This window comes from Manis javanica, chromosome X (assembly GCF_040802235.1).
Source record: "Manis javanica isolate MJ-LG chromosome X, MJ_LKY, whole genome shotgun sequence".
In the NCBI taxonomy this organism is placed as follows: Eukaryota; Metazoa; Chordata; class Mammalia; order Pholidota; family Manidae; genus Manis; species Manis javanica.
The window spans coordinates 41,349,156-41,415,985 of NC_133174.1; the positions used below are offsets into that span (position 1 = coordinate 41,349,156).

Consider the following 66,830-nt stretch of genomic DNA (forward strand, 5'->3'; position numbering starts at 1 on the left):
CCTAAAATGAATGAATTGCATTCTATTTTCCCCTTTAATTCCATTAGTATTTGTTTCACATATGTAGGTGATCCTGTGTTGGGTACATAGGTATTTATAATGGTTGGACTGACCCCTTTATCATTATGTAATGTCCCTCTCTGTCTCTTGTGACTTTCTTTGTTTTGAAGTCTATTTTGTCTGATACAAGTACTGCAACACCTGCTTTTTTCTCCCTATTGTTTGCAAGAAATATATTTTTCCATCCCTTCACTTTTAGTCTGTGTATGTCTTTGGGTTTGAAGTGAATCTCTTGTAGGCAGAATTTAGGTGGGTCTTGCTTTTTCATCCATTCTATAACTCTGTGTCTTTTGGTCAATACATTTAGGGTGATTATCGATAGATAAGTACTTACTGCCATTGCAGGCTTTGGATTCGTGGTTACCAAAGGTTCCAGGGCAGCTTCTTTACTATATAGCAGTCTACCTTAATTCACTTATTACACTCTTATAGCACCATCTGATGATTCTTTTTTCTCTCCATTCTTTTTCTTCCTCCTTCACTCTTTATATGTTAAGTATCATATTCACTTATTACACTATTATAGCACCGTCTGATGATTCTTTTTTCTCTCCATTCTTTTTCTTCCTCCTTCACTTTTTTTATGTTAAGTATCATATTCTGTACTCTTTGTGTATCCCTTGACTGACTTTGTGGGTAACTGATTTAATTTTGCATTTGTTTAGTATTTAATTGTTCTATCTCCTTTGCTGTGGTTTTATTTTCCCTGGCAACAGCTATTTAGTGTCTTAGGCACACTTCCATTTAGAGCAGTCCCTTTAAAATACACTGTAGAGATGGTTTGTGGGAGGTAAGTTCCCTCAGTTTTTGTTTATCTGGGAATTGTTTAATCCTTCCTTCAAATTTAAATGATAATCTTGCTAGGTAGAGTTTCTTGCTTTGAAGCCCTTCTGATCCATTGCATTGAATATATCATGCCACTCTCTTCTGGCCTGTAAGGTTTCTGCTGAGAAGTCTGATAATAGCCTCATGGATTTTCCTTTGTAGGTAATCATTTTTCTCTTTCTGTCTGCTTTTAATACTCTGTCCTTGTCCTTGATTGTTGCCATTTTAATTATTATATGGCCTCGTGCTGTCTTCTTGGGTCCCTTGTGTTGGGAGATCAGTGGACTTCCATGGCCTGAGAGACTATTTCCTTCCCCAGCTTGGGGAAGTTTTCAGTAATTAGTCCTTCAAAGACACTTTCTATCCCTTTTTCTCTCTTCTTCTTCTTCTGGTACCCCTATAATGTGAATTTTCTGTTTGGATTAGTCGCACAGTTCTCTTAATATTCTTTCATTCCTAGAGATCCTTTTTTCTCTCTCGGCCTCAGCTTCTCTGTATTCCTGTTCTCTGGTTTCTATTCCATTTACTGTCTCCTGTACCTCACCTAATCTGCTTTTAAATCCCTCCATTGTTTGTTTCATTTCTGTTCTCTCCCTCCTGAATTCATCCCTTACCTCTTGAATATTTTTCTGCAGCTCCAGTAGCATGCTTATGAGTTTTATTTTGAGTTCTCTTTCAAGGAGATTGGTGATTTCAGTCTCTCTGAGCCCTATTTCTGGTGTTTGAGGGATTTTGGATTGAACTAGGTTCTTCTGCCTTTTCCTAGTCCTGGAGCAATGGGAGTGGTCACAGGTGAGTGGCACAGGTGTCAGCTGGGAGGTCAAAGCCCCTTCCTGCTTGCCAGTCACCATGCCTGTCTCTGCTATTTGTGCCAGTGAACCACACACAGGGAGTGGCCTCTGGGTTAATCCCATAAACTGCCATGGGCAGGGTGGTCCTCGGGATGGCCTAGGATGATGGCAGTGGTTTCAGGTGAGTGGTGCAGGTTCTATCACAAGAACAAAGCCCTTTCATGTTTTCTGGACTCAGCACTCATCTCTGCTGTCTGTGCCAGTTAACTGCACACAGGGAGCAGCCTCTGGGTCTGGACCAGTTAGCCACACACTGGGAGAAGGCTCTTCATTAAGTTATGTAGTTGCTCTAGGTGGGGCTGCCCTCTGGCTGGTCTGCAGCAATGGCAGGGACAGCTGGTTTGTGCACAGGTGCCAGCAGGGAGGAAGGAGCTGCAGGCTGCTTATCATGGTGAGCGCCCTCAGGACTGCATTTCCAACCTGGGGGATAGGGCTCCTGAAGCTCCTGAAAGTTCCCAGCCTGCTGGGCTGAGTGTGCCAGGATGATTTTGTCCAACTGTTCTTTCTCCTAAACCCTTGCCCCTTTAGCAGCCTTCTGACTGTTGAGAAGTCTTTTAAAGCGCCTGCTTTTCTTGTCCCAGGGCAGCAGTTGTGGGAGCCTGTTCACAGTCTTTTTCTCAGACTTCGCTTTTCAGCCCCTCTAATCTCCAGAGCACCATGCAATGTGGGTCTGTGCTCCCAGGGTAAATTTCTAGGGCTGGGTATTTAGCAGTCCTGTGCTTCCACTCCCTCCCTGCTCTGATTCTTTTCCTCCTGCCAGTGAGCTGGGGTGAGGGGAGTGTTTGTATCCCGCTGGGTTGTGGCTTTTTACTTTACCCTTTTCCATGAGATGTTGACTTATCCCAGATGTACACTGGCTGGTGTACTCTTCCTTCTGGTCACTTTTTTAGGAATAGTTGTATTTGCTGTATTTTCAAAATATATGTGGCTTTGGGGGATTTGTGTCACACTACTCATGCCACTGTCTTTTCTCCCAAGCCCAGATTATTTTTTAACTTTACCTATATGCGGTTTTTTCCCCTTTGGCCCTAATCAAGTAATTTGCAAATGAGGCAACTAATTTATCATGTACGCCCAGCTGTGGACAACGTAGTAAAAGGCAGGAAAGATTCCATCTTAAAAATAAGATTGCATTTTAACACCCAGGAAGTTAAGAAATAAGATTCTTAACTTACTCTTTAGCAAGCAGACAATAACTTAGCCCACCTTGGGGGCTGGGCAGGTCTTGTTTGATATATTTCCAGACCAAGATGCTGGTTATCTCAGACAGAAATCAGAGTGGTAAATTTCTTGTGTTAAGTTAATTTTAAGTATTCAAAAACCACTTAACAAGTCCACACCCCCAGACCTTAGTCATATTCCTGACAAATCCTTGAAAGGGGGAACCCCCAACCTTTCAGGGTGCTCCTTTCTCTGAGGCTGTCCACACTTTCTAAGTGTGTAACTTTTGGGGGGTGAAAGTAGAGAGGAGATGCAGACTCAAAAGTCCAAGCAGGTTTATTGCTAACCTGAGAGGGATTCCTCTGTCCTGGCCAGAAGAACAAAGAAAAGAGGGTCTCTAACAGGTCAAGAAACGTTTTATGGCCTGGATTTTTGGTGGACTCTTTGAGGGGAGGGATCAGGGGAAAGGTAGGCTTGTGGCTTGCTGATGTGTCCTCTGGAGGATTCTTGTAGCCTAGGTAAGATGACATCTAGGTCTCTAGAGATAGTGGGTGGGCTTATTTGAAAGGTGGTACTCAGGTCCAGATTCTATCAGGGGGAGCATTGTATACTTTCCTTGGTCCTTGTCCCTGCTGCAACAAAGGATTGAAGGGCAGAGACACAGTAGTGCAGCAGAGTGAAAGTTTTTATTTAAGGTTACTTAGAGAGAAAGTGCAGGCAACCTCAGAGAAAGAGGACTGCCCTGAAAGATTGGGAAAAGTTAAAGTTTCATACTCAGAAAGTGTGGGAGACCTCAGAGAGAGGAGTGTGCTGAAAGGTTGGGGGTTCCCCCTTTAAGAATTTTTCAGGAATGTGACAAAGGGCTAGGGCGAGGGATGTGGACTTGTTAGGTGGTCTCAAGTATCTTTGATGAGACATTTAAATTTCTTATCAGTCCTCTAGGTAATTCTGCAAAATTAGCTTAACCAAGAAATTTACTGCTCTGGTCCCCTCCCAGAATAGCAGCTTCCTAGTTTGGGAGCATATCCATCAAGACCGTCTGCCCTTCTTCAAAGGTGGGCAGAGTTATTTATTTGCTAAAAAGTATATTAAGAATTTTACTTCTTAACTTCCTGGGTGTTTTTCAAAATGCCATTTTGGCTTTAAGGTGGGATCTCCCTGTCTTTGTTATGCTGTTTATAGCTGGGCCTTTTAGCAGGCTAAAGTAAAGCTTACAATGGCATAATGAAGACATGGGCTGTGCTCAGATACTTCTCTTTATATGGGGAATATTCAAACATTCAAGGCCAAGCTGCTCCTGACCTTTTGAGCTTTAACTGATTAACTCTAACTTTGAGTCTTTTCTGGCTTTCTAGTTTTAACTGGTTAACTGAGTCCTTTCCAGGGGTCTTTACTGACCTTATTCTCTGTCCACCCCAGTCATATCTATTTTCCTGTCTAACATAACCTTTTAACTTTAAACTCTCTCATTTCAACCTTTCAGGGGCCGCTCCTCTCTCTGAGGTTGCCCACACTTTCTAAGTGCATAACCTTTTAATCTTAAACTTTTCCCAACATTTCAAGGTGCCTATCCTTGCTTAGGTTGCCTGCTGCACTTTTTCTCTCTTTAAGTAACTTTAAATAAAACTTTTACTCTACTTCACTACTGAGTCTCTGCCCTTCAATTCTTTGTCGCAGTCGTGACAAGAACCAAAGAAAATACACAACACTCCCCCAACAATTTTAATTATTCTTCCTTTATAAGTGAACTGCTATTTTTCTCTGGATGTTTTACAAATAATTTTTCCTTATATTTCATAATCTTACATTTCATTATGTCTAAGATGCATTTATGTTTGTGTATATCTCTTATCCATTCCGTTCAATGCACTATGATCCCTTTAAACCTAAAGTCGTGCATCTAAATCTGAGAAATTCTCACTTAGTACTTATTCAAGCATTCTCTCCTTATGAGGCTTTTATTAGATGGGTTTTGACATTTATACCTCTATCCTCCCTAATAATTGATTTTTTCTTTCATTTACTCCATCTCTGTCCATTCCTGGTCATTTTATTGCTTTTTCAAATTAATCCACTTAAATATACAACCTATTACACTGAATTATTTCTTTGAGCAATTAATATTCAGTATTTCCAACAGCTCTTCTATGTAACTGTTCCTGAGAAATTATTAGCCTGGACACTCCATGTGAGTTTGAGCATGTGGTAGTTGGTATGTCTTAGGATAGAGAACTTCTAGAGCTTTCCTCTGAGCTCAGCCAATCCTTCTTTCCCCTCTTCAACCTATGACTCCCCAAAGAAGCTTCCAGGACTTCTACCATAGTCACCCAGCGAAGTTGTGGAGGGCCTACAGAGGTGGGGCTTTATTCATTGTAACTGCCTAGCCCAGAGGGTGAAGGGAGGGCTAGGAAAAGAATAACTAATTAGGGAAGCACTGCCTAATTGCTAGCCAGCCTGACTGCACTTTTTCTATGAACTCTGCCTTGATGTGACCATGTCACCTCAGAATGGCACTGGGTCAGCCCTGCCGATTTTTCTGTTCTGTGGTGTTTACACAATATGTAAGGAGCCTTCCAGAAAATATGAGGAAAGAAAAGGACGCAGTTAAAGAGCTCCACCTCAGTTTATCTTCCATGTGTGACCTCTGACCTTTCCCCACTCATCCCCCACTGGGGACAGAAACCATCAAGAATTTTGTTTCTGGGAAGTGTTCTGAAATCCAACCACCTCTTCATGTCTTCCATGGCATCTAGAGGGTTGAGTTAAGAGACGGAAGCCAACAGCTATTTCTAGTGCACCATCTTCATCTAGAACCAGATATGTCATTACATTTTAATAGACATTTTTAGCCATTACTAACCACAGTAATAACTAAAATACATATAGCATTTACAACATGACAGGTGCTATTCTAAGTGCATCATGTATATGAACTCAATTAATCATCATAACAACCCAATGAGTTAGATATCCTAGCTACACCAGTTGCTTGAATAGACTGAGGTAAAGGAAGGTTATGTGTCTTCACAACGTCACATAGCGAGAAAGTTGAGAAGCCAGAACTTGAACCCATGCAGTCTGGCTCCAGAGTTTGCACTCTAAAAGGCTAGTGCTCTTAACTATTCTATAATCCTACTGATGCTGGGGTTCTTGTTTGTGGAGTCGAAGAATGAACTTCACAAACACTCCAGGTAGGAGAGCAAGGCAGAGGCTTTTATTTAGAGATAAAGTGAGAGGACAGAGCTCCTGGCTCAGGCCAGGAGAGGACAAGAGAGTCTTTAGTTGTGCATTGACTAGGGGATTTATAGGTGGTTGAGGATTTTTAGGAATGTGATAAAGGGCTAGGGGTGTGAACTAGTTAAGTGGTCCTAGAATGTTCATCCTTGATGAGACATTAAAGTCTCTTTTATCATCAGTTCTCCAGGTAATTCTGCAAAATTAACATAAGAAATTTACTGCAGATTCCTTCCCAGAATAGCAGCTTCTTGGTCTGGGAGCATGTCAGTCAAGACCGCCTGCCTTGCCCTCAAGGTGGGCTGAATTATTGTCTATTTGCTAAAGAATTTGTTAAGAACTGTACTTCTTAACTTCTTGGGTTTTAAAAGGTAATCTTATCTTTAAGATGGAATCCTTCTTGCTTTTACTAGGTTGTTTATAGCTGGGCTTTCTTGCCATATTAATTGCCCAGGTTGCAAATTACTTCCTTAGGATTGAAGGAGGGGGAAAAAACAGCATATAGGTCTTCAGCATGTTAAAGTGAATTTTACACATGATTATAAATGATTAACACAATAAAAACATGGGCTATGCTGAGATACTTTCCTTTATCTGGGGAATATTCAAACATTCTAGCCTAAGTTACTCCTGACTTTTTGAGCTTTAATGGATCTCACTGAAGAATGACTCTAGAAAATTAATGTGACTTGAACTTTTCTTAATGTTTAACACAGAGTTTTGGCAGGGGGTTTCCTTGCATATTGCTACATTGATCTGACTGTAATTACCTTCTCTTCCTTTTTCCGGAGGCCCTCACCCTACTCTGTCTAAGCCCATGGTCCCTGTCTCACTACCATTAATTAGCACCTATATCCATCCCTTAAACTGAAGCAGGAAGCCAAGCCAAGAAAACAAACATTGTTTCTTTAAGGCTTTAAGAACACAGAGGAATATCAAGTTGCTTGAGTTTAAAGCAATGTAACAATGAAACCCACCACTGGGACCCAGTGATATGGGACCACTTCTTGATCATAGTCATGTAGGCCCATTAGTTTACAATAGAGTATCCAGGTACCCTTTATTGAGATAGGTTAAAACATAACCAGCATTCTGGCTGAACCTATAGTACAATAACAGCTTCTACTGCAACATTTCTGGAGGCTGACTCTCCTTTACCCTTCTGGTGAATGAATAAAAGGCATGGCCCTGCTGCACTTGGGGCTCACCCTTTGGATATGAATCCGCTGAGCCACTGCCTGCACTAATAAACTGTTTCTTGCCAAATATCTCGGTGTATGACTCCTTGTTCATAGTTCCCACAGTTCCTGCAACACTACAATATGCAAAAAATTAAAAGTAACTATGTTGGGGTTAGACAGGGTTGAAGGTGGCAGTGTGAGAGGTGAGACAGAGGCTTCTTCCTAAAACCATATATAATATGAAAATATAATACAACTAATCCTGAAAGAGCAAAGAAAAGAGGGCTGCCCCAGACTGCATACACCTGGAGAAAAGAATAGGCCTCACGGAACAGGGTAATGTACCAAAGCCATGGCCCAGCGGGACCCAAGCCCTTCCCACACCCCAGCTCACCAGCGGGAGGAAGAGAAATGGAGCTGAGAGGGAGTGGAAGCCTGGGACTGCTGAACACCTAGCTCTGGAGATCTGCTCTGGGAGCATAAACCTACACTGCATGGTGCTCTGGTGATTAGGGGGGTTGGAAAGCTAAGACAGGCAGAATACCTGGAGAGACTGAGATTCCAGCCACTTGTGGAAAACAGGGATCAATATCCAGCTGCTTTGGGACAAAAGAAAGGTGGGAAGTCTGAGAGACTTCCTAACAGCGAGAGAGCTGCTGAAGGGCTAAACATTGCACAGAGTTTACTGCTCAGGAGAAAGGACAGGTAGACAAAATTGTCCAGGTGCAGTCTGCCCAGCAGGTTGGGAGCTTTCACGATCTTCAGGCACTCCAGCCCACTGGCTGGCTACGCAGCTCCAAGGGCCCCCACCATGATAGGGAGCCAGCTGCACCTTCCTCCCGGCCAGCTCACACCTGACTCACAAACTGGCAAACCCTGTCCTGGCATCAGGCCAGCCAGAGGGAAGCCCCACCTATTGCAGCTAAAAATGCAAAGCATAGAGGCTAATACCTGTGTGCTCCACCCACTGATTCTGGCAGTGGAGACAGACAAGCAGCTGGGAAACAGGAAACAGTTTTTTCCTCCCCCCAGGCACCAACACCACTCCCCTGTGACCCCCCAACATCACTCCAGGGGCTGAGCAGCTCCAGAGAGTAGAGCTTCTGGGCACTAGAGGGTGCCATGTACAAATATGAAACGTCAAATGAACCTGGTTCAGAGCAAAATCATACATACACCGGAAAAAGAGTCAAATGAAACTGACATCATTAATCTTCCTGAAAGAGATTTCAAAATAAAAATCATGAACATGTGGAGGCAGGGCTCACAATGGTGGCATGAGTAGGCTGGCAGAAATCTCCTCCTAAAACCATATGTATATTTTTATATACAACTATATTCTTAAAAGAGAGACCAGAAGATACAGTTCAACAGCCAGGCTACATCTACATCTGTGAGAACTCAGCATCCCATGAAAAGGGTAAGATACAAAGACACGACCTGGCAGGACCCAAGCACACCCGCTACCTGAGCTCACCAGTGAGGGGAAAAGAATCAGAGTGGAGAGGGAGTGGAAGCACAGGACTGCTAAATAACCAGCCCTAGTAATCTTCACTGGGAGCACAGACACACATTGCATGGTGTACTGGATATTAGAGAAACAGAAAAGTAAAATCTGAGACAGGAACTGCAAGTGTGTCCCCACAGCCAGTTCCCCCAGAACAAAGGAAAAGTGGGCACTTTTTAAAAGTCTTAACAGGGCAAGGGCTCAACAGCTAGACAAAATAGTTCCAGCACACTCAGCCCAGCAGGCTGGGAATCTTGAGGAACTTCATGCACCCTGACCCCCTGGGGGGTAACACAGCACCAAAGCCCCTCATGGTGATAAGCAGACTGCCATTCATACACCCCAGCCAGCACTGCAAGCAAACCAGCTGACCAGCCACAGCTGCATAGCAGCCAGAGAATAGCCCCTTCCACAGCAACCACAGAGAGTCTCCTCCCAGCACGCAGCTAACTGGGACAGACAGAGGAAGCCAGGACAAGGTCCAGAAAGCAAAAACGGGTGCCATTCTCACAAGAGAACACACCCGGTGCCTCTGCCATGCCCCACAGTGCTCTAGGCAAGCCTAAGGGCTGCTCCACCCATGGCAGCTCAGGAGATTACCCCAAAGACTGTTCCCGGTGTGCCGGTAGATGGCACAGGCAGCAGAAGCCGGAGCAAGGTCCAAAAGGCATGAAGGAGTGCCATTCTGGCAGCTGCAAAGCCCTACAGTGCACTAGCCTATCCCAAGGGCTGCCTGGCCCATGGCAGCTCAGAAGATTATCCCAGCGACTGCTCCAAGTGTGAGGGTAGATGGCACAGGCAGCAGAGAAGGGCAAGGAGACCAAAAAGCAGGAAGGGACTTTGTTCTTCCAGCTGACACATGGGCTACCTGCCTGCGACTACTTCTATCACCATGAAAAGGCAGAAGAATCTGGGCCAGTCAAAAATCCCTCAGACAAGCCCAGAGAGAGGGCCTGGTGAGATAGATATAACCAATCTTGCTGAAAAATAATTCAGAATAAAATTCATAATCATACTGATGGACCTGCATGGAAATATGCAAGAGCTAATGGATGAAGTCCGGAGTGAGAAAACAGAAATGAAGCTATCAATAGAAGGTCTAAAGAGCACACTGGACAAGGGGCAAAAGATTGTTAATGGAATAGAAATCAGAGAAGAGGAATATAAGGAAGCTGAGGCAGAGAGAGATATAAGAATCTCTAGAAAACAAAGAATATTAAGACAACTGTGTGACTAATCCAAAAGGAACAATATTCGCATTATAGGGGTACCAGAAGAAGAAGAGAGAGAAGAAAGGATAGAAAGTGTATTTGAAGAAATAATTGATGAAAACTTCCACAAGCTTGGAAAGGAAATACTCTCTCAGACTATGGAAACCCACAGATCTCCCAAAACAAGGGACTCAAGGAGGACAACACAAAGACATATAATAATTAAAATGGCAAAGATCAAAGACAAGGACAGAGTTTTAAATGCAGCCAGAGAGAGAAAAAAGATCACCTACAAAGGAAAACTGATCAGGTTATCATCAGACTTCTCAACAGAAACCTTACAGGCCAGAAGAGAAAGGCATGATATATTTAATGCAATGAAACAGAAGGGCCTTGAACCAAGAATACCGTATCCAGTACAATTATAATTTAAATTTGAAGGAGGGATAAAACAATTTCCACACAAGCAAATGTTGAGGGAATTTGCCTCCCACAAACCACCTCTACAGGACATTTTAAAGGGACTGCTCAAGATGAAAGCATTCCTAAGGCTAAATAGATGTCACCAGAGAAAATGAGATCACAACAAGGAAAGCAGACCAAACAAATACTAACTAAAGGCAAAAAATAAAATCAACTATTCACAAAAGCAGTCAAAGGAAACACAAAAGAGTACAGAATAAAACACCAAACATATAAAGAATGGAGGAGGAAGAATTAGGAAGGAGAAAACTAAAGAATCATCAGACTGTGTTTATAATAGCTTAATAAAAGAGTTAAGTTAGATGGTGAGATAGTAAAGAAGCTACCTTTGACCCTTTCATAACCACGAATCCAAAGCCTGCAATGATAATAAGTACATATCTTTCAATAATCACCGTAAATGTAAATGAACTGAATGCACCAATGAAAAGACACAGAATAATAGAAAGGATAAAAAAGCAAGACCCATCTGTATGCTGCTTACAAGAGACTGACCTCAAACCCGAAGGCATACACAGATGAAAAGTCAAGGGATGGAAAAAGATATTTCATGCAAACGGTAGGGAGGAAAAAGCAGGTGTCACAGTACTTGTATCAGACAAAATAGACTTCAAAACAAAGAAAGTAACAAGACATGAAGAAGGACATTACATAATGATAAAGGGCTCAGTCCAACAAGAGGATATAACCACCATAAATATATATGCACCCAATACAGGAGCACCAACATATGTGAAACAAATACTAACAGAATTAAAGGAGGAAATAGAATGCAATGCATTCATTTTAGGAGACTTCAACACACCACTCACTCCAAAGGATAAATCAACCAGACAGAAAATAAGTAAGGACACAGAGGCATTGAACAACATAATAGAACAGATAGTCCTAACAGATGTCTACAGAACTCTACACCCAAAAGCAGCAGAATACACATTCTTCTCAAGTGCACGTGGAACATTTTCCAGAATAGACCACACATATACTAGGCCACAAAAAGAGCCTCAGTAAATTCAAAAAGATTGAAATACTACCAACTAACTTCTCAGATCACAAAGGTATAAAACTAGAAAGAAATTATACAAACAAAGCAAAAAGGCTCACAAACACCTGGAGGCTTAACAACATGCTCCTAATCAATGGATCAATGACAAAATTATTTTTTTTGGTATCATTAATTTACAACTACATGAAGGACATTATGTTTACTAGTCTCCCCCCTTCATCAAGTCCCCCCCCCCACATAACCCTTCACAGTCACTGTCCATCAGCATAATAAGATACTGTAAAATCACGACTTGTCTTCTCTGTGTTACACAGCCCTCCCCTTTCCCCCACCCCCCACACTACACATGCTAATTGCAATGCCCCCTTTCTTTTTCCCTACCCTTGTCTGATAAAATTCCAAGGTAAATCCATCTGGCCCAGGGATTTTGTTCTTGGGTAGTTTTTTGGTTACCGCTTCAATTTAGTTGCTGGTAATTGGTCAGTTTAGATTTTCTGTTTCTTTCTGGGTCAGTCTTGGAAGGCTGTATTTTTCTAGGAAGTTGTCCATTTCTCCTAGGTTTTCCAGTTGTTAGCATATAGGTTTCATTGTATTTCTGTGGGGTCGTGATTTTTCCTTTCTCATTTCTGATTCTCTTTTTCTCTTAATAAGTCTGGCTAGAGGCTTATCTATTTTGTTTATTCTCTCAAAGAACCAGTTCTTGGTTTCATTGACTTTTTTCTATTGTTTTATTTTCCTCAATTTTATTTATTTCTTCTCTGATCTTTATTATGTCCCTCCGTCTGCTGACCTTAGGCCTCATTTGTTCTTCTTTAACCAATTCGATAATTGTGACATTATACTATTCATTTTGGATTGTTCTTCCTTCTTTAAATGTGCCTGGATTGCTATATTCTTTCCTCTTAACACTGCTTTCACTGCATCCCACAGAAGTTGGGGCTTTGTGTTGTTGTCATTTGTTTCCATATAATACTGGATCTCCATTTTAATTTAGTCGTTGATCCATTGATTATTTAGGAGTATGTTGTTAAGCCTCCATGTGTTTGTGAGCCTTTGGCTTTCCTTGTACAATTTATTTCTGGTTTTATACCTTTGTGGTCTGAAAAGTTGGCTGGTAGGATTTCAATCTTTTGGAATTTACTGAGGTTCTTTTTGTGGCCTAGTATGTGGTCTATTCTGGAGAATGTTCCATGTGCACTTGAGAAGAATGTGTATCCTGTTGCTTTTGGATGTAGAGTTCTATAGATGTCTATTAGGTCCATCTGTTCTAGCATGTTGTTCAGTGCCTCTGTGTCCTTACTTATTTTCTGTCTGGTGAATATGTCCTTAGGAGTGAGTGGTGTGTTAAAGTCTCCCAAAATGTATGTGTTGCATTTGATTTCCTCCTTTAATTCTGTTAGTATTTGTTTCACATATATTGGTGCTCCTGTATTGGGTGCATAAATGTTTATAATGGTTATATCCTCTTGTTGGACTGAGCCCTTTATCATTATGTAATGTCCTTCTTTATCTCTTGTTACTTTCTTTATCTTGAAGTCTATTTTGTCTGATACTAGCAACACCTGCTTTATTCCCCTTGTTGTTTGCATGAAATATCTTTTTCCACCCCTTGACTTTTAGTCTGTGCGTGTCTTTGGGTTTGAGGTGAGTCTCTTGTAAGCAGCATATAGATTAGACTTGCTTTTTTATCCATTCTATTACTCTGTGTCTTTTGATTGGTGCATTCAGTCCATTTACATTTAGAGTGATTATTGTAAGATTTGTACTAACTGCCATTGCAGGCTTTAGATTTTTGGTTACCAAAGGTTCAAGGTTAGCTTGTTTACAACTTTACTGTCTGACCTCACTCACTTATTGAGCTGTTACAAACACAGTCTGATGATTATTTCTTTCCCTTCTTTTCCCTCCCCCTGCATTCTTCGTATGTTGAGTGTTTTGTTCTGTGATCTTTTTAGGAGTGCTCCCATCTAGAGCAGTCCCTGTAAGAATACCCTGTAGACGTGGTTTGTGGGAGGCAAATTCCCTCAACTTTTGCTTGTCTGGGAATTGTTTAGTCCCTCCTTCACATTTAAATGATAGTTCTGGATACAGTATCCTTGGTTCAAGGCCCTTCTGTTTCATTGCATTAAATATATCATGCCATTCTCTTCTGGCCTGTAAAGTTTCTGTTGAGAAGTCTGATGATAGCCTGATGGGTTTTCCTTTATTGGTTTCCTTTTTACTCTCTCTGGCTGCCTTTAATACTCTGTCCCTGTCCTTGATCTTTGCCATTTTAATTATTATGTGTCTTGGTGTTGTCCTCTTTGGGTCCCGTCTCTCGGGAGTTCTGTGTGCCTCCATAGTCTGTGCAACTATTTCCTCCCCCAGTTTGGGGAAGTTCTCACCAATTATTTCTTCAAGGACACTTTCTATCCCTTTTTCTCTCTCTTCTTCCTCTGGTACCCCTATAATGCAGATATTGTTCCTTTTGGATTGGTCACACAGTTCTCTTAATTATGTTTCATTCCTGGAGATCCTTTTATCTCTCTGCATCAGCTTCTATGCGTTCCTGTTCTCTGGGTTCTATTCCATCAATGTCCTCTTGCATCTTATCCAATCTGCTTATAAATCCCTCCAGAGTTTGTTTCACTTCTGTAATCTCCCTCTGGACATCTGTAATCTCCCTCCAGACTTCATCCCTTAGCTCTTGCATATTTATCTGCAGCTCTGTCAGCATGTTTATGATTTTTATTTTGAATTCTTTTTCAGGGAGACTGGTTAGGTCTGCCTCTGCAGATCCTTTCTCAGGTGTAACTGTCTTGGACTGGACCAGATTTTTTGCCTTTTCATGGTGATAGCAGTGGCTGCAGGCAGGTTGTGGGTGTGTCAGCTGGGAGAAGAAAGTCCTTTCCTGCTTTCTGGATGCCTTTCCCTTCTCCGCTGCCTGTGATGGCTACCTGTACTCCTGGAGCAGCCACCGGGTTAGTCTCCTAAGCTGCTGTTGACAGGGTGTCTGTCAGAGCAGTGTGGAGCCCTGCGGGGAGTGGCAGGCATGCCAGGTGCGCTCCTCCATGCTAGCGAAGACCCTGCCAAGAAGCTGTGTGACAGCAGTGGCCTTTGGGTCTGGCCCGGGCAGCTGTGCATTGGGCTGGGATTCCAGTCGGCTCCTGGGAGCATGCCTGCTCCCTCTGGCTCCGCTGCAGGTGCGCACAGGGCTCTTCTACGCAGGCTTCTACCGGGCTCTGGCTTCACTGCCGCCGGTGTGTGCAAACCACTCCCGGGCTGTTCAGGCATGCTGCTGTGGGCTAGCACAAGCCTCTCCTTTGGCACATGGATCTGCTCTCAGTTCCTTCCGGTGCTGCTGTCCCTGGCATGTGCTGCCACTCTCATACTACTGGGCCCATGTGTCGGGGTCCGTGCCAGTTGGAGGAACAACTGGAAGGCTACCTAGTGCTGTGAGGGGCTTCAGAGCTGCACTGCCTCTGTTTAGGGTGCCTAAGTTTCCCCATATTCCCAGCTGCTGGGACAACTTCGTCCAGCTAGGGTCCCTGTCTCTTTAAGACTTGCAGAAAGCACTCGCTTTTCTTTTATCTCAGGGGTGCCAGTTGCGGGGACCTGCCCACGGGTTTTGCTTTTCCATTTCTCTAATATCCAGCACCCCATGCACCTTGTGTCTGCGTTCCAGGTGCGGATTTCTAGAGTTGGTTGTTTAGCAGTCCTGGGCTTTCACTCCCTCCCTGTTCTGACTCCTTCCTTCCCGCCAGGTTTTGGGGTGGGATCCCACCTGGCAACGGCTTGTATCTTACCCCCTTCATGTGATGCTGAGTTCTTGCAGATGTAGATGTATCCTGGCTGTTGTACTGCATCCACTGGTGTCTCTTTTAGGAATAGTTGTATTTATTGTATTTTCATAAATATATATGTTTTGGGGAGGAGATTTCCTCTGAACTACTCACGCCGCCATCTTCCCGTGATCCCCCCAGATATTGTTTTATTTCTGTATTCTCCCTCCTTAGTTCTTACATATTTCTCTGCAAGTCTATCAGCACGGTTATGACTTCTGTTTTGAATTCTTTTTCAGGAATATTGGTTAAATCTATCTCCCCAGATTCCTTCTCAGTGGAGGATGTAGAAGATGTCTGGGTTAGTCTGGTCTGGATCAAATTTTTTTCCTTTTCATGTTGATAGATGCAGTGGTATGCTATTGACTCGTCTGTCATCTGGAAGAGCCAAGACCCTTTCCACTTGCTCCTGGCCCTTCTTTACTGGGACAACGGTGACCCCTGGTGGCTTCTGTTGGGAAGTTGCACATAATCTGGGTCTTGTTTCTTGCCCGGCCACTATGGAGGAAGCTCCCTTGCTGTGGGTATGGCCAGTCTCAGGCTGCTGCTCTGCTCTGGCAGGGTGCTGGATGCAGAATGGATAGGGGGCTTTTTATCACCATGAGAGTTCTCAGAGCTGCTGCTCAGGGGGTTAGGGCAACTGGAGTTCCCCGGGATTCCCAACTGCTGGGCTAAGTGTCCCAGGACGCTTCCATCCAGCTGTGGTGTCCCTGTCCCTTTAAGACTTTCAAAAAGCACTCACTTTTCTTTGTCCCAGGGGTGCCGGCTGCAGGGACCTGCTCACAGCTCTTATTGTCCTGTTTCCCTAGTATCCAGCACCCCATGCACTTTGTGTCTGCACTGTGGGTACGGATGGCTAGGGCTGGCTATTTAGCAGTCCTGGGCTCCCTCTCCCTCCCCGGTCCAACTCCTCTCCTCCCGTGGGGAGCTGCAGTGAGGGGCACTCAGGTCCCGCCTGGCTGGGGCTTGTATCTTAGCCCCTTTGCCAGGCACTGGGTTCTCACAGGTGTGGATATAGTCTGACTGTTATCCTGTATCTTCTGGTCTCTCTTTTAGGGATAGTTGTATTTGTTGTATTTTCAAAAATACATACATTTTTGGGAGGAGATTCCCACTGTCCTACTCATGCTGCCATCTTGGCTCTGCCCTCTCAATGACCAAATTAAAACAGAGATCAAGCAATATATGGAGACAAATGACAACAACAGCATAAAGCCCCAATTACTGTGGGACGCAGCAAAGGCAGTTGTAAGAGGAAAGTATATAACAATCCAGGCCTATTTAAAGAAGGAAGAACAATCGCAAATGAATAGTCTAAAGTCACAATTATTGAAACTGGAAAAGAACAAATGAGGCCCAAAGTCAGCAGAAGGAGGGACATAATAAAGATCAGAGAAGAAATAAATAAAATTGAGAAGAATAAAACAATACAAAAATTCAATGAATTGAACAGCCAGTTGTTTGAGAAAATAAACAAAATAGATAAATCCATAGCCAGACCTATTAAGACAAAAAGAGAATCTACACACATACACATAATCAGAAATGAGAAAGGAAAAATCATGATGGACTGCAAAGACTTATTAGAGAATACCAAGAAAATCTATATGCTAACAAGCTGGAAAACCTAGAAGAAATGGACAACTTCCTAGAAAAATACAAACTTCAAAGACTGACCCAGGAAGAAACAGAAAATCTAAACAGACCAATTACCAGCAACGAAATTGAATCGGTAATCAAAAAACTACACGACAACAAAACTCCTGGGCCAGAATTCACCACTGAATTTTATCAGACATATAGAGAAGACATAACACACATTCTCCTTAAAATTTTCCAAAAAACAGAAGAGGAGGGAATACTTCCAAACTCGTTCTATCAAGCCACCATCACTCTAATAACAAAACCAGGCAAAGATCCCACCAAAAAAGAAAATTACAGACCAATATCCCTGATGAACACAGATGCAAAAATACTCAACAAAATACTAGCAAACCAAATTCAAAAATACATCAAGAGGATCATACACCATGATCAAGTGAGATTCATCTCAGGGATGCAAGTATGGTACAACATTTGAACATCCATCAACATCATCCACCACATAAACAAAAAGGACAAAAACCACATGACCTCCATAGATGCTAAAAAAGCATTCGACAAATTCAACATCGATTCATGATAAAAACTCTCAACAAAATGGGTATACAGGGCAAGTACCTCAACATAATAAAGGCCATATATGACAAACCCACAGACAACATCATACTTAACAGTGAGAAGCTGAAAACTTTTCTCCTAAGATCAGGAACAAGACAGGGATACCCACTCTCCCCACTGTTATTCAACATAGTACTGGAGGTCCTAGACATGGCAATCAGACAAAACAAAGAGATACAAGGCATCCAGTTTGGTAAAGAAGAAGTCAAACTGTCACTATTTGCAGATGACATGATATTGTACATAAGAAACCCTAAAGAATCCACCCCAAAACTACTAGAACTAATATCAGAATTCAGCAAAGTTGCAGGATACAAAATCAATACACAGAGACCTGTTGCATTCCTGTACACTAATGATGAACCAGCAGAAAGAGAAATCAGGAAAACAATTCCATTCACAATTGCATCAGAAAGAATAAAATACCTAGGAATAAACCTAACCAAGGAAGTGAAAGACCTATGTCCTGAAAACTACAAGACACTCTTAAGAGAAACTAAAGAGGACACTAACAAATGGAAACTCATCCCATGCTCTTGGCTAGGAAGAATTAATATTGTCAAAATGGCCGTCCTGCCTAAAGCAATCTACAGATTCAACGCAATCCCTATCAAAATACCAATAGCATCCTTCAATTAACTGAAAAAAATAGTTCTAAAATTCATATGGAATCACAAAAGACCCCAAATAGCCAAAGCAGTCCTGAGAAGGAAAAATAAAGTAGAGAGGATCTCACTTCCCAACTTCAAGCTCTACTACAAAGCCACAGTAATCAAGACAATTTGGTACTGGCAAAAGAACAGACCCATAGACCAGAGGAACAGAATAGAGTCCAGATATTAACCCAAACATATATAGTCAATTAATATATGATAAAGGAGTCATGGATATACAATGGGGAAATCACAGCCTCTTCAACAGCTGGTGTTGGCAAAACTGGACAGCTACATGTAAGAGAAGGAAACTGGATCATTGCTAACCCCATACACAAAAGTAAATTTGAAATGGATCAAAGACCTAAATGTAAGTCATGAAACCATAAAACTCTTAGAGAAAAACATAGGCAAAAATCTCTTAGACATAAACATGAGCAACTTCTTCATGAACATATCTCCTCGGGAAAGGGAAACAAAAGCAAAAATTAACAAGTGGGACTATATCAAGCTGAAAAGCTTCTGTACAGCAAAGGACACCATCAACAGAACAAAAAGGCATCCTACAGTATGGGAGAATATATTTGTAAATGACATATCTGACAAGGGGTTAACATCCAAAATATATAAAGAACTCACACACCTCAACACCCAAAAAGCAAATAACCTGATTCAAAAATGGACAGAGGATATGAAGAGACAATTCACCAAAGAAGAAATTCAGATCGCCAACAGGCACATGAAAAGATGCTCCACATCACTAATCATCAGGGAAATGCAAATTAAAACCACAATGAGATATCACCTCACACCAGCAAGGATGGCCAGCATTGAAAAAACTACAAACAACAAATGTTCATGAGGATGTGGAGAAAGGAGAACCCTCTTACACTGCTGGTGAGAATGTAAGCTAGTTCAACCATTGTGGAAAGCAATACGGTGGTTCCTCAAAAAACTAAAAACAGAAATATCATTTGACCCAGGAAACTCCTTGGAATTTACCCAAAGAATACAACTTCTCAGATTCAAAAAGGCATATGCACCCCTATGTTTATCACAGCACCATTTACAATAGCCAATATATGGAAGCAACCTAAGTGTCCATCAGTAGATGAATGGATAAAGAAGGTATGGCATATATACACAATGTAATACAATTTAGCCATAAGAAAAAAACAAATCCTACCATTTGCTACAACATGGATGGAGCTGGAGGATATTATGCTCAGTGAAATAAGCCAGTTGGAGAAAGACAAGTGTCAAATGACTTCCCTCATTTCTGGAGTATAACAACAAAGCAAAACTGAAGCAACAAAACAGCAGCAGACTCACAGACTCCAAGAAGGGACTAGCAGTTACCATAGGGGAAGGCTGTGGGAGGGCAGGTGGGGAGGGAGGGAGAAGGGGATTGAGGGGTATTATGTCTAGTACTCATAGTGTTAAGGGTCACAGGGAAGACAGTGTAGCACAGAGAAGGCAAATAGTGAATCTGTGGCATCTTACTACACTGATGGATAGTGACTGCAATGGGGACTTGATAATATGGGTAAATGTAGTTACCACATTGTTTTTTCATGTGAAGCCTTCATAAGAGTGTACATCAATAATACCTGAATAAAAAAAGATAAGAAAATAAAAATAAAAGTAACTATCTCTAATATATAACAAAGCTTTTGCAAATCAAGAAAAACTGGAGCAACCCAAGGCGGAAAAAACACATTTAAGCAATGACATTACTTCACATAATAGCACAAAGGGATTAAGAAATAGAAAGTATGAAAGGAAAAAAGGCAATGGAGAATACATCCCAGAAGTTTCAACATTCATGTAATAGGAGTTCAAGACATACAAAATACAAACACTGGAGAGAAGGCCATACTTGAATAAATGATGTTCTGAGATTTTCTAAGCTGAAGACTCTAATCTTCAAACTGAAAAGAGCCACTAAATTTTGAACCCAATTAACTCCTCTCCTCTCCCCCCCCAAAAAACCCTAGAAGTTAAATTTTGAGGTTAAAGAAAAAAATTCCAAAGGACAAAGAGAAAATCCTGAAAGGTCCCAGAGAGAATACAGTGAAGAAGTTCTTCAAAGAGCTGATGCGAAATTTCTGTATCTAGCCAAGATAATCCAGATGAGAGCAAAAATATTTCAGAAACTTCATCATACACATACCCTTTCTGAAAGGATTATTAGGGTATGTGATCCAGCATGAAGAAAAAAACGGATTTAGGAGGAAGAAGGGGGTTCCAATTGAGTCAGGGACCATGGGTTTAGACAGAGTAGGCTAAGGGCCTCCGGAAAAAATTAAGTAACATAATACATTGTGAGATTTGCTTTGGCTTGCTGGGGGGCCCAACTCATTTTTCTGACTTTATCCAGATGCTGCTTTTCTTCCTCCAGCCCTAATCAAGTTATTTGCAACCTGGACAATTTAAAAAGCAAGCCCAAAACAACAAGCCCAATTCAAAAAATGAAGATAAGATTGCATTTTAAAACCCAATTAGTTAAAAAGTAAGTTTCTTAATATACTCTGTAACAAACAGACAATAACTCAGCCCACCTTGGGAGCAAAGCAGACAAGTCTTCATTGATATGCTCCCAGACCAGGAAGCTGCTATCCTGGGAGGAAATCAGAGCAGCAAATTTCTTGTAAATAACCTGGAAGACTAATAAGAAACTTAATGCCTCTTCAAAGATCAACATTTTGGGACCACTTAGCAATGTACATCCCTAGCCCTTTGTCTCTCAACTGCTTATAAAAACCCTAGACAATGCACCACCCCAGGGCTCTCTTGTCCCCTCCTGGCATGAGCTGGGAGCTCTGCCCTCTTGCTTTATCTCTAAATAAGAGCCTCTGCCTTGCTCTCCTATCTGGAATGTTTGGGAAGTTCATTCTTCGACTCCACAAACAAGAACCCCGGCATCACAATAAGCAAGGATGAGCTGAAAAATAGTGAAATTTATTGAAACGTCTGAACAAGTTTTTATTGTAAATTTCAAAAATTACAATCTTGAGCTAAAATTCTAGGTGCTATGAACATGGGAAATGAAAGGAGGGATAGGAAGGAAAAGAGACATTCTCATATAGTGTTGCAGGAACTATGAACAAGAAGTCGGTACACAGAAACGTTTGGCGAGAAGCAGGCACTGGCTCAGCAGATTCATACATTCACTGCAAGGGTAAAGGAGAGTCAGCCCCCAGGAACGTTGCAGTGGGAGTTGTTACTGTACTATAGGTTCAGCCAGAATGCTGGTTATGTTTTAACCTATCTTAATAAAGGGTACCTGGATACTGTATTGTAAACTAATGGGCCTACATGACTATGATCAACAAGCTGTTCCATATCACTGGGTCCCAGTGGCAGGTACATTGTTACATTGCTTCAAACTCTGGCGCCCTGGTATTTGTCTGCGTTCTTAAAGCCTTAAAGAAACATTCTCCCTTTTCTTGACTTGGCTTCCTACCACAGTAGGACACTAGAATATGCTTCCCCAAAATATGCCTCTTTGGCATAAAGATTACTTTGAGCTGATTATTTTGAGAAACAGCAGACACAGGAGAGGCTCTGGAAAAAGAGTGGAAGTTACCCTTTTGTAAGGGGCATTTACATTTATACAGGAAATATTTATTTGTAAGGGTGGCTCCCTCTCAGTAGCAAGGTGAGTAGGATGTCTAAATCACTTGGAGAAGGTGCTGACTTAAATCTGCATAACAAACTTTATCCCTGTTTATCAGACTTTTCCTGGTCACCTTCCTATAACTGGCCCCTCCCACCCAGAAGCCCAAAACCTCTTTTTCCTTTGTTTTAGCCCAAATTGCTATATAAACTCAAGCTCTAGTCACCCCTTTCAGTTACTCATCCCTGAGTCTTTTCCAGCTATATTTACGGCACACATTAATAAATTCCTATTTATTTTCCACTTATCAATCTGTATATTGTTACAGAGCCCCAGCCAAGAACCTAGAAGGTAGAAGGAAATTATTTTTCCTCCTCTACAGTATGTTTCAACATTTTCCCCAAAATTGCCTTTTCAAATGGTTGTTTATGGTGACTTTTGACTTGATAGTTTGTCTTTAAATATATCAGATGTATTGCTCATAGTGGTTCTTGTTTGCAGAGTCGAAGAATGAACTTAGCAAACACTCAAGGTAGGAAAGCCAGGGAGAGGCTTTTATTTAGAGATACGGTGAAAGGGCAGAACTCCTGGCTCATGCCAGGAGGGGACAAGAGAGCCCGTGATAGTGTGTTGTCTAGGGGATTTATAGTCGGTTAAGAACTTTCAGGAATGTGGCTAAGGGCTAGGGGTGCAGAATTGTACCACCTGCCCCGCCCCCAAGGTGGGCTGGGTTGTTGTCTGTTTGCTAGGGCTGTTTATAGTTGAGATACAGTGAAGTCACGGATTATGTGGAGATACCTTTCTTTATTTATGGAACACTCAAACATTCCAGACCAAGTTGCTCCTGTCCTTTTGAGCTTTAACTGATCTCACTGAAGACGTCTATATTCCTATTCTGGTATCTTTACCCTAGAGAATTAGAGTGACCTTGACTTTGCATAATGCTTAACACACAGTTTTGATAGGGACTTCTTTTCACATTGTTACATTGTTCTGTCTGTAATTATCTTGCTTTGCTTTTTCCAGAGGCTCTCACCTTACTCGGACTACACCCATGGTCCCTGTCTCAATAGCCTTGGTGCAATGCCAAGAAATGCCTATGCCACCTCAATATTTATTATATTTTCCTGAATTTTCTTCTAGTTCTTCATGACTTTACATTTTCACACTTAAACCTCTAATTTTTCTTGAATTTATTATTTTATGTAGTCTAAGGTAAGAATTTAATCTTCATTTTTTCCAAATGGATAAGACACTTGTCAAACTATTTATCAGACAATCCTCTGTCCACTGCTTGGAAAGGCATGCTAAAGATTTGTACACAGTTCAGTCTGTTTCTCATCTATTTTGTTACACTAACATATTTCTCTCTGCATTCATTTTCTATTGCTGTTACAACAAATTATCACATACCTAGTGGCTTAAAACAATATATATTTATGATCTTACTGTTCTGTAGGTCAGAAATCCAAAAACAAGTCTTGCTGGACTAAAATTAAGGTGTTCACAGACCTATGTTCCTTCCTGATGATGCAGAGGAGAATCCATTTCCTTGCCCTTTTTCCAGCTTCCAGAGGCTGACCATTGTTTGGCTCACAGCTTTTCCTCAAAGCCAACACATAAGATCTCTCTGCCCCTGCTTCTGTCCTCACATCTTTCACTGACTCCTCTTCTGTTTCCCTCTTTCACTTATAAGGGTTACATTGGCCCCACCCAGATAACCCAGGATAACGTATTTTAAGGTATAACAACTTTAATTTGCCTTTAAATGTAACAACATAGTCACAGGTTCCAGGGATTAGGATGTAGACATCTTTGGAGGGGGCCTTTATTCTGCCTATCACACTATTCTAGTCCCCTTACTATGATCTTAAAGTACCCTTCAGTATTCATTAAGGCAAAAGCATCCTATTATTCTTTAGCTTTCAAAAAAGTCTTAGTTATAAAGTAAGTAAGTCCTGATGCTGTAATATACAGCATGGTGACTATAGTTAACAATACTGAATTGTATATTTAAAAGTTGCTAAGAGAGATCATAAAAGTTTTCATCACAAGAAAAAAAATTGTAACTTTGTGATGATGGACATTGTGGTGATCATTTCACAATATACACAAATATCAAATCATTATGTTACACACCCAAAACTAGTATGTTATATATCAATTATATCTCAATAAAAAAATTTCAGGCTTGTACATCTGAGTGTTTTCTCAAAGGAATAAATAAAACTATTTCATAATTGTCTAAACATCAAATAATTCATGAAACTAAGAAAAAATTACTGGCAATTCTTATATATTTATTCTGCTGTCACTTAGTTTTCCATTGGCAAACTTTGCAATCAAAGCCACTATCCAAAGAAAATCCCACCTGGATGTTATTTAGAAATCACCTCAAATAGAAAATTGAAGTAAATACATCTTATACTAAATAGACATCAGAAATTATATCTGTACAATATTGAGTCTTCTCACCCAGGAATAGTGTTTCTGCAAGTTTATTCCCATCTATTTGAATTCTTGAGCCCAGTTTTATAGTTTTGTTACTATGGTCATGCATATTTCTGATTGTTTATTCTTAGTGGGGTTTGTTTTGTTTTGTTTACCATTTTTGTTTTTGTTGTAAATGGGATAATTTCTGCCCGATTACTGCTAAGAGGTAGGAATACAAATTGATTTTTGGATATTTATTCTGTGTCCTTGACAACTTACTGAATTCTTTCTCTAATTCTAACACATTTTGTTGATTTCCTTGGACCTCCTACACAGATAATCCCATCATCTGAAAAAAGACTACATTTACCATCATTTTAAAGTATGTATACCTTATTGCATTAGACATCATGTCTAGATCAATACTGACTAATAGTGGAAATAGTGGGCAATGAACCCATGGGGAACTGAGATGAAAAACACAGTATAATTGCTGCAAAGAAAATGAACTACTACTTAGACATAAATCTCACAGAACATGTACAGAAATTATATGCTGAAAACCACAAAATACTGAAAGGAACCAGAGAAGATCTAAGTAGAAAGAAATAGTGTTTATGGATTAGAAGATTCAACATAATGAAGATGTTAGTTTCTCACACTTTGATACACAGATTTAATTCAATTCGTATCAAAATCCCAGCAATATTGTAGATTCAGACAATAGTATTCTAAAATTTATATGGAAAGGCAAAGAAACTATAAAAGCTAAAACAATTTTGAAAGAGTAAAATGGGAGGAATCACTCTACCAAATTTCAATACTTACTATATTGAAGTCAAGATTGTGATAATGGGGAAAATAGACACACAAATCAATAGAACAAAATTAAAAACCCAGAAATAGTTCCACACTGATTTTCTACAAAAATACAATAGTAATTTAGTGAAGGAAGGATTGTCTTCTTAAGAAATGGTGCTACAGCAATTAGATATCCATGGGCAAAAAAAAAAAGAATATCAACCTTAACCCCACAATTAATATAAAAATTAACATAAATGGATCATAGATTTAAGTGTAAAATGTAAAAATTACTTGGCCATGGTAAACAGTTCTTTAAATATGACCTGTTTTTAAAAAAAAGATAAATTAAGACTTCATCCAAACTGAAAAGTTTTGCTCTGCAAGAAACTCTGTTCAGTGGATGATCTCTTGTGGTGTTAAATATGAAAACTTAGATTTTTAAGGTCAGGCACTGGAATTTCAAGTTAGCATTATTACTAGAAAGCAGGCTCACTGAGCTTAAGTTTAATGACAGTAAGGAATCAAGAACAGTGATGCAAGGAGCACACAGTGTTTACTGACTAAAGTCAACTGTCCTATTTCTAAATATGGAGAGGAGAAAAAAAGATTACCTGTAGTGGCTTATATATACATAAAAATATCTAGGGAGATAAAATAAATGTCCTTTAAATATCCAAAAACTTCTTTCATAAAGAAACACAGTTGAGGGGCATGGAGCCAAGATGGTGGTGAGAGTAGGAGAGTGGGAATTTCCTCCCAAAAACATATATATTTTTGAAAATACAACAAATACAACTAATCCTAAAAGAGAGACCAGAAGACACAGGACAACAGCCAGACTACATGCACACGTGTGAGAGCCCAGTGCCTGGTGAAAGGGGTAAGTTACAAGCTGCAGCCAGGCGGGACCCAAGGCCGCTCACCCCAGCTCCTGGAGGGAGGAGAGGAGTTGGAGTGGGGAGGGAGAGGGAGCCCAGGACTGCTAAACACCCAGCCCTAGCCATCCGCACCAGAGCGCAGACACAGTGCATGCATGGGGTGCTGGATACTAGGGAAACAGGACAGTAAGACCTGTGAGCGGGTCCCGAAGCTGGCGCCCCTGTGACAAAGAAAAGTGAGTGCTTTTTGGAAGTCTTAAAGGGACAGGGACCCCACCATAGCTGGACAGAAGCATCCTGGGTCACAGTCCAGCAGCTGGAAATTCCAGGAAACTCCGGGTGCACTAACCCTCTGGGCAACAGCTCTGTGACCCCTCATGGAGGTAAACAGCCAAACAGCCCCCCGTCCATTACCCCTCCGGGGCCCCGCCATAGCAGAGCAGCAGCCTGAGGCTGGCCATGCCCACAGCAAGGGAGCTTCCTCATACCAGCTGGGCAAGATACAGAGACCCAATCTACACGCAATTGCCCAACACAAGCCACTAGGGGTCCCAGTTGTCCCAGTAAAGAAAGGTCAGGAGCCAAGTGGAAAGAGTCTTGACTCTCCCAGCTGACAGACGCGTCAATAGCACTCCACTGCACCTATCAACATGAAAAGGCAAAAAAATTTGATCCAGACAAGACTAACCCAGACAGCTTCGACATCTTCTACATCTTCCCCTGAGAAGGAACCTGGGGAGACAGATTTAACCAGTCTTCCTGAAAAAGAATTCAAAACAAAAGTCATAACCATGCTGATGGACTTGCAGAGAAATATGCAAGAACTAAGGAGGGAGAATACAGAAATAAAACAAGATCTGGAAGGACTTCAAAACAGAATGGACGAGATGCAAGAGGCCATTAATGGACTAGAAAACAGAGAACAGGAACGCAGAGAACCTGATGCAGAGAGAGATAAAAGGATCTCCAGGAATGAAAGAATTTTAAGAGAACTGTGTGACCAATCGAAACAGAACAATATTTGCATTATAGGGGTACCAGAAGAAGAAGAGAGAGAAAAAGGGATAGAAAGTGTCTTTGAAGAAATAATTGCTGAAAACTTCCCCAAACTAGGGGAGGACATGGCCTCTCAGATGACAGAGGTACACAGAACTCCTATGAAAAGGGATCCAAGGAGGGCAACACCAAGACACATAATAATTAAAATGGCAAAGATCAAAGACAAGGACAAAGTATTAAAGGCAGCCAGAGAGAAAAAAAAAAAGGTCACCTACAAAGGAAAACCCATCAGGCTATCATCAGACTTCTCAACAGAAACCCTACAGGCCAGAAGAGAATGGCATGATATACTTAATGCAATGAAATAGAAGGGCCTCGAACCAAGAATATTGTATCCAGCACGATTATCATTTAAATATGAAGGAGGGATTAAACAATTCCCAGACAAGCAAAAGTTCAGGGAATTTGCCTCCCACAAACCACTTCTACAGGGCATCTAAAAGGGACTCCTCTAGATGGGAGCACTCCTAAAAAGAGCACAGAACAAAATACCCAAAATATGAAGAATGGAGGAGAAGGAATAAGAAGGGAGAGAAATAAAGAATCATCAGAACGTGTTTATAATAGCTCAATAAGCAAGTTAAGTTAGACAGTAAGATAGTAAAGAAGCTAACCTTGAACCTTTGGTAACTACAAACTTAACGCGTGCAATGGCAATAAGTACATACCTTTCAATAATCACCCTAAATGTAAATGGACTGAATGCACCAATCAAAAGACACAGAGTAATAGAATGGATAAAAAAGCAAGACCCATCCATATGCTGCTTACAAGAGACTCACCTCAAAACCAAAGATATGCACATACTTAAAGTCAAGGGATGGAAAAAGATATTTCATGCAAACAACAGGGAGAAAAAAGTAGGTGTTGCAATACTAGTATCAGACAAAATAGACTTCAAAATAAAGAAAGTAACAAAAGATAAAGAAGGACATTAAATAACGATAAAGGGCTCAGTCCAACAAGAGAATATAACCATTATAAATATATATGCACCCAATACAGGAGCACCAACATACGTGAAACAAATACTAACAGAATTAAAGGAGGAAATAGAATGCAATGCATTCATTCTGGGAGACTTCAACACACCACTCACACCAAAGGACAGATCCACCAGACAGAAAATAAGTAAGGACACAGAGGCACTGAACAACACACTAGAACAGATGGACCTAATAGACATCTACAGAACTCTACATCCAAAAGCAACAGGATACACATTCTTCTCAAGTGCACATGGAACATTCTCCAGAATAGACCATATACTAGGCCACAAAAAGAGCCTCAGTAAATTCCAAAAGACTGAAATCCTACCAACCAATTTTTCAGACCACAAAGGTATAAAACTAGAAATAAATTGTACAAAGAAAGCAAAAAGACTCACAAACACATGGAGGCTTAACAACATGCTCCTAAATAATCAATGGATGAATGACCAAATCAAAACGGAGATCCAGCAATATATGGAAACAAATGACAACAACAACACAAAGCCCCAACTCCTGTGGGATACAGCAAAAGCAGTCTTAAAAGGAAAGTATATAGCAATCCAGGCATATTTAAAGAAGGAAGAACAATCCCAAATGAATGGTCTAATGTCATAATTATTGAAATTGGAAGAAGAAAAACAAATGAGGCCTAAGGTCAGCAGAAGGAGGGAAATAATAAAGATCAGAGAAGAAATAAATAAAATTGAGAAGAATAAAACAATAGCAAAAATCAATGAAACCAAGAGCTGGTTCTTTGAGAGAGTACACAAAATAGATAAGCCTCTAGCCAGACTTATTAAGAGGAAAAGAGAGTCAACACAAATCAACAGAATCAGAAACAAGAAAGGAAAAATCATGACGGACCCCACAGAAATACAAAGAATTATTAGATAGTACTATAAAAACCTATATGCTAACAAGCTGGGAAACCTAGGAGAAATGGACAACTTCCTAGAAAAATACAACCTTCCAAGACTGACCCAGAAAGAAACAGAAAATCTAAAGAGACCAATTACCAGCTACGAAATTGAATCGGTATTCAAAAAACTACCCAAGAACAAAACCCCTGGGCCAGATGGATTTACCTCGGAATTTTATCAGACATACAAAGAAGACATAATACCCACTCTCCTTAAAGTTTTCCAAAAAATAGAAGAGGAGGGAATACTCCCAAACTCATTCTATGAAGCCAACATCACCCTACTACTAAAACCACGCAAAGACCCCACCAAAAAAGAAAACTACAGACCAATATCCCTGATGAACGTAGATGCAAAAATACTCACCAAAATATTAGCAAACCAAATTCAAAAATACATCAAAAGGATCGTACACCAGGAAGAAGTGGGATTCATCCCAGGGACACAAGGATGGTACAACATTCGAAAATCCATCAACATCACCCACCACATCAACAAAAACAAAGACAAAAACCACATGATCATCTCCATAGATGCTGAAAAAGCATTCAATAAAATTCAACATCCATTCACGATAAAAACTCTCAACAAAATGGGTATAGAGGGCAAGTACCTCAACATAATAAAGGCCATATATGATAAACCCACAGCCAACATCATACTGAACAGTGAGATGCTGAAAGCTTTTCCTCTGTGATCAGGAACAAGACAGGGATGCCCATTCTCCCCTCTGTTATTCAACATAGTACTGGAGGTCCTAGCCACGACAATCAGAAAAAACAAAGAAATACAAGGAATCCAGATTGGTAAAGAAGAAGTTAAACTGTCACTATTTGCAGATGATATGATACTGTACATAAAAAACCCTAAAGACTCCACTCCAAAACTACTAGAACTGATATAAGAATACAGCAAAGTTGCAGGATACAAAATTAACACACAGAAATTTGTAGCTTTCCTATACACTAACAATGAATCAATAGAAAGAGAAATCAGGAAAACAATTCCATTCACCATTGCATCAAAAAGAATAAAATACCTAGTAATAAACCTAACCAAAGAAGTGAAAGACCTATACCCGGAAAACTACAAGTCACTCTTAAGAGAAATTAAAGGAGACACTAACAAATGGAAACTCATCCCATGCTCATGGCTAGGAAGAATTAATATCGTCAAAATGGCCATCCTGCCCAAAGCAATATACAGATTTGATGCAATCCCTCTCAAATTACCAGCAACATTCTTCAATGAATTGGAACAAATAATTCAAAAATTCATATGGAAACACCAAAGACCCCGAATAGCCAAAGCAATCCTGAAAAAGAAGAATAAAGTAGGGGGGATCTCACTCCCCAACTTCAAGCTCTACTACAAAGCCATAGTAATCAAGACAATTTGGTACTGGCACAAGAACAGAGCCACAGACCAGTGGAACAGATTAGAGACTCCAGAAATTAACCCAAACATATATGGTCAATTAATATTTGATAAAGGAGCCATGGACATACAATGGCAAAATGACAGTCTCTTCAACAGATGGTGCTGGCAAAACTGGACAGCTACATGTAGGAGAATGAAACTGGACCATTGTCTAACCCCATATACAAAGGTAAACGAAAATGGATCAAAGACCTGAATGTAAGTCATGAAACCATTAAACTCTTGGAAAAAAACATAGGCAAAAACCTCTTAGACATAAACATGAGGGACCTCTTCTTGAACATATCTACCCGGGCAAGGAAAACAACAGCAAAAATGAGCAAGTGGGACTACATTAAGCTGAAAAGCTTCTGTACAGCGAAAGGCACCATCAATAGAACAAAAAGGAACCCTACAGTATGGGAGAATATATTTGAAAATGACAGATCCGATAAAGGCTTGACGTCCAGAATATATAAAGAGCTCACACACCTCAACAAACAAAAAACAAATAACCCAATTAAAAAATGGGCAGAGGAACTGAACAGACATTTCTCTAAAAAAGAAATACAGATGGCCAACAGACACATGAAAAGATGCTCCACATCGCTAATTATCAGAGAAATGCAAATTAAAACTACAATGAGGTATCACCTCACACCAGTAAGGATAGTTGCCATCCAAAAGACAAACAACAACAAATGTTGGCGAGGCTGTGGAGAAAGGGGAACCCTCCTACACTGCTGGTGGGAATGTAAATTAGTTCAACCATTGTGGAAAGCAGTATGGAGGTTCATCAAAATGCTCAAAACAGACCTACCATTTGACCCAGGAATTCCACTCCTAGGAATTTACCCTAGGAACACAGCAATCAAGTATGAGAAAGACAGATGCACCCGTATGTTTACCGCAGCACTATTTACAATAGCCAAGAATTGGAAGCAACCAAAATGTCCATCGGTAGATGAATGGATAAAGAAGATGTGGTACATATACACAATGGAATACTACTCAGCCATAAGAAGTGGAAAAATCCAACCATTTGCAGCAACATGGATGGAGCTGGAGAGTATTATGCTCAGTGAAATAAGCTAAGTGGAGAAAGAGAAATACCAAATGATTTCACTCATCTGAGGAGTATAAGAACAAAGGAAAAACTGAAGGAACAAAACAGCAGCGGAATTACAGAACCCAAAAATGGACTAACAGGTACCAAAGGGAAAGGAACTGGGGAGGATGGGTGGGCAGGGAGGGAAAAGGGGGGGGGGAGAAGAAGGGGAGTATTAAGATTAGCATGCATGGGGGGAGGGAGAAAGGGGAGGGTGGGCTGCACAACACAGAGAGGACAAGTAGTGATTCTACAACATTTTGCTAAGCTGATGGACAGTAACCGTAATGTGGTTGTTAGGGGCGACCTGATATAGGGGAGAGCATAGTAAACATAGTATTCTTCATGTAAGTGTAGATTAAAGTTTAAAAAAAAAAAGAAAGAAAGAAAAAAAGAAAGAAAGAAAAGGGGGATTACTCCTTGATAGGATAAAACTATTGGTAAATCAAAGATCAACGCATGCTTTAAATATCCTTAATGTTGATCACTTAAAGAGTGTCAGATGATCAGCTATGGAGGTACTCTTTTATGATAATATTCCTTTCTCTTAATAAAAAAAAAAAAGCAGTTCCTGTGTGCTGACCTTCAATGAGTTCTGCACAGTGGTATAGAGGGCATGTCGAAGTGTGGGCAAAGGGTCTGTTTGTTTCTATGCAGAAGATCAAGGCCTAGCTCGGATACCCAGAAAATGAACTAAGATATGATATGAGGAGGAGCTTCCGGCATCAGCACTCTTTGGAGGACTTGTGCCAGGGGGATGATCATCAAAAAGCCTCCACAGGGATCTGGGCGATGCTGCGATTGTGGCTGCATCCACCCCACCCTTTCATGGACTTGCCATTGGAATGAGGAGGGAGATGTCTAGGCTGGCATGTGCATACAGTGAGACAACGAATTTGACCGGATCTGTACTGTTGGAACTCAACTAGGAGTTGGGAGGGGTGCAAGTTGTAGCACTCCAAAATCTTATGACTATAGACTATCTACGGTTAAAAGAACATATGGGATGTGAACAGATCCCAGAAATGGGCTGCTTTAATTTGTCTGATTTCTCTCAGACTGTTCAAGTACAGTTGGATAATATCCATCATATCATAGACAAATTTTCACAAATGCCTAGGGTGCCTAAATGGTTTTCTTGGCTTCACTGGAGATGGATGGTAATTATAGATTTGCTTTGTTTATGTCACCGTATTCCTATTATGTTAATATGTGAGCGCAAGTTAATTGGTAGTTAAAACCTACACATGCTTAAGGTACTCTACAAGAAGATATGTCAAAGAAATAATCAATCCTCCCATGTTTTCTTCCATATCCTACCTCTATAGCTTTTTTCTTCCTTCCTAATTACAACCCTTAAATAGAATTCGTGCCTCATATCGAATTTACTGAGTATCATAATTCCTCCAGGTGGTAAAGATACCTCGAGACAAGTGCTGGGCATAGAAGCCACAGGGCATAAATCTGCAAAGAAGTAAAAAGCTAACCTTTTCAAACAATATGGCTTCTCTCTCACTTACCAACTTTACATTTCCCTGTATGGCCCCGGAAGATGACTGGTTAGCCAGAGACGGGTAAGATTCCTCAAGGGAGGAACAACCTAAGACAGGCACAGTCGCAGGGGGGCCATCAGGTGAGAAATTGGGGATCAACAGAGGTGAGGCTCAGAACCTCACCCCCCTTGCTTTGAGAGAAATCTTCTGCATCCGTGGATGTTTTGCTGCCCTTGTCTAGCTTGGATTAATACTTAGTCCATAGGCACACACCTGATCATCTGCATTTGCCCTCTTACAGCACTAAACTATGTTTTCTACCTTTATCTTGCATCTACCTACCACTTCAACATTTTATTAAAAATAAAAATAATAATAATAATAAAGGGAGAAATGTGGGATCAACATATAAATCAAGTATAAAAATCAAACGAATATTCATATTTGACCTGATTGCTTATAGTTCATAATGCGTGATCAAAACCGAAAGTTTCTGTGATGAATGCCCTTGTACTGTTCACCATGTAAGAATTTATTCACTATGTAAGAATTCGTTCACCATGTAAGAACTTGTTCATTATGCTTCAGAAGATTGGAGACTGACGAGAATTAGGCTTGAGATGGATTAATGATTGTACATTGAGCATTGACCCCCCCTATACAGTATTTTATTGTTGTTAACAACCATTTGATCAATAAATATGAGAGATGCTCTCTCAAAAAAAAAAAAACCACATCATCATCTCCATAGATGCTGAAAAACATTCGATAAAATTCAACATCCATTCATGATAAAAACTCTCAACAAAATGGGTATAGAGGGCAAGTACCTCAACATAATAAAGGCCATATATGATAAACCCACAGCCAACATCATACTGAACAGCGAGACGCTGAAAGCTTTTCCTCTGCGATCGGGAACAAGACAGGGATGCCCACTCTCCCCTCTGTTATTCAACATAGTACTGGAGGTCCTAGCGACGGCAATTAGACAAAACAAAGAAATGCAAGGAATCCACATTGGTAAAGAAGAAGTTAAACTGTCACTATTTGCAGATGACATGATACTATACATTAAAAACCCTAAAGACTCCACTCTGAAACTACTAGAGCTAATATCAGAATTCAGCAAAGTTGCAGGATACAAAATTAACACACAGAAATCTGTGGCTTTCCTATACACTAACAATAAACTAATAGAAAGAGAAATCAGGAAGACAATTCCATTCACAATAGCATCAAAAAGAATAAAATACCTAGGAATAAACCTAACCAAGGAAGTGAAAGACCTATACCCTGAAAAGCACAAGACACTCTTAAGAGAAATTAAAGAGGTCACTAACAAATGGAAACTCATCCCATGCTCCTGGCTAGGAAGAATTAATATCGTCAAAATGGCCATCCTGCCCAAAGCAATATACAGATTCGATGCAATCCCTATCCAACTACCAACAGCATTCTTCAATGAACTGGAACAAATAGTTCAAAAATTCATATGGAAAACACAAAGCCCCCAAATAGCTAAAGCAATCCTGAGAAGGAAAAATAAAGTGCGGGGGATCTCACTCCCCAACTTCAAGCTCTACTACAAAGCCACAGTAATCAAGACAATTTGGTACTGGCACAAGAACAGAGACACAGACCAATGGAACAGAATAGAGACTCCAAACATTAACCCAAACATATATGGTCAACTAATATTCGATAAAGGGGCCATGAGCATACAATGGGGAAATAGTCTCTTCAACAGATGGTGCTGGCAAAACTGGACAGCTACATGTAAGAGAATGAAACTGGATTACTGTCTAACCCCATACACAAAAGTAAATTCGAAATGGATCAAAGACTTGAATGTAAGTCATGAAACCATAAAACTCTTAGAAAAAAACATAGGCAAAAATCTCTTAGACATAAACATGAGTGACCTCTTCTTGAACATATCTCCCTGGGCAAGGGAAACAAATGCAAAAATGAACAAATGGGACTATATCAAGCTGAAAGCTTCTGTACAGCAAAGGACACCATCAATAGAACAAAAAGGTATCCTACAGTATGAGAGAATATATTTATAAATAACAGATCCAATAAAGGGTTGACATACAAAATATATAAAGAGCTCACACACCTCAACAAACAAAAAGCAAATAATCCAATTAAAAAATGGGCAAAGGAGCTGAATAGACAGTTCTCTAAAGAAGAAATTCAGATGGCCAACAGACACAGGAAAAGATGCTCCACATCGCTTGTCATCAGAGAAATGCAAATTAAAACCACAATGAGATATCATCTCACACCAGTAAGGATGGCTACCGTCCAAAAGACAAACAACAAAAAATGTTGGCGAGGTTGTGGAGAAAGGGGAACCCTCCTACACTGCTGGTGGGAATGTAAATTAGTTCAACCATTGTGGAAAGCAGTATGGAGGTTCCTCAAAATGCTCAAACTAGAAATACCATTTGACCCAGGAATTCCACTTCTAGGAATTTACCCCAAGAATGCAGCACTCCAGTTTGAAAAAGACAGATGCACCCCTATGTTTATCACTGCACTATTTACAATAGCCAAGATATGGAAGCAACCTAAATGTCCATCAGTAGATGAATGGATAAAGAAGATATGGTACATATACACAATGGAATATTACTAAGCCATAAGAAAAAAACAGATCCTACCATTCGCAACAACATGGATGGAGCTAGAGGGTATTATGCTCAGTGAAATAAGCCAGGCGGAGAAAGACAAGTATCAAATGATTTCACTCATATGTGGTGTATAAGAACAAAAGAAAACTGAAGAAACAAAACAGCAGCAGAAGCAGAGAACCCAAGAATTGACTAATAGTTACGAAAGGGAAAGGGACTGGGGAGGACGTGTGGGAAGGGAGGGATAAGGGCGGGAAAAAAAGAAAGGGGGCATTACGATTAGCATGTATAGTGTGGGGTGGGCATGGGGAGGGCTGTGCAACACAGAGAAGACAAGTAGTAATTTTACAGCATCTTACTATGTTGATGGACAGTGACTATGAACGGGTATGTGGGGGGGACTTGGTGAAGGGGGGAGCCTAGTAAACATAATGTCCTTCATGTAATTGTAGATTAATGATACCAAAATGAAATTAAAAAAAAAAAGAAACACAGGTGAATTTTAGCAGCAATACCATTTTCGCCTGTTAGGTTGGCAAAAATCCATGTTTTGTAACTCAGGCCGTTGACAAGGCTGAGGTGAAATGGGCACTCACATGCATTCCTGATGGAAGAACAGAATGGCTCCTCCTGACTCTTCCTTGGACCTGCCATGCTTGTTCCTACCTCAGGGACTTTGCACTTGCTGCTGCCTCTGCCTAGAATACTGCCCATATAACTATGGGACTTGTTCCTTCTAGCCAATCTAGGATCCAGCTCCCTGTTTGCCTCTCAGGGACACCTCCCTAACTGCCCCCTCACCATCCTGACATCACACTCACATCACTCATTTTCCTTAAAGTGCTCACTGTTATCAGAAATGATTTCTCTATTTTTCTCTCTTCTGCTAGATCAGGGATCAACAAATGTTTTTTGAAAAGGGCCAGATAATAAACAGCTTAGGCTTTGTGGGCCATATGGCCTCTGTTACAACTTTTTAGTTCCACTGTCATAGCACTAACAAACCATAAGTGATATGTAAATGAACAAGCGTGACTGTGTTCCAATAAAATTTTATTTGAAGACACTGAATTCTGAATTTCATTCAATTTTCAAGTGTCGCAAATTATTCTTTTGATTTTTTCCATCGTTTAAAAACATGTAAACCAATCTTGGCTCTGGGCCATACAAAAATAAGCAGTGGGCTGAATTTGACCTGCAGGCCAGTTTGCCCACTCTTGTGCTAGAACATCACCTCCAGGGATTATCATCTGCTTGATTCACTGCTATATCCCCAACACCTAGAACAGCACCTGGCACCCAGTGTGCTCTCTATAGATGTTCCTTGACTGAGCAAGTAAATGAAGTAGGGAGTTGGGTAACAAGTTACTAAAGGAGTGGAAAAGGGAGTAAATATATGAGATCTGGCTTGGTCCTACTCTCAAGGCCTCAGTTTACCCCTGTCTGAACCTCTGCAGGCTTCCCCAAGAAATCTTAGAAAGAGATCAGAAGGCCAAGGCTAGAGTTGCAATTCAGCATCTTTATTCTTCCCCTTTAGCCTGAGGGTGATCCTGACAAACAGCTTTCACTAGGAGACAGAAAAGACTGGGCTGGGCAGAGACTCCCCAAGGACCCTGCCTCCTCCTGCTCTTCTTTCTCTTTCTCCTCCTCCTCCTTCTCCTCTTCTCCTCCCATGGGATTGGGGTTAGGGCCATGATCTAAGCTCAGCATCCCTAGGGAGGAGGGAAGCAGACCCTGCAGCCCCCTACCTCTGACAGCCACGTTAATGGGAACCAGCCACCTCCACACTCCAGGCAGGAGGGGCCCAGGAGAGCAGCCCCATCTTCCTCCACACACACAGGTGCATGTGCATGGGGCCCAGGTGGAGCAGTGCATGGTCAGTGTCCAGACACATGGCTTTGGCCTGTGGCCCAGTTGGCAAACATAAAGCCTAGACTGATGGCCATGAAGTGGACCCCCAGGACATCAAAACACAGAGCCTGTGGATGAAAGGGAGACATGTGGCTAGTTGAGTCTCCACACTGGAGCTCCTCTTGAAAATGTTCCTCAGGCCTTCCACCCTCTCCAGAGAGTGCCCCATTCATTCCTGACCCTCCTTTGTGCTCCCTCTTCTTCCTTAAAACCAGCCCCTTCCTGTGAATCCTCCTTTCATCTTCCTAGAACCCTTCAGGTGGTACTTCACTCTATCCTCCTTGAAAGTGTTCCCGATCCTCTAGTAACAGAGTTCCTTCCATCTTCCATAGCTCCCTGTATGCTAGCTCCTTGCGTGCTCCCTCTCCCTCTGTCTTCCCAAACCCTGCTGGTGCTCTGTCTACTCAGCCCCTTCCTAAGATAATCTCCTTCATTCTTCTAGACCATTTTTCCCCACCCTGCATGCTCTCTCTTCCCCCAGCCCCCTCCTGGAAATGTTCCTTCTATCTCCAGCCATTCTGGAATGCTCCCTTCTCAGAATACTCCCTCTTTACCCAGCCCTCCCCTGGAATGCTCACCTGGATCTTGGGCCAGGAATAGAGGGGCTCCACCCCAGGTGGTACAATGTGAAGGTAGAAGATGCTAGAAAGGATGAAGATGAGGCTGGGGGCTGAGGTGGACCCTGGAGGACAAGCAGGAGAGAGAGAGGAATCAACATAAGTTTGGGGTATAAGGCCAAAATTAGGTGGAGTCTGGACTGGGGTTGGGGGTACTGACCAATAACCCCAAAGATATCCCAAATGGTTGGCATGCACATGATGAGGACATTGACCAAGACAAGCAGGATGAGGGCAATGGCCACATGCCTAGGCCAGCTGAAGGCCTTGCTTAGGAACAGCAGCTGCTGCAGGGCCTGGTGGATCTGCGGCCAGAGTAGAGTGGGACACAGGTCAGGGTCCAAGTGCTACCTCCCCTCTCCATGTGGTCATCTATCTTTAACTCCACCCTTGGCTGAGCAGCCACCGATGCCTCCACCCTGTCTGAGATCCCTGATTTCCCCTCCATCTATCACTTCAACTTGTTTGACCATCCATCTGTGCCTCTATCTTCTGAACAAGCATCCTGCCTTCCTTCTGACAATCCATGCCTGTTCCTTCTGATCACCCACCAATCTATGCTTCCACCCACTGTCTGAAATCTTTGCCTCCTCCTCTTTCTGACTATTGCTGCCTCTCTCTGACCACCCATTTGTCCTTCCACCCTGAGATCCTTGCCTCTCTGGCCACCTCTATGCTGCTCCTGTCTAGTTATCCCACTTCCCCATCTGAGGTCCTTCCTATACCTCATTACTTTTGCCTCCACCTTTTTTTTGTCCATCCCTGTTTCTTCATTCTATCTACCTATACCTCTACCCTCTGTCTAACCAGTCCTGCTTCCCTCTTCTGTCCAGCCAGACACCCACGCCTCTTCCCTCTAACTGACTACCTCTGTCCCCCTGACTCTCTGTCCTGCCATCTATGCCTCTCTTCTATCTGACCATCTAATTTTGCCTCCTCTTTCCATCTGACAACTTCCTGCCTGTCCATCCCTGCCTCCTCCATCCATCCATCTACTCCCATCTCCACCCTCTATCCAAACATCCATGCCGATGCCCTCAACCCATCCATCCACATCCCTCTGCTCCATGGGCCCATCCTTGCCCCCACACACAGGGAATAGCACGACTGGCACAGTGAGAGTCACCACAAGCAGCATGGCCAGGTACACACAGAGGGTGAGCAGGTCCTGCTGGCTGTACATGTGCAGTATCTCCACCTCCATACTGCCTGGGCCATAGGACATGGGACATGAGATGCAGCATGTGGCAGTGTACCAGGACCAGTGCCCCAGAAACACACACACACATGGTGATGAGATCTACAGGTGTGATGCACACCTTCCCACTGAAAACTGATGGGTCTGAGAGCGAGCATAGAGGGAAAGTACTTGCCCAGTCCCCACCCCAGCTCCCACCAACCCTGGCCTCAGCCCCACTCACTGCAGAAGGTGAGGTAGCCAAAGGTCACTGTAAGCCCATACATGCAGAACATGGCCCCAATGGACACACTGGCCACAGCCTGCATTCTGCGCTTGGAGGGCCTGAGTTAGAGAAGTCATAGAACTGTCAGGCCCAGACCCTTGAGCTTGATCCAGGCTCCTAAAAACCAGTCCCCACCCTCCAGAGTCCCCTTATTCCAGAACTGACAGTTAGCTGGTACATGCTGGGATGCCCATCTCTGCCTACCCTGTGTGACCAGCTGAGCCTCCCTTCTCTGTCCATCCATATCTCACCCCATATAACAATCTTAGCCCATCTCCTGTCTAACTGTCTCTGCCTCTCCCCTCCATTTGACTCACTGCCTCTCCTTTCCATCTGACCATCAATGCTGTCTGATCATCCACACATGCCCAATGATATCATCCCTGCCTGCTTTTGTTCATCCAAGCCCCCCTCCATCCAACCATCTTTGCCTCCCCACTCTGTCTAGTCACACTTGTACTGGATGTTAAAAGAGTAAAATACTTAAGCCCCAATCAGTAAACAGTCACTTTCTTGTGTCCCAAGGCCTCCTGGCCACCTCAAACCCCTCCCTTGGCCTGGTCTAATTATAATCATGCTACAGGTTCCAGGACTGCTTTAGGGATTATTGGATAGTATAACTATGACTACCGCCCCATGTGCTGGCCCACCACACATGCCCACTTGCCTGCCCACTCACCAACAGAGCTCTGTATAGATGGGCAGTACCTCAGGGTGGTAGACAAAGGCAAAAGCCATAATGGGCACTGTGTAGAAAAACTGGAGGAATGGCCCAAATTCACAGGATTAGAACCGACAGGGTTCCATCCTCTCCTTCTCATCCACCCCCTAGGCCCCACCACTGTCCTCCACATCAGACACATGCAAGCCCCCAATATCTGATACCTGGCTCCACTCTGATCAGTGTACCACGAGACAGGACCAGAGGGCCTGAGTGTGATGCAAGCCCTGTACACATGCCTGCATACCCACCTGTGAGTAAACTGTGAACATCTGGGCCTCACAGTTTCTGTTGAACCCCTGGCTGGGAAGGCCTGGGGGGCTCTTGCTCTCTACTACTGTCTCATTATGGCCCACCACACAGCCAAGCTGGAACTTCTTATAGATGGCCTAGGGGAGGAGAGGTGGTAGAGAAATGAGGTCATGGAGAGACTATATCCCAATGTGCCAAACTCTCTCCCCACTTTTTCATGTCCCCTATCAAAGACTCACCAAAATGAGGAAAAACAGTATGCATGTCAGAGAAAGACCACTGGTATACCCCAGGTAGCCTGCAAGGGATAATACATAAAATGTCAGAAATCAAGGGACCCCCCCACCCCTACAGCAAATATCAAATCCTCAGCCTGGCCTTCAAGGCTCCCTCACCCCAATTATGCCACACCTTTGTACAAGTTTTTACTTCTACCTGGACCAGCCTCCCCTCCATAGAAAACTCCTATTCATCTATTAAAACTCACATTAAACAAGCTCTCCCCTGGCGTTCCGCAGACCTTGAAAATGGGGAGTCTCTCAATCTAGCTCCCCTTCTTTAACTCCACTATCCAATGACCAGTGCAGGAAGCCTCTTACCCAAGGGCCTCATGAGGGCCAGTGGCAGGATGATTACAACACTGACAATGACGATGAGGAGGTTTCCCTTCAAGAACCAGCCCCTAGGGAGACAGACAACCACAGTGACAAGCTGTCTATCAAAGAAAGTACTCAGGCAGACACTCCCAGAAGACAGCCGGACAGATTTCTGCCCATAGTCAGGGAGATGAGCTGACACCTCAGCTATGAGAAGTTATTCAGGTGGTTACAGTGATAAATGGCACAATGAGATTGACAGAAATAGCCATACTGATTATCTGACTCCCAGTCAGACACTGTCAGAGGTATACAGCTGAGAACACATGGACAGCTGAAAACTGTGCCATCAGACTCACAACTAGACATATAACCAGACAAGCAAACACTACCCAAAATCAGTCAGGTACACTTAGGTCCAACACAAGGTGCCATATACAGAGTGAGTCATGACTCTGGTGTATCTGACAGGTAGAACAACAGTCTGATGATTTGAAAGACAGGCAATGATGCAGAGTCAGACAAAAAGTCAGAAACACACATGTGTGGTTGTTTGAACAATTCAAGGTTTGTTGAACACCTGAAAGTAGCTGGGCCAATTTGCCCACATAGCCAAAGACTAAAATAGTGGCAGACTCAGCCATCCGGCCACACTGTTAAAACCAAGCTCAAAGGGTGGGATCTGCACAGGTATTGGAGCACCCAGGTAAGACAGTCAGTTAATACAGAATCAGCTGAACAAACTGGTCATTTGTTCCAAAAAATTAGTATTGAGTGCCTACCATGTTCCAAGCATTCAGAAACTCTCTTTATCATACACACAGGTACACAAAAATAAACCAACAAAGCACCATTGGCCATATATACAGTGGGAGCTTATCATAATAATTAGACACACCTAGTCACATAGACTATCAGCTACCTGAATGGTTTCAGAATCAAACCAAAAATCTAACAGAATACACAGTCAGCCATCATATACAAACAACTGAACACATTCAGCGAGCAGATGCATCCAGAATCAAACATACAGCCAGGCAGATGCATTCTTAGAACAGTCAAACCATAATACAGAGGACATATACAGTTATAGTTGAGGATCACAAACACAGAGCCAGAGAGAATTTGCCAGAATGGTTGCCAAACTAAACACAGATGGAATTTACTGGCACATACAATTGAAGCAAGACATGTATATATATATACACACATAAACATAGACCATTGGAGTCAATAACCATACACTCACAGCTAGATAGATTCAGCCAGCCTGAAGTACCCAGAATCAAAAAAAATCCACTGGACAGGGAAAACCAGAGTAAGCAGATGTCAAACATACATGGTTGGAATCACAGTATACAGGACAACACAGCTGTAGTCAGCTATCATACAGGCAGAGAACCTGCCAGTACAACAAACTGAGATCCTCAGACAGAGTCTACTGGATATGTACAGTCACATGGTCAGCTTCAGAGTACACTGGACATACAGAGTCAGCTGCCAGATGGAATCATCCAGAATAACAATCACAAAAATCAATACAGGGTCTACTGGACTCCTATAGTCAGAGCAAGTCTTACATATATTACATTGGCATCACAATACCTAGGAATCACAGCCTGACCAAAATGGCCTGCCCAGCAGTCTCAAAATAGAACACCTGGCAGTCAGCTGGACACAGAGTTGAAGATAGCAGCCAGACCACACAGGCAGAGTCAGTAGCCTGCAGGCCAGAGCCAAGGGGTGTTGTTCACTCACCTCTCAGGATCCATGTCCAGGAAGGTACCGATAACCAGGGGGAGTTCGGATTTGATGATGAACAGGTAACTAGACATGGCTGATGCAGGTTGGGGGAGGTATAAGCAGAAGAATTTCCCTAATCCCCCCACCCCATCTTCCCCAGCCCAGCATGGGGAAGCCCACTTCACCCCACCCTCTTACCCCAAGCTGATCCCCTACCTCCCAGAGTCCTCACCCCCAACATTGTGCAGACAGATCTCCGCAGCCACTACTACCTTCCCAGCAGGCCCCAGCACCCTCTGTCCCAGCTGCTGATAGGCTCAGATGCCTGGGGTGGGGAGGGCAGGAAGGAATGGGTTGTGGATCCAGGGGACCAGGCCAGGGGTAAGGAGTAATGGGGAAGAGGGTCTGGGAGCTAGGAATTTGGGGCTTGGGGTAATTGGGTCTGATTGCCAAGGTCTGGAGGGGAGAGTTAAGCAATCAGGGCGGGCTTGGGGGTGAAATATGGGAGGTGGGATCTGTGGCCAGGGACTGGTGCCCAGGGAGAAGGGTGGGGGGACTGGATGTGGGTATTGGGGGTGTGGGCAGCAGGATATACACAAAGACCATGCTGGGAGTGCAGTCCGAGATCTGGGATGGTGGGAGCTTGGCAGCTAGGGTCTGAGGATCAGGGGACATGGTGTGGGCTTCCCTGGTGAGGTGGAGACTGGGGGTTGAGGGGTGGAAATTAGAGGTGGACTGTAGTAGTTTGGGGGTGAGTCTGAGCAATGGGGCTTGATAGTCAGACTGAGGGGTGAAGGCTTGGAATTGTGAATTAGGGTACTAAGAGCCCAGACAAGGTTTGAGGGCTCCAGTCTGGGGTCTGGAGTCCAGGGACTTGAACATGGGATCTGGGGTCCTGGGTGCAGGATCTAGGGTCAGAGTGGTAGGTCTAGAGTCTGGGGTTTGGGCTGAGGTCTGCAGTGTCAGGTCAGGGAGGTGGGCCAGGGGGTCTGGGGTCCATGATCTGAGTTAAGCTCTGGGTCTCACCTACAACACCAGCACAGGTCAGCAGGATATGGATGGAATATGAAGACAGAAGTGCAATGCACATCAGCAGGGCCCTGTGGCAGATGGCACAGCTCAGACTTGGCCTCCAGGCTTCCTGCCTGCCCACAACACCCCACCCCCTATCCCCCAGCCATCTAGGACTCACAAGAAGAGGACCCCTGTGTGGGCCATGGCATAAGCCAGCCCCAGGATGCCACTGCCCATGATGGCATTGCTGAGGTTGAACACTGACATTCCGAACGATGTCTTCCCCTCGAACTGCAGGGTAAGGGGCAATACCCGGGCACACATGGGGAAAGAAAGCAGGTAAAGAGACCAGTGTTGGGGCCTGGGAAAGACTCAGGAAGAAATTACTGGAGTGGGGAGAATCCCAGGAAGGGCCATCAGAGGAAGGAAAGAGAGTTGAAGATGGGAAGAAGCTGGGAAAGCAAGAGCTAAGAAAGGGGAAACCAGGAGAAACTTTGGCGGGGAGCAATTGAAAGTGGAGAGGAACAGGGGAGGGTAGAGTAGCTTACCAGGGGCAAAACAGCTCGGAAGGGGAGTAGTTAGGGATGGAGAACAGCTGGGGCAGGAAATAGCTAGGGGCAGGGGAAACACCAGGTCGGGGGGAGTAGAGGGAAGAGAGAGCAGTAGGGGAAGAGATGAACTGGGCAAGGTGCAACTGGGACAGATCCTGTGGGGTCACTCACATCCATAAACTAAGCTGGCTTCCTTCCAGGATAGGACTGTGGCTGGGCAGGAAGCCCTCGCATTCTTGCCTGTAGCTGGAGAGGACAGGTAAAGGGGCTGATGAGAGGGTAATCCTGACTCCTGACCCCATCCCCTGGGACCCCTAACTAACCCCACAGCACTGGCAGGGATGGCTCCATTCATCTTTGGATCCTGCAGTTCCATCTTGTGGGCAGAGAAGTGGGGTTTGGGGGTGTCAGAGATGGAACAGGAGGGCTACAAAGTGGAGAGAGCAAGATGAAGGGGATAGGGGGTCAAACAGAGACAGAGATGAGGTGAGGGGAACAGGGACAGAGGGATGAGGAGACAGGAGCTAAATGAAGAGAACTGGAGACAGGGTGAGAGGCCCACAGAGAAAGAAATGGGAGAGGGTCATGGGGGAGAAATGCCAACAGTTACTCAAAGAGGCACAGAGAAAAAAAGAGGGCAGCAAGAGACAGAGGGGCAGAGAGACAGAAACAGAGAGACCACCCCCACAGCAGATGAGATTGCCATTTGGAGCTGGAGTAACCTCTCCTTCCAGACCCCAGACTCTCTCTGTCTCTCATGCTGTTTCTTTCCTTGCCCATCCCCCATGCAACCCCCCTTCCCTCCACCCTCACCGGTGGCCAGGCCTCTTATGGCCCGGCTGCCCCACCCCTCCTAACGCCCCCTACCCAGCCTGGGCCAGAGCCAGAGCCCAGAGCTGATGCAACCTACTGAAGGGGCTAGGGTGGGGGCCCAACTTGGAGACTCCCCACCCGGATGCGGCAAACTGCTCTCTGCCACAACTCTGAATAACCTCAGTAGGGGCCAAAGAGAATTCCCCAAACTGAGCCTCCTTCCAGGGATAGAAGTGACCCAGGCACCCCCATTTAACCCCCTTCTGGGGACTACAGATGTATTTTCTAGGACCCCTGTCAAGTCTTAAACATTTGTCTTCTGGCAGAAGTCAACTTTAGGAACATTTCCAAACTTGAGATCTTTCCTGGGCTTGGGGTGTCGCAGGAACCTTCTCTGAGCCCTAATTTCCCCTCTAGGGGATGAGCTCTGAGGCCTTCATCAAAAGCCCCCTCCCAAGGCCCCATGTGTTTCCTTGGGTGGGGGTGTCTCTGCAATCTCCATGCAAGCCTGGAGCCCATGTCTTCTGGAGTGTTACTGAAGAAGCCCCCAGCCCTGAGCTCACCTCGTGGAAATTCGGTATCTCAGAAACCCCCAGTCAAGGTCCCGTCAGTGCCAAAACTGCCTGCAGGAAACCCCCTCCTCAAATCCTGAATCCCCTTCCTGAGATGGGAAGGGCTCTCAAGGAGCCTCATTCTCATTCTTGAGTCCCTCTAGACACTCCCACCCACTCTGGAATCCACTTCCTGAGTGCATAGTACCCAATGTACTCCCCCTCCCATTCAATTCCCCATTAACATTAAAATGTCTCCAGAGAACCTGTATGCCCCCTCCCAGGACCCCAAACTCCTGCCTTGGGGTTTCCAAAGCCCCCCTCACACGGCCAGCACCTCGTCCTCACCTCCCTGCTCCTCTCAGCTTCTAAGGAGGAAGCAACTCACTGGGGCTCTGGGACCCCACGGCCGCAGCAGCTGGACCTGCCCCCGCCCCGCCCTGTAGCCAATCAGCTCCCCGCGCTTGCAAGGTGGCTAATCAGCGCGGCCGGCGCCTCATCTGGCCAGCAGATTTTTTTTTTCTGGGAAAAAGTTTAATTTTAATTCAGTTTCCCTCCATCTGGCTCTGGGCGGGGAAGCGGAGTCGGGGAGGCTGCCGACCCCCTCATCTGGGCCCACGTGGAGGGAGACAGAGTCTTGGGGTGAGGGGGAGGTGGACAGAAAGATTGAGGGAGTAGATTCACACCTAAAGAGAGAGACAAGGCAGACAGAGAGAACTGACTCAGGGGTCAGACACTGCAGGATGAAATAGAGGGAGGTAAAAGATGCAGAGAGGAGGGACAGGAAGAGAAACAATCTGAAATAGAGACTGGCAGGCAAGCAGAAACACAAAGAAAACAGAACAGAAAGCCCAGTGGTGTACAGGGAAGTGGTAGACAAGCAGAGAGGCAGTCTGCCTAACAAGGAGAAAGAGACATACAGACTCTGAAACAGGGGTCGGCCCATGCAGGCACCTGGAAGAAAGCGACAGGCTGGCAGACTCAGTAATAAACAGGAGACATAACCGGCAGATAGACAGGTGGACACAGCTAGACACATCCCCAAAGAGAGGTTAAGAACAGACACAGCCCAGAGAGAGACAAGGGGACAGAGGGAATGATTGAGGCAGAGAGACACCTGGAGGGACAGGTCACAACAGGCAGAAAAAGTCAGATTCAGGCAGAGAGGCAAAGTGGGTGGATGGATAGACCTGGGGACAGCTGTGGGACAGGTGCAGGTATAGACCAGCCAGGCTACTGTAAGCTGACCTCAGACAGACAGCCTAGCCTAGCCCAGAGAGGACCCTAGGTCTTGGGGGCTCCCCAGAGGCAGGGAGGGTGGGGAGGGAAGTATGGACTCACTGTCTACAAACTAGGCACACCCTGAAGACCTGGACCCCAGCCAGGGCATTGGGTGGGGCCTGTCCACACCCTAACTAAGGAGCCCTACTGTCTGTCTGTCTGCCTGTCTTATATGTGGGTCTGTCTGTTCACTCCCATCCAAGCATGTGACAGGTATGTCTGTCCCAGGCAAGGCATATGTCTCTTTCAAGGGAGTCATGAAGGGTGGACCTAGGGTCTGGGCCCAACTCAGCTGGGCAAGAGACCTCTGGGCCCCTTCACCTGCCTGCCCACCCCTGATAGGGAGTACAGAATTCCCAGAAAAGCCAGGGGCTGACTGGGGCTTCAAAGCTAGCCTAGATGCTCCCACCCCACCCACAGTTGGAGGAGGGTGAAGGATGGGGCGTTTACTTCCCCACAGTGGGAGGGAGACTCCTGCGTACTCGGGGATCACAGCCCCATCCAGACGCTCAGAGATGGAGGCAGACTCACCATCATCCACAGAGGTACAAACAAACTTGCACACAGACTCACAGCCTAGCACAGAGAGTACTGGCTGACAGATATGAACACACACAGACTGCTCATGGAGAGCCCAGGCCATGGTACAGCTGAGACAGGGACCATGGATGTAGTCAGAGTAGGGTGAGAGCCTCCAGAGGGGGCAGGGCGGGATATTTACTGTCAGAGCAATGTAACTACATGCAAGGAAACACCCCCTGCTAAAACTCTATATTAAACATCGAGTTCTAGAATCATTCTTCAGTGAGATCAGTTAATATTCCCCAGATAAAGAAGGGTAGCACATGTTTTATTATACTAATCATTTGTAACCATGTGTAAGATTCACTTTAGCATACTAAAAGGCCCAGGCCTATGTGCTGTCTTTCCTCCTTCAGATCTGACGAAGTAATTCTGCAAACTGAGCAACTAACGTAGCATGCAGACCCAGCTATCAACAGCATAGTTAAAGGCAGGAAGAATTCCATCTTAAAGATAAGATTGCATTTTGACACCCAGGAAGTTCAAGAGGCAAGATTCTTTAGCAAGTAGACAATACCTCAGCCCACCTTGGGAGCTGGGCAGGCAGCCTTTTGATATGCTCCCAGACCAAGGCACTGGTGTCCCAGAGAGAAATCAAGGCAGAAAATTCCTTACAGTTAAGTTAATTTTTAATATTCAGGGACCACTTAACAAGTTCCCACCCGTAAGTTTTTTCATGTTCTCGAAAAATCCTCAACTGCCTATAAAACCCCCTAGACAATGCACCACTACAGACTCTCTTGTCCCCTCCTGGCATAAGCCAGGAGCTCTGAGCTTTCACTTTATCTCTAAATAAAAGCCTGTACCTTGCTCTCCTACCTTGACTGTTTGTGAAGCTCATTCTTTGGCTCCGCAAACAAGAACCCCGGCATCACAGCCACACACTCACAGCTGTACAGTGACTTAGTTTTACATGTATCACCAACTCACAGCCTCAGAGCTGCACCCAGAAAGCATAGACTGACTGGGAATAGACTTACACCAATTTGCAGCCACCACAGATGCACAGACATCATGGCCCACAAACTCAACAGCCATACCCCAAAGAACCAACAGGCAAGTCACAACAGACTCACAGCCACTCACCAAGCGCACAGACAAATATGATTTCATACATCCGCCAACAACATACACGCCCAGTGTCTCCCCGACACACAGTTCCAGCTTCAGACAGCCCTGGAGGCCAATGTCCAAATTCAGGCTCTATAATGATCCTTTTGTGCACGTGAACTTGTGTATGAACTTGTGACTGCACGTAACCACATACAGCTCTGGTCACAAATGGAGCCTGGCACTCACAGGCAGGCACAGTTGTATAGACAGAGAAGGTGCAAGATATGCACACAACTGCATTCAAGCAGCTGCTACACACAACCATGGACACACACAGCCATTCACAAATCTCAGAAGCTGAGAGGAGACGCGTAGGGAGTGCATAAACAGTACATGGGCAGGAAAAGCAGGGAGTACACATACTATCATTACAAAGAGGAAATCCAGAAAACACACCTAAAGCTGCATGAAGAGGAAATGAGGGAACCAGCTAGAACACACACAGCAGCCCCCAAAGAAACACCCATAGGGCACACACACCTGTAGCCACTCACCAAGGAGAGACAAAGACGGGGCGGAATACACATACATAGGAGACTCACAGAGACAAAGAAACACATTCATCATCCATAAGCATTACAAAGGAGGCAAATAAATATCCAAGGAACATACACATAGCCCCATACAGATGAATCGCACATGCAGACAGCACCAACACACACAGTTGCCAGAAAGGAAACACACAAGTCGGACAAGCAGCCATAGGCACAAGATACAGCCAGGCAAGTAACATAGGAAGACATATGTGGGGCTGACATGTGTTTGTGGCTGAGAATACGTACAGACAGATGAGATACACTCAAGGTATTCATACGCACGCATACATGCGCGCACACAATCCCCTGTCCATCATGGTCTACTCTGATGTCTTTCTCCTCTGATACTCCTCCCCACAGAGCTATTACACATATGCGCTACAGGCCCACCAGGGAAAAAGACACCTATCAGCAGAGGCGTTGGCCCAGGTGGCTAAGGTTAGGGGGTGGGAGAGAAGTAGGCAGGTGTCTAGATTCCAAGAAAAGTCTGAATTGCCCTGTCCAAAGAACTGGTGTACCTTAGACAAAACACAGATACTCCCATCACCCGCCAGCAGCAGCTTCCTGCTCTGATCATTCCCCTCACCTGCCAGGGCCTTCCCCAGCCCTCCAACATGGCACAGAGCATGGTTACCAGGCACACAGCAGGTGCTCAATAAATGCCCCTTATCAAGTGTCATATTATCATCGGTGTTACTCTTATTTCTGCCAAGTGAACTCTTCTAGGGTTGGGCCAAAAGTTCACTCAGCTCCATAGCCCATAACTCAACTAAGTTTCAGGGCACTGCAAATAGCAGGTGTGCAACATATGCTTGGAGGAGGAAAAACAAAGGGAAAGTGAAATCTAACTGTGGAGGGCAGCCTGCTTTACAAGGAACAGATGTCTTTAAGCTTGACCAAGGCCTTGAGGCTGTGCCAGAGATAAGAGCGCTGTTAGTTCATCAAAGTAGAGCCCTTTGTCAGGGTCATTTAAGGCTGTGTTGGTTCAGTAAAGCAGACCCTTGTGAGACATTTGGGATTTCTATTGAGTCTATTAAAAGTCAGTCTGGATTCTTGTCAGTTCTTCTAAGCAGACCCCTGCTTTTCATTAAAACAGGTCACTTCTCAGCAGCCTTCAGGGAAGGGAGCCACAGAGCAAAGCAGTTAACAGCATGAATTTTCCCAGCTCTGCCACTTACTAACTGCATGGCCAGGAACAAGTTCAAAACCTCACCGTCTCAGCTCCCGCCCTGGGCATCATAATACCTAACTCAGAAGGCCAGTGGGAAAACTGAATTAAGACAGGTAGAGCACTAAGAACCCTGCTTGACACACAGTAATTGCTTGATAAAATATTTGTGAAAGGAATTAATGACTTCTCTCTGCTTATGAAGGCAGGCGCCACTGGGCTGCATTTAGAATTCTAAACTCTCGGTTCTTGCGGGCTCCCCACTAAGTCTTCCGTCCCTCAAAGCAGCCCCTGGGTAGCAAGGCTTTTTGAGTCAGTGTTTAGTTCCCTGTGCATGGACCACCCCTGTCTTTCCTTCACACAGTAAGATGCCCTCCGGTACTGAGCTGGCCTGGTAGCTCGCCCTTCCTTGACCTCTTCAGGTGGTCGAGGGGAGGACATCTTTACACTCAGTGGGGTGCTGGGTGGGAGTTGCAGGCCGACACACTAATTCGGGAAGAGCCTGGGGAGTTCAGAGCCTGACTCCCCCCCCCCCCAATATCCTGGCCCTGCTGGAGGAAGCAAGTTTGCAAAAAAATAAACATCCTCTTTGTGAGAAGCAAGAAAACAGGACATGGGAAGCGTCCCACAGGGTGAACATGGGCCCCCAATGCCTGGCACCCCCTCCTCTCAGTGGCGTGAACCCTTGCTTTCTCACATGAGCTCAAACTCTGCAGGGGTACCATGTTCCCACTGCCCCCACAACACCCTTGAACTCTGCGGACAAGCTCTGGCTCACCCCCTGGCACTCAGGGACGCCTCCAGAAGGTGCTCTCTCCATGTCTCTGCACGTCTGTCTCCGCCTCCCAGGGCCCCACATAATTGCAGAATGTAACACTGAGGAAAGAATGGAGGAACAAGCAACAAAAGGGTGGATTCAACAAACATCTGTTGAACACCAACTGTGTGCCAGGCCCTGTTCTAAGCGCCTGGAGACAACAGTGAACAAAACAGAAGAGAAATGCCTGCCTAGCGAAGCCCACATTTCTAAGGAATGATGCATCAGCCACTCAGATCTTTGAATACTCACCAAGCTTGTTCCCACTTCAGGGACTTTGTACTTGGTGTTACCTGTGCCTGGAATGCTCTCCCTCCAAATACTCCTGGGGTATGCTCCCCTTCAGGTCTGCACTCAAATGTTACCTCCTCAGAGAAGCCTTCCCTGACCATGCTGCCTAAAACAGCAACTCAACCCCGCTGTTACTCTGCATCCCTTTCACCTTACTTTATTATTCTTTGTGACTTTTATCACCACCTGACACAACATTATATATTTATATACTTAATGGTATATTTCTATTTAGTACAGTTGCTTTAGTAAGTGAATGTATATGGATACTTGCATATTTATATATGACAACATATACTTTATATATGTATTAATACACTACCCAAAATGGATAAATATATAGTATTATATATTCCCTGTATTGACATGTAATAGCATATTTATATTATTATGTTTACATAATATGTAACATATACTAGTAGATATTATATATCACTGCATTTCTATATAATTACATACAAATTAAATAGCATGTATGTTTATATGCCTAATATAATAATATATAACCTCCCTTGTCTCCATTTCCTCATCTGTAAACTGGGGATCAGTATAATAACTACTTACATGGTTGTTGTAAGGATTTAAATGGGTTCAAGGATTCAGCAGTGCACTGGAACCTACTTGTGCAGATTTACAGACTGTCCAATTTTCAGGAATTTTGAGACTTGACTGTTAAACACAGCTATTAAAAATGAAATGATATAAACTTAGAATTAAATAAATTAGAGTTTTAAAAGGTGATAAATACTCAAAACTCATCTCTTCCTAATTGTTTTGCTACATTTCACTATTCTCTGTGCTCTTGAGGTCATTTACCCCTATTTGAACTGTATGGTAGAGGTAGTACATAACGGTGCACTACTTCATTTCTTCCAAACTCTGTGTTCCCTGACTACACTGTGGGAACTTGAAATCTGACAAGATGATAGTATGTAAACCATGCAAACTGGCAATGTTAGAAATCAGGGCTTCCTCCCTTTCTCCCCCCAAAGAATTGGTTGTTAACCATTTACCAGCACATCGCTGACAGCAATTAGAACAAGTTCCTTACAAGATAAACGCTATAATGAATGTTTCTCTTAGGAAGGAAAGGACTCGGCTCGGTGTCACAGGGAAGTCAGATGTAGTGGGACGAGAGACCAAAGTCAAGAAAGCAAATATGTTTTAATACACTGCATAGAGTAAGAGAGCGGGCCTGCCTACGATAAGACAGGCCCGGATGCTTATTCTGAGGCTCCTTTTGTATGGTTTTGGTAGGGCAGAGGTCCTTGATTGACAGCTGTCAGCCCTCTAGGCTTGTTCTGATTGGTGAAATGGGGACAGGACTGTGCTGCGTCTGTGCTTCTGACCCTATCTGGTGAGACCCTGGACATTTCCTGAGTCTCTCTTGGACCCCGTGGCTTCATCTGATTAACTCTTGAGTCATTTCTGGCTTTCTGGCTCTATTTGATCAACTCCCTAAGTCATCTTTGGGGGGCCCTTTCTCCTTTTCATCCCGCTCATTTCTGTCTTTCTGCCTAACATTTCCATTACTTTATTTGCTTGTGCACTGGGTCGCGAGGTATAGTCTTTTTTTATGGGTCGAAGTTAAAAATGTTTGAAGGTCACAGAACTCCCAATAATTCTGTGGAGTCTGTACTACTTATAATCCCCATTTTACAGATGAAAAAACTGAAGTTCTGAAAAGGTACAACTCAGGCAGCGCTATCAACGAGCAGAACTGGATTTGAAATTGCCGCAGAGCGGCTTCAGCGCGCTCAAGCACTCAACGCATTTTCCTTACTTCCCTGTTCACTGCCCGCGCGGTTATTTCACTTCGCGGCCAGAAAAAAATGAACGGGGGCTGCCGTGCTCGTTGCATCTTGGGAAATATAGTACACAGGCTCAGGGAACGCCACTGTCCAAGAAGGGATGGGAGGGGTGGAACAAAAGAGCAGAGCCAGTTCTTGTGCATCGCGATGTTTCAGTCCCCCCAGGGCGCGGCTTCAACAGCTTTGGTTGTGCCGGTTGCATGCTGGGAAAGGCAGTTCACAAGGCCCGCTACGTGAACCCAAGATGACTGGGCCCACGTAGTACGTTGGGGTCGGTCCGGGCCTTGCCGGAGCCTCCGCGTTCCACGATGACAGGCTTGCCCCGCTGCGGTAGCCCTTAGGCATGCGCGACAGGCATTTGTCTCAGCTAAGAACGCAAACTGAAGCCCTACTATTTCTCGCCGGTTTGCGCTCTCGCCGGCTCGGGGTGCCCGCGGGCCGGCTTCTTTCGTCCCACCTCTCCCCACTTGGAAAGCTAAGGTTAGCCCTGGGGCGCGGAGGACGTGGGTCCAGGCCGAGAGAGTTGAGGCACGCCTGCTCTGTCCCACCAGTGAGGGAAGGAGGGAAGTTCGCCCTTGGCGCTGCAGCTGCGTAGTCCGGGTGGCTGGCACCTGGGCAGCCCAATGTTTGTCTGTAGAAGGGGACTCTACGGGTGGGCTGGGGGGAGCAGTGGCACAGGGGTCCAGATATCCGCCGGAGCTGCCTTGAGGAGAGTCTGGTGGTCCCAGTGGGAGCATAAGCTTTGAGGTAATGAGGGACCGGGAATGTGGCCACAGGGCTGTTAATGAGGGGGCTGGGTCAGCCGCGTGAAGATAATGGAGGTCTGGTGGCGGTGTTACTAGGTAATCAATGGGGACTAATAGAATTGTTTTAGTCAAGTTCATGGGGACCGGTGGGTGTGTTCATTGACTAATGAGGGGCGGTGGAATGGGCAACTAGAAGATAATGGGAGGCGGGTGAGGGTGTGATCCCTGAGGGATTGATGGAGTTATGATAATAAGGAAGAGCAGTGGGAAGAAGTAATTGAAAGTGTAAAGGTAAAGCTGTGGAGGGAATAATAAAAGCTGGCGGTGGGGGCGGGGGAGGTCATGATTCAGGAACTAATGGGAGCAGTGACCAAAGAGGAGAGAATGAGAGGCTGAAGGGGTGTTGTAGTCAAAGGGCTTGATCATCGAGGAATTAAAGGGAACAGAGTGAGCAACGACGGGGTAATTGTAAGTTGTTGGGGCATGATCGTCGAGTCGTTATTGTAGGGCCAAGGTGAGCAGGGAGGGGAAGAATGGGGAACTGTTGTGTGATCACTGGAGATTAACATTTGAGTGTGGTAATGAAGGAGTTTTAATGGTGTTCTCTATGTGGAATCAGTTGGAGAGCTGTTAATGGGGGCTGATATATCATAGTAACTGGGGGCTTAATGGGGAGCTAATATGCCATGACCCTCCAGGCATTAATGGGGGTTGATAAGGATGTAGTAATAAAGGAATTACTCGGGGCCTATTTCAGGGATTGAAGGGAATAGGGGGGGAAGAGAGAGATTAAGGGGTTAGGAATTGTATTAGGATAATGGGGGTGAAAACAAAGGATTACTGGGGGGCTTATAGGGCTAATGAATCTAGGAGCAGTAAGGACAGCTAGTGAGATGGTCAATGAGATGTTAATGGGAATGACATGGTTGGAGAAAGGTTCACAGTCAGGGTTTAATATGTGGAGCATGGGTGACAGCAAAAGGATGTCAATAGGGTCAGTAACGGGTCATCTGTGAAATAAGTGTTGGGTTTGGGGATCTGTGGGGTGAGCAATGGAGCCTGAGAGTTCAGTAATGGGGTCCTTTATGCTTGTGAGGTCAGTGGGATCAGTAACTCGGCTCCAGTCTTCCCATCTGCTCAGTGAGTTGTCATGTGGGTCAGAGGAGCCCAGTTTGGTTGGTGTGGTTCTCACTGCCCTGGGTAGTGACCCACTCACCCAGTTACTGATATAGGGTGGCATCAGCTTACTGTTGGCAGGTCCCTGGGCAAACAGTGTGTGAGATGGGACGGACGTCAAAGGACAAGCGGGATGTCTACTACCGCCTGGCCAAGGAGAATGGCTGGCGTGCCCGCAGTGCCTTCAAGCTGCTACAACTCGATGAGGAATTCCAACTCTTCCAAGGTCCCCACCTGGCGGGCGAGTCGCTGAGGGATGGGGCAGGCAGAGGGAACAGACAAGTAGGCTAGGACTGCAGAGCACCTAGTGGTACATGGGCTGATTTGGAGGGTCTCTGGGGCAGGGGCCAGGCAGGAAGATGGGCAGATACTCTGAAGGAGTGGGCACTTGGGCAGCAGATCAATGTGGGTGCTCCCTAGGGGAGAGGGGTGAACTTTGTGGGGTTCCTGGGTTGGAGAGGTGGTGCAACTTAACCACTACACCTTCCTGTGTGTGCTCAGGTGTGACACGGGCAGTTGACCTATGTGCAGCTCCGGGCAGTTGGAGCCAGGTGCTGAGCCAGAAGATTGGGTGAGTGTGAAATCCCAAGAGGCAGGAGGCAGGCCAGGTGGGGGTGGGCCAGGAGTGAACACTGTGGCTGTTTTCCACAGGGGCCAGGGATCTGGCCATGTTGTGGCTGTGGACCTTCAAGCTATGGCTCCACTACCAGGTGTCTTACAGATCCAGGGGGACATCACCCAGGTAAGAGCATGGCTGAGGGTGTTGGGGTGTATCCTAGGCAAACCGCCCACCACCTGGGGACTATGAAAAGAAGGGAGAGAAAGACAAAGAAACAGACAGAGACAGACAGACCAAGATAGCAGGAGTAATTGAGAGAACCCAAGAGAGTATAACAGCAGAGAAACAGAACCAGCAGGTGGTCATCACAGAGAGCAAAAAGGGTTAGGATAACTCCCCAGAGATGGAGCCCTGTCTTAGAAGACAAAGCCTGAGAATTTGGCTGACATAGAGCTGTGGGCCTGGGCCATGGACAGGTGGGGTTAGAGGTCTGTGGAGGAGCCCCTGGTGGGGGGCCACTCATCCTCTTTCTCTTCCATAGCTCTCCACTGCCAAGGAGATCATCCAGCACTTTGAGGGCTGCCCTGCGGACCTAGTGCTGTGCGATGGGGCTCCCGATGGTAAACAGCAGGGTTTGGGAGGCAGACAGGGGCCCTGTGTGTGTCCTTCTTATATGGCCCACCTCTGTTTGTTTCTTTCACCACTTCAACTACTCACTGCCTTTCTCCTCTGCTGTCAGCTCTTCCCCATCTGGCAGCTTCTCCCTACCTCTTCATCCTGTTCTCTGCCTCTGTCTCCTCCCTCCCTGTACTCTGCATTTTCAGTTTTATCTTGTCCACCCTTCCCTGTTCTCATTTCTCATCTCTCATCTGCAACTGTCCCATTCCATCTTACTGTTCATTTTTTTTTTTTTTTGGTCAGCCACCCATCCATTCAACACACATTTACTGAGCACCTGTGTGTGTCAGACACCGTTCAACAAGTTAAGAAAACTGTGAATAAAATTCCACTAATCTCTTTTATCTCATACAGTTGGTGTTCTGGTGGGAGCAGATGGAAAAGAAATGGTTGATTTATGTAGCATGTCAAAAGGGGATAGGTATCATGGGGAAATCAATGAAAGTGAGAGGGAGGTGGTGAATACCTGTTGGAATTTTAAGTAAAGTGGTGGGGCAGGCCCCACTGACTTTAGCAGAAAGACTGAAAAGAGGTGAGGGAATGGGCTGGGGGCATGTCTGGAGTAAGAACAGTCCAGGCAAAAGGACCAGCCCAAGTGAAGGTCCTGAGGTGCAAGGGTGCTTGGCATGTGTGAGGAAAAGCAAAGAGATCAGTGGTTGAATCAGATTGAGTGAGGGGGGGAGTGGTAGGTGATGAGCTCAGGGAGGTGACCAGGGACAGATCCTGTGTGGCTCCCTGTGGGCCACAGTGAGGACTCTGGCTTTTTCACTGAGATGAGAGCTCGTAAAAGACCATGACAGGGTTGTGAACAAGGAGGGCTGTGCCTGAGTTGGGTTATAACAGGATCCGTGTGGATGTTGTGAGTCACCACTGCCAAGGAGATCATCCAGCACTTTGAGGGCTTCCCTGCAGACCTAGTGGTGTGCGATGGGGCTCCCGATGGTAAACAGCAGGGTTTGGGAGGCCAGACAGGGGCCCCATGTGTCAGGGCAGATGCAGAGGCCCAGGGAGAAGGAGGCCCCTGTAGTGGTTTAGGTGAGTGATGACAGTGGTGGCAGGGGTGGAGATGAGAAGAGTGTCGAATCAGGAGATCTTTCAAAAGTAAAGCCAAGAGGACCTGCTGATGGCTTGAATGTGAATGTGAGGAGAATGGAGGATGTCAGGCACTAAGGTTGTTGCCTTGAACAACTGGAAGGATCGGAGGAGATGGCGAGGATGGAGGGAGGAGCAGGTTTGGGCAGGAAACTTGGGAGTTTGGTTTTGGACATGCTGAGTCTGAGGTCAAATCTGATATATGAGTCTGGAGTTCAGAGGGGCAGTCTGGGTTGCAGGTGAAATGATGATAACGATACCTGTGTATGAAGTTGTTTTGAGAATTAAAATTATTTCTAAGCATTGAATGCTCCGAATTTGTGTTCAGTTGGCAGATGCTAATTTGCATGCAGAACATGAACTGTTTTTAGTTCTCTAACCTTTCTGGGACAGTAAAGTAGCTAGAATTGGATGGCCCCCTAACGCTGTTCCTCTTGCTGCAGTAACTGGCCTCCATGATGTTGATGAGTATATGCAGGCCCAGCTCCTCCTAGCCGTGAGTAACCCTGACTGCCCCTGCTTCAGTTTGGCCCCTCCTGCCTGTCTCCACCTCAGCCTTAGCTATCTGTCCTGCCCACAGGCTCTGAACATTGCTACACATGTCTTAAAACCAGGGGGCTGCTTTGTAGCCAAGGTGAGCCCTAGGGAACCGGGAGAGGAGAGAGAGGGGTGTCCAAGGACCACCCTCATACCCCTACCTCTGCCTCTCCATCCTGTAGATCTTCCGAGGCCGGGATGTGACGCTTATCTACAGCCAGTTGCGAGTCTTCTTCTCCAGTGTGCTCTGTGCCAAACCCAGGAGCAGCCGGAACTCCAGCATTGGTCAGTGGGATGGAGGGGCCAGGCAGACGGGTGGCTACAAATCTCAGGGCCACATCCTGCACAGGCGGGAGGTAGCAGTCCCCCTTCACTCTACCTTCCACCCACAGAGGCCTTCGCTGTCTGTCAGGGTTATGACCCCCCTGAGGGCTTCCTGCCAGACCTGACCAAACCCCTGCTGGATCATTCTTACGGTGAGAGCCAGAGCCCTGGGACCCATTCCTGGGGATACTCTGCCCCCTTACGGAATTTATGTCTCAGGAGGGCTTTGGTGGGAATTCTGTCCCAAGAGGATCCTCAGCCCAACTCTCTGTGATGGAAATTCTACCTGTGTATGGATATTTTTGCAAAAGGATATTTAGCTCAGTTCCGCAGTGGTAACTCTTGGACCTGGTGAAAATGCTCGGCCAGGAGGATCCTGAGTCTTGCCCCAGTTGGGACTCCACCCATCTAAGGAGAAACTAGCCTAGGAAGACTGTCACACCCCCAGGTGGAAACCCCACCCCTGTGTGGGAATTTTGCTCTGTGAGGGTCTTTAGCCTGGCTCCTAGTGGAAAAAGGTTCAGAGTCTGCTCTTGTGGTGAGCACATGAGTGAGACAGGTCTGGACAATGCAGGACAGAATGGCAGGTGAGTATAAGTGCAGTGAGAAGTTGGGGCAGGGGGTTAGGGGAGAAAGGGACCTTTTAGAATGAGTGATCATAGAGGGCCTTCCCGAAGAGATGATCTGAGCACATGAAGGATTTCCAGTGGAGGAATATGACAGTAGCTGGTGGATACATGGGAAGGCCTCAATACCCAGGCATCCCAGCCTTGTCCTGTCTCATTTCTCCCTGCTTGTCAGATCCAGATTTCAACCAATTAGATGGGCCCACCCGCATCATTGTGCCATTTGTGACCTGTGGGGACCTGAGCTCCTATGATTCGGATCGTAGTTACCCACTGGACGTGAGTGCCCAACCAACAGTAGGCAGATGGGGGGTGCTGTCCTAGGTGCCCAGGACCTCACCATCCCCTCCATGTGTCCCTGCAGCTAGAGGACGGTTCAGAGTACAAGTATACTCCACCCACACAGCCCCCGATCTCGCCACCATATCAGGAGGCCTGCACATTGAAGAAGAAAGGGCGATTGGCCAAGGAGATCCGCTCCCAGGACTGCCCCATGAGCACAGTGGACACATTGCCCCAGCCCCTGGCTGCCCCACAATGCCATACCCTGCTGGCCTCTGAGGTCTGGAAACATGGCCCAGGGCCCTCAGTGCCCTTTCCCTGAACTCACAGTGACCCCTCCCAGTGTGCCTCTTTCTGTCCCCATATCACATGATTTTGGGGGGGCAAAATTCTCTTCCCTGTCTCCCAATAGCTGTAAAAACCAATAGGTAAAATCCTATATAATGAATGAAAAAGCTTAGCTAAGGATCTGAGTCCCTTTTCTTTTTTTTGAGTAGGTGGAAGGCAGTGAAATGAACTGTTCACCTTAACACATTAGGTAAATTTGCCTTTTTGTCTAAGAGTTTGAGTAAATGGTACCTGTACAAAAAAGCTCAATAAAATTTCACCTTTGCAACTTTTACATCAACTGATTTCATTCAGCAAACCTTTACCTACATCACCATCTGATGTATGCCAGAAACTGCTTTAAGTGTTTTATACATTATGTATTGAGGAATTTGGTAAACATTTATTAATCATGTACTATGTGCCAAGCATTGTTCTAGGTTTGGAGATGAGTGGGGAACAAACCAGGCAAGTATCCCAGCCCAGCCCTTATGGAGCTTCTACATTGGGAAAGCAGTAATAAACAACATAGTCTATGAGTACAGGAGTTTACACACACACACAGACACATTTATAGCTTACATTTCACTATATAGTTTGCAGTGTAATATGTGTATATACACATAACTATCATATATATAATAGGTAAAAGTAATATGGAAAAGGAGAGTTTTCAAAAAGCAGAGTAAAGAGAATCAGGAATTCTAGGGGCAGCAGTTTAAAGTTTCTAAAAAGGTTGTCATGAAAGGCCTCACTGAGGTAATGTTTGAGCAGAGACCTGAAAGAGATGAGGGAGGGAATCCATGTGTTAATCTGGGGAAGGAGCATTCTAGAGAGAAGAAATACAGCAAATGCAAAGGCCTTGAGGCAGAACTGTACCTGGTGTGGGAAGGCACAGTGAGGGTCCAGTCTGCCTATAGCAGAGTGGGCTGAACCTGTCAGCCCTGGAGGGCTTCCCATCCTTTGGGTGTCACGTTAGAGGACATCCCTTCTTGACAGTGGCTTAGCAGGTCATTCAGACCAACTCTTCTGTTAAAAAGAAGTAAAAAAAAATACCTTTACAAAATGAAATGGAGAATCACAGTGGGAAATTATTTACAGTCCCTATATATATTATCTTTGATATCAAAAAGCTCCTACAAATCAGTAAGGAAAAGAAGATATGAGAATGGCCAGTAAGCTCATGAAAAGCTGCTCATGAGGAAATTGTAAGCTAAAACTAAAAAGATTGATAATACTAAGTGTCTGGAGGGATATGCAATAGTTAGAGCCCCCACACTGACAGCAGCATAACGTGGTGTGGCCATTGTGGAAAATTGTTAGGCATTATCTACTAAAGCTGCTGTATGCCAATTCCACTCCTAAGAAATGAGTACTAGAATGTTCCTAGCCCACACTATTTGTAGTAGCCCCAGACTAGATAGAGCCCAAACATCCATGAACTATAGAATGGGTCATTAAATCATTGTATATTCACAGAGGAGAATTACAGCAATGAGAATGAACATCTTACAATTATACCAAATAACACCCATCGCTCAGTAGACCAAATATACATGTGTTTTATGCACTTTTCTGTATGTTATGGTTCACAATAAAAGTAGTAGAGGAAAACTTCATAAAAATGTTAGCTGAGTGAACAATGATTACAGAAGAATGTAGGGAAATATATTTTTGTTTAAAACTTTCTTTTTCTTTGACCTTTAGTTAGCAAGCAGTCTGATACAACATGGAAGCTGTTTGCTATCAGGAAAACCAGAATTTGCATTGATGAACTTGTTTTCAATTATCTCAGCAATGGGTCCTGAACATACAAGCCCTGAATGGGAACCAGCAACCACCACCACGAACAGAGCAAGGAAAATAACTTCACAGAATGTCTGTCGGCACTGCATTCTTGAATGAAGTCTTGCCTCTCTAAATCTTCCCAGGGCTCTCCTGATCATGTCCAGAATTTACCCTGAAAGCAGGGTTCTTAACCTAGATAGAAGTCAGGGGTATCCAGGAACTTGATGGAGGAAAATATTACATCTTTATTTTTACTAATATAGTTGAAATTTAGCTTTACTCTCAAATATGAATGCTGGCAACAAATTGCAATAGTAAAAGCAGTGCCTATGACTTTTCCTCCAGTACAAATCCAGTCACTTTTTATGTTACATTCCAGTTTTCACAGGCATTTTGAAATATTGTTCACATTTGTCACTATGAATCATAGATCTTATAATTTGATGTACTAATAAAGTCCATATATTACTGCATTCCAATATTTCACTTTAATACATGTGGCAATATTTTTTCTAGTTTTATTGAGAAACAGTAGACATGTTATATAAGTTTAGTGATTCGATATATGTGCATACTGCAAAATGATTACCACAATAAGTTTAGTTAACATCTATCACCTCACAGTTAATTTTTTTTCTTGTGATGAGAACTTTTAAGATCTACTCTCAGCAACTTTAAAATATATAATATAGTATTGATAAGTGTTGTTAATATGCTGTACATTATATCTCCAGAACTTATTTATAAGTGGAAGTTTGTGCCTTTTGATCTTCTTCACCTATTTCCCCCACCCCCACTCCCCATTTCTGGCAAGCATCAATGTATTCTCTTTCTGTGAGCTCAGATTTTTTATATTCCACATACAAGTGAGATCATACAGTATTTGTCTTTCTCTAACATCTCACTTAGCATAAATCCATCAAGGTCCATCCATATTGTTGCAAATGGCAGGATTTCCTTTTTTTTGCTGAATGATATTCCCTTGTGTGTATATACTGCATTTTCTTTATCTACATTCATGTGTTGACAAGACACCTAGGTTGTTGTCGTATCTCGGCTACTGTGAATAATGCTGCAGTGAACATGGGGTTGCAGCTATCTCTGATACAGTGACTTCATTTCCTTTGGTTAAATATCCAGAAGTGGGATTGCTGGCTCATACGGTAGTTCTATTTAATTTGTTGAGGAACTTCCACACCATTTACTTGGTTTTCATAGTAATCCTATGTATTTGAGTGTGTGTATGCCCACTCGTGTTTTTTTTTTAAATTAAGGTATCATTGATATACACTCTTAAGAAGGTTTCACATGAAGAACATCATGGTTACGACATTCACCCATATCATCAAGTCCTTCTCATACACCACTGCAGTCACTGCCCATCCCCACTCTTGCTTTTTAAAATACTCTGTGAAGGAGTCCATAGATTGAACCAGATGCCAAAGGGTTCCCTGGGACACATTTTTTATGTTAAAAACTCCTAAAGAAATGTCAGAAAATCTGCCTTAACTACAGTCCTGAACAATTCAGCAAACAGAAACTGACAAACTCACCCGCTACAAAGGCAGAATCAGTTTTTACAGCTTAATCCAGTATCTTTAGAAAATCAGGTTCTCTGTCCATACCCTCAGTCCAGTGACCTGAGGACTACCTGTCTGTGACCCCTATACCTGACTATGTGACCCTAGGAGTGTCCACAACCAGTCTCTGACCCCGAGGGAAGGGACACCACAATATGTTAACCGAGGAGTCTTCACACCCCAGTCTGACCCCAGAAATATGTGACAAGTGTCCACACAAAAGGCTGTGTGACCATGGGAGTATCCACACGCATTATCATGTGGATTCAGAATCCACACTAGAGTCTGTGAGGCCCCAGCAATGTGCACACCATTCTGTCACCTCCAGGAGTAGCCACATCTGAATCTCCAGGGGCATAAGCACACTAGCCTTTGGGACCTGGCAAGTGCTCAGGCTGTGTATCCCTACTTGTGACCACCCCCAACTGTGTGACATCAGAAGTATATACCTGTAAGCCTCTGTAATGGGAGCAATGTCTAATCCTCAGTCTGTGATCCAGTGCTATGTTCTAGGAGGGACCATCTGGCCTAGGCCCAGTTTCTGACCCTGGGAGCACCCACTCTCTACCCACCTGGCCTGAGCTGTCCTAGTCCTGTGACTCTGGGAGTGCCCACACCCCTCTGTGTGACCCCAGAATTTTCCACACCAAAGTCAGTTTGTCCACAGAGGTACATATACCCCAGGCCATGTGTCCCCAGTGGAGTATTTACCTTAGTCCAAGTCATTCCTGGAGTGTTTCCATCCCACTCTGCAATGACAGCAGTGTTTATTCTCCAATGTTTGTGATTCCCAGATTTCTATAACCCCATCTGTGTTGCCCCAGAACTGTACACGCCCACCAGTTTGCAGATTTGTCAATTCCATAGACTGAGAACAATGCATGTCCATTCCCCAATGTGTGACCCCAAGGGTTACCACACCTCAGTTGTTGCCACCCCAGGGCTGTCTACAATGCAATCCATGTCACCATAGAAGCATATACACTCCAGCCTGGATGACACCTGGAGTATTCATAGTCTGTGTGTCCATAACCCAAAGCTTGTGCCCACAGAGCTGTGAAGACTCCAGGTGGGTGTGCACTGTATGTCAGTCCACAGTAGTGCCTACATCCCAGTCAGGGTGACCTCACTAATGGCCATGTGTCAACCTTTGCCACCACAGGAGTGTCCACCCTCTCCGGGTGACCACAGGAGCTCCAGACCCCAAGGTATTTCCCCAGAGCTCACCCCTAATCTGTATTCCTGAAGAACTGTTCACACCCCAGTTGTGTCACCATGGGCTTTCCCCCTCCCAGTCAGTGTCCCCGCAGTGATCGTTCTTCAGACCATGAAATGCCAGAAGTATACACACCCCAGTCTGTGTTACCGCAGGATGCCCACAGCCAGCCCGTTTCTCCTGAAGTGTCCGCACAATAGTCTGTGTAATCCCCAGGATGATCAACTTTCTGTTGTGACCACAAGAATGGCCAGCACCCTGTCTGTGTGTCCCCAGTGTGGTATACCCTTGAGTATGTGACTCCCAGAGTTTCTATACCCCAGGCTGTGTGATCAAAGAAGTTTCCATGCCCCAGGCTCTGTGACCACGGGGGAGTCTCTCCCCAGTCTGCACCTCCAGGAATCTGCAGTTCTGTGGGATCAAGAAGTGCCCATGCTTCAGTCTCTGTGGCCCCAGGTTCATTCACTACAAATGGTCTGTGTGACATCCACATCACAAACCTGTGAACAAAGGGGCTCCACACTCCAGTGTATGTGACAACAAATGTGATTTCCTTGTCTGCATGATCTCAGATGGGGCCCATGGTTCTTCCCTCAGCTATGTCCACATCCCAATGTTTGACTACAGAAACATGCACAGTGCAGCCCATGTCTACCCCAAGTGCCTACCCAACAGTCAATGTGAGTCCAGAATGGCAATGGCTTAGTTGATGTGACCCTAGGTGTGTCCACATCATAGTCTCAGAGGTACCACGAGTGTGTGTACCTTAGGCTGTGATCACAGCAGTATCCACACTCAAGTCTGGGTGACCCCACAGGTGTCCACAGCTCAGCCAGAGATGTTCCAGGAGTGGTTTTGCTCCATCTAGCCACCTCAGGAGTGTCCCCTCCGTGTCTACATGCCCCCAGGAGTGTCCACATCTAAGTTTTTGTGACAGAAGCAATGTCCAATCCCCAATGTATGTGATATCAGTGTCATCCAAACCCCACAGTCTCTGTCATACAAACCCCACAGTCTCTGGCACAGTGTGTCTACACCCCAGTCTCCATGGCCTCCTGTCAGTGTGACCACAGAAGTATGAAATGCCTGTATCTGTGACTACTGGCAGGTCCACAATGCAGGCTGAGTGACCCAGGGGAGGATACCCCCAGTCTGGGTGACCAGAGAAGTCTCCACACCCCAGTGTCTGTGACCACAGGGGTGCTGATCGCCTCATTCAGTGTGAACAAAGGAGTGCCCACACCAAATTCTGTGTGGCCACAGGCATGTCCAGCTCTGTCTCCGTGTCCTGAGAGACATCGCTGCTCCAGTTTCTGTGACCCCAGCAGAGTCCACACCACAAGCAGTATCACCACAGGGGTGTCCACAGCAGAGCCTATGATAATCCACAAAAGCCACAGGCATTTGACTGCAATAGAATCTACACCCCAGTTTATATGTCCTTAGCCATGTCCTTATCCCTGTCTGTGACCCCAGGAATGTCTGGACCCCAGAGTTTGTGACTCTGAGGGTGTTCAAAGTGTGAAACCAGGAGGTGCCAGATCATAGTCTGTGTGACCCCAGAAGTGTCCACACCCCAAACTAGGTGATCCAAGAGGGACCCAAACTCCAGTCTGTGAGACCTCAGTGTTGTCCAGACACCAAAAGTGGCCACACACCAATCCATAGGACTCAATATATCCTAGTCTGTGATACTTCAGGAGTGGCGACACCCCATTCTCTCGTGTCTTCAGCCATGTCCATATCCCAGTCTGTGTGACCCCAGAAGTGTTCACACTTAGTCTCTGTGACTGCACTAGGTCCACAGCCCAATCAGCGTGACCCCAAGATTGCTTACATCCAAATCTAGTGACTTTATGAGAGTCTGTACCCTCATCTGTTTGATCCCAGGAAGCTTCACATCCCAGATATTCAAAGTCCACTGAATCACATTAGAGATAAAGCTAAGCTGTGGAGGGCAGGGGCCCAAGGATCCAGCACCATAACCACTTGGCAGGCAGACTTCCCCAGGGGGCTGTGCATTCTCTAGAACAAATGGTAAGGTTCCAGCTCTCCCCATGTTGCTCAGAAACACAGCACTTTCTGGGAAGAAGCTATGATGACTGAATGAAGATGACCTTACTGGGACCTCAGGCAGGCCTGCCTTGCCCCAGATTTTCCCCTTTAGCAGATGAGTATAATGATTCTTGCCGTCCTGATCTCTCCAGCATCTCTACTCACCTATTCTCTCCAACCACGCCAGCCTGCTTGATGTTCCTCAAGTACACTAAGCCACTAAGCATTATGCCACCTCAGGGCCTTTGCATCTGCTGTTAGCCCTCTGCTTAGACACCATTCCCAAGGTATGTTCACAGCTACATCCCTGCTCCCTTCATTTTCTTCTTTTCTCTGCTTACACATCATCTCCTCAAGAAGCCTTCCCTGACTCTCCAAAAGAGCATCGCTGCATCCTGTTTTGTTTTTCTTCATAGCACTTAACCCTTCCTAA

General features: G+C 44.5%; 2 protein-coding genes across 8 annotated transcripts; one reads left to right on the plus strand and one right to left on the minus strand.

The window, feature by feature from the left end:
* Positions 1–37,079: 37,079 nt before the first annotated feature.
* On the minus strand, positions 37,080–45,176 carry SLC38A5 (solute carrier family 38 member 5). Its single transcript, XM_036996304.1, is given in 16 exon segments — positions 37,080–37,559; positions 38,070–38,173; positions 38,269–38,413; positions 39,202–39,317; positions 39,530–39,630; positions 40,251–40,330; positions 40,544–40,681; positions 40,784–40,842; positions 41,144–41,226; positions 42,899–42,977; positions 43,116–43,208; positions 43,910–43,983; positions 44,076–44,188; positions 44,620–44,651; positions 44,654–44,694; positions 44,772–45,176. Coding segments are annotated over 16 exon segments (1,413 nt in total). The 5' UTR covers positions 44,825–45,176; the 3' UTR covers positions 37,080–37,457.
* Positions 45,177–53,609: 8,433 nt separating this feature from the next.
* Positions 53,610–60,053, plus strand: FTSJ1 (FtsJ RNA 2'-O-methyltransferase 1). Of its 7 annotated transcripts, none has more exons than XM_017672473.3 (11): positions 53,610–53,891; positions 55,401–55,559; positions 55,835–55,904; positions 55,985–56,075; positions 56,434–56,512; positions 58,106–58,158; positions 58,243–58,296; positions 58,382–58,484; positions 58,592–58,675; positions 59,331–59,428; positions 59,514–60,053. In XM_017672473.3, exons 2-11 carry the CDS (start codon positions 55,439–55,441, stop codon positions 59,751–59,753), a joined length of 993 nt encoding a protein of 330 aa, XP_017527962.1. In that variant the 5' UTR covers positions 53,610–53,891; positions 55,401–55,438; the 3' UTR covers positions 59,754–60,053. The 7 variants fall into 7 exon arrangements, with proteins under 7 accessions (XP_017527962.1, XP_017527961.1, XP_017527963.1 ...); XM_017672472.3 differs by having other exon boundaries at positions 55,415–55,559; positions 59,325–59,428; XM_017672470.3 differs by having other exon boundaries at positions 53,611–53,891; positions 59,325–59,428.
* Positions 60,054–66,830: the final 6,777 nt, after the last annotated feature.

Coding starts and splice junctions, on each gene's coding strand:
- FTSJ1 (XM_017672472.3), top strand. CDS start 55,439: ATGGGACGGACGTCAAAGGACAAGCGGGATGTCTACTACCGCCTGGCC. Junction 56,076..56,433: donor TCCAGGGGGACATCACCCAG/GTAAGAGCATGG, acceptor TCTCTTCCATAG/CTCTCCACTGCCAAGGAGAT. Junction 58,676..59,324: donor CCTGCTGGATCATTCTTACG/GTGAGAGCCAGA, acceptor CCTGCTTGTCAG/ATCCAGATTTCAACCAATTA.